The sequence below is a fragment of the Capricornis sumatraensis genome, chromosome 1 (genome assembly GCF_032405125.1).
Source record: "Capricornis sumatraensis isolate serow.1 chromosome 1, serow.2, whole genome shotgun sequence".
NCBI lineage: Eukaryota > Metazoa > Chordata > Mammalia > Artiodactyla > Bovidae > Capricornis > Capricornis sumatraensis.
Genome location: NC_091069.1, coordinates 17,373,008 through 17,445,096, shown reverse-complemented (window position 1 = coordinate 17,445,096; position 72,089 = coordinate 17,373,008). Strand labels below are relative to the sequence as shown.

Sequence of the window (72,089 nt, the reverse complement as noted above, 5' to 3'; positions counted from 1 at the left end):
AGAACTTACAAGAAGGAAACTAAACTGTGATTAGGATGGATTTTCCAAGCTTTAGAAAAGCTTAGCTTTGTTTGAAAGGAATCATTATTTGTGGTGGAAGAGAAGGCAGCCTGCCAGGGGAAAAGAGATTCCTTCTTGATAAACAAAAGGCTTTCAAAGTGAAACCTGAGTCAGGTAGACCACGAGTCTGTGTCCTCCGAGATCCTCGGGGCACCAGGGAGGCAGCTGTGGCCGGAATCAGGAGGCCTGCATAGGGAGGGATGGGACTCCACTGCTCACCAGATGGGTGGCCTGGGGGGACTTCTGCAAAAGTCTCTAACATCTTACTCTTTTCATTTATAAAATAAAGGATTTAAATAAAGAGTTGCTAAACAGACAAGAATCAAAATAACCTGGGCAGCTCTTTAGAAACATTGATTCTGAAATATGTCCTTCTTGTTGTTGCTCAGTTGCGAAGTCATCTCCGACTCTTGGCAACCCCATGAACGACCACACGCCTGGCTTCCCTGTCTTTCATCATCTCCTGGAGTCTGTTCAAACTGTTGTCCATTGAGTCGGTGATGCCATCCAACCATCTCACCTTCTGTTGTCCCTTTCTCCTCCTGCTTTCAATCTTTCCCAGCATCAGGGTCTTTTCCAATGAGTCAGTTCTTTGCATCAGGTGGCCAAAGTATTGGAGCTTTAGCATCAATCCTTCTAGTGAATATTGAGGGCTGATTTCCTTCAGGATTGACTGATTTGATCTCTTTGATGTCCAAGGGACTCTCAAGAGTCTTCTTCAACACCACAATTCGAAAGCATTAATTCTTCACCACTCAGCCAACTCTCACATGGTCCAACTCTCACATCCACCTCTGCCCATGACTACTGGAAAAACCGTAAGTTTGGCTTATCAACCTTTGTTGGTAAAGTAATGTCTCTGCTTTTTAATATGCTGTCTAGGTTTGTCGTAGCTTTCCTTCCAAGGAGCAAACATCTTTTAATTTCATGGTTGCAGTCCTTGGAGTTTCTGATTTTACAAGTCATAAGAGGGACCCAGGAGCATGATTCTAGGAAGCAACTCAGGCTGCAAGAGGCAGCATGGACTCCACGGGCCAACATAAGGGCATCTCAGAGTTAGAGTCTGAGTCCTTCCAAGTCAATAACCGGATCCTGCCTCCTGCACACAGCTCTGGGGAAACACACTAACACACAAACACACACCATTAAGCTTCCTCTTTCCTTATATCTTGGGTTTCCATATTTATGGGAAAAGTGATGTACATGTAATTAAAGTGACTCTTCCTGAGGGTACTTGGCATTTCAGGAGACACCCACCCCAGGCTTATCTCTGCTGCATGTTTCATTAAAATCATAAGGCCCCTCACTGGTGGGCAGCCACAGTCCCTGCTGACACAGGACCTGGGAAGGAGCCAAAAGGTGAGTGAGAGCCACTGGGTTTCCTGTGCACCTGTGTTCTGACAATTTCCAAAAGCGTGTTGTGCTTTCTTACATCAGTGAGAAATGCGAGGTCTCAGTTTCAACTTCAGCGCTTGGCATTTTCCAGTTTTTGTTGTTTGTTTATGTCTTACTGACTTAAGAAGGCGAATCGTTTCTGATGGAATTTGGTATCCTGACTCAAGGCCCACCGCAGCCCAGAAGATGTGTTTGTCCCTTTCTACAAGGCTGAAACAATTTGGCAGTTGCTTAATTTTCAAGTGGGATTAACTCTGAACAGATTGTCATGCATTTTAGTACATAAGTAGAGGTTAGAGACGCATGCGATTCCATGAAACAAGGCGACAAAGTGTGTATAAAAAGAGGTTTAAACAGCAGACGTGAGCCATTTCTGCTCACCTAGGGAGGGAAGGTAGGAAGGCTGAGAGACGTGTCCTCATTTTGAACAGCCTCTCTCTCCCTCTGCCTTTCTGGTTATCTTAACAATTCAAGCTGCAATTGTCTTAGTTAAGTCAGTTTCATTTAATTAGCAAGATGATTCCATAAATGAGATCCACACCACAAGGCTGTCTGACGGTATGTTCAGAAACTTCACTTAGTCCACTTTTCTGGCTCCTTAATATATTTTAAAACATACAGTGATACTGGACCTCCAGCTCTAGAGTTTTCCCCACATCCTTTGGGTCAATAGTCCGCTTTATTCAGAATGGTCTCGGGGAGAAGAATCAAAGCCTGCAGCTCCCTCCTGGCAGCAGGAACCCAGTTTCTGTTTTGCTTTCTCATATTTAACCTGGGGCATCATAAGCACCTGCACACAAAGCAGAAGAAGGAAATGTGACCTCGTGCCTGGGGCAGTGACCTGCACACCATGGTCCAAGAGCTGTGGTTCCTGCACTCAAGCACCACATCGGTTAGTGGAAAAACTGATCTGTAAAGCAATGATTAAAACTTGTAGATAAGTGCTAGGCTATACAGGATTAGTTTTAATATTCTTTATTTCTATTATGTAAGCAAAGGACCCTCCTCAAATAAGAATGGGTAGGAAAGATCGTGGAGAAGGCAATGGCACCCCACTCCAGTACTCTTGCCTGGAAAATCCCACGGATGGAGGAGCCTGGAAGGCTACAGTCCATGGGGTCGCTGAGGGTCGGACACGACTGAGTGACTTCACTTTCACTTTTCACTTTCTTGCATTGGAGAAAGAAATGGCAACCCACTCCAGTGTTCTTGCCTGGAGAATCCCAGGGACGGGGGAGCCTGGTGGGCTGCCGTCTATGGGGTCGCACAGAGTCGGACACGACTGAAGCGACTTAGCAGCAGCAGCAGGAAAGATCGTGGGCTTCCCTGGAGGCTCAGTGGTAAAGAATACGTCTGCAATGCAGGAGATGCAGGAGATATGTGTTCGATCCCTGGGTTGGGAAGATCCCCTGGAGGAGGCCATGCAACCCACTCCAGTATTCTTGCCTGGAGAATCGCATGGTCAGAGGAGCCTGGCAGGCTACAGCCCATGGGGTTGGTTGCAAAGCGTCAGACATGACTGAAGCAACTTAGCATGCAGGCAAAATCGTACTGGTGAGCAGTCCATTCTACATCCTCCTCATTTCCTGTGAAGAACAGGGAGGCCAATGCAGGGCAGGAGGGAGGGTTAGCTTGAGGCCCTGCTGGGCTTCAAGCGGTGTGGCAGTGAAAGAAACATAGGTACATGGTCAGAAAGGTGATGGGAGTCAGAAATCTCTGCCTGGTCTTCACGGACACCCTCTCGCTTCTTGCCCTTGGTTCCCTGGAGGTGTCACCCATCTGAAATGCTACTGTGAGAATTAAGGGAAATGACACAGGTGACTCGGTCAATCAATGACCGTTAGTTTTATTCCTTTGTTCAAAATACAGAGCAAGACCCTTAACAAGCAGGTCCCTTCAGTCTCATTTGCCAAAGGACCACGGGAGGCAATGGTTCAGAGTGATAGACGGGGTTCAAATCCCAGCCTCTCCCATGGTAGCTGTGTGTACATTGTCTGATCTTCCGTTTCCTCCCATTTGTAAAATGGGGAAGCTAGTTGTATTTCTCTCCTAGTGTCAGGCAGGTGATGCAGGTCAATATATAGAGATAAGCGCCCACAGCGGTGTCAGGCAGGTATCAGCCAGCACTGCTCCTTTCTTGGAAACATCGATGTGTTGCTTCTTCCCCTTGCAGAAGTCATAGTTATTAAAAACTATCTGAGACACAAAGGAACCCATCCATGCCTTAGTCTTTACCCAAGTCTGTGACCATATGGGGATGGATTTCTGCCAAGACCACTTCTGTCTGTGGACACACAGAACTGCCTCTGGCTGGGACTGATTCAAGGCAGCAAAGAACCCAGTCCCTACCTGTGGTCTCTAGCGCTATATGCAGGCCCAAGATACATATTAAACCTGGAAGGGCCTTAGAGGACCCTTGTCCTGGCCCCTCATTCCCTGCAGAGGCCGAGACCTTCTGAGATGGCAGGAGGGCTTGTCACTGGCCAGCCTTGTCAGAACCTGGGCTGGAATCCGTGTCTTGTCCCTGCCAGCTGTTCTTTCTGGGACCCGGCAAGAGGCGGCACAGTAGATGCAAAGACCATGAACTTGGAGTCAGAAGGTCAGGTCCACGTCTTGGCTCCTCTGATGTGTCACCTGACTGTCTTCACCCAACGCCTGAACATATTAACTCCTTTCTCACGGAGCTGCTTGGAGGATTAAACAAGGTTCTGTGTGTGAAAGCACCTGGCTTGAAGCAGGTGCTTAATGAATGTTCCTTTCTTCCCCATTGCGGCAGAACTTGTATATTTATATACGCTTGGATGCAGGAGAGAGACCCAGCATTCGCAGAGGTTTCTGATGGTGCAGCTGGCCTCGCGCCTGGGCTCAGAGGTGCGCACAGGTGAGTGCCTTAAGGCAGCGACCCTGAGCAGACACTGAACTTCGGAGCAAAGAGAGTAATGGGATCTCTCTCTCTCTCTTTTTTTTTTTTTTCCAGGAACACAAACAAACTGGCTAGGATGCTGTGAGAAAGGGGAGGTAGGTTGTGAAACCCACAGGTGGCCCTGAGCAGCACAGTGATGAGAGTCAACGTTGAGGCTGTTTTCCCTTGGGCTGTGCCCGCCGCCAGGTTCATGGGGCTGCAGCCAAGTCAAACAGGGCTCCCCACAGTCAGGGATGCACTTGCCCCAGGCACTCCGGGATGTGGCACTGGGCTCCCGGGTCAAACGTTCGCCCCTTGTCACCGGGAGGCTGTGCACCTGTGTGGCCGCGAGGCGCCGGCTGAGAAACCATCCCTTCTGTTCCCAAAAAAAAGCTCCCCAATTTGCATTTTCTTTAAAACATAGAGCACTAACTGAACACCGAGGCCTCAGCCAAGTCTAAACATTTGCCTTGGCACCCGGCCATCCTAACACAAGGCCCCAATGCGGTCCCAGGCTGACGCGCCTTAGAAGAGCTTCACAAGGTGAAATGCTGTGGGATCGTAAATATGCCAGGTAGACAGCTGAAGCTAGAGATTAGAATCAAGGCATGAGTTATTAAATCCCAGGAGAAGTCAAGAAGAAGCAAACCAGTTTCCCAGCATCCTGTGAGCCCCACTACACTCAGAACACTTCCTGTCACTGACTGCATGCTTGGCGACCCGTTCCCTCTGTTGTGCCCTCCTGCTCCTGCTAAAGGTTCCCAACAGGGCTTAGGTATTACACCTCTGTTGGGGCACACTGAGGCTCGCAGGTGACAGCTGCTTAGCACAGGGTCACGGAGCTAATACGTGATGGAGCCAGAATTTAAGTAAGGTTGATATGATTTAAAAAAAAAAAAAAAAGCTTAAGTTGTTTTCATTAAGTTCATGCCAGGAAATCAAGGTAAGTGAAAAGAAATTAAATATCCTCATGAGATAAGAGGCTTAACAAAAATGAACGGAAGTGGGGATTTCTCTTTAGAAGTCTTCGAACAAACGGCGCTGGTCTTGACTCCGACAGGAGACAGAAGTTCAGGCTTCAGCTTATCACCTGTGGTTCCTCTTCCCACATCCTGTGCCCTCACTGATTGGATTCTTCTCTAATGTGTTCCCCAAGGCCTTTCATGTCTCCTTTGCCTTGCTGTTTCTTCTGCAAAGAATGCCTTTTGAAATCTGAAACATCCTTAATTCTCCTGTCTCCAAGACAGATCTCTGACTCTTGGGGGTGATTCTGAGAACAGCAAGTTCAGTTCTGTCTGGTTCTTCTCTTTGTAAGAATTCAGATCCCCGAATCCTGCTTCTAGAAATTCTGATTTGCACAGCCTAGAGTGGACCCCAAAATATCTAGCTGCAGAAACATTCAGATGATTCTGATTCAGAAGATCTGCGGGCCAAGCTTCGAGGAACACAGCCTAAACGCATGGCTTCTCTCCCATTAGAAATGTTGTAGTTCTTGCTCTTATTTCAGTTGTTTCTCTGTGTTTGTTCTTACCGCTTTCGGCTTCATGCAGGGGCTGTGCCTTGTCAATTGTTTTTTTTTTTATTCTTCTGGAGTCAGACACTTAGTAAAGACTTCATAAATATTTATTGGACTGAACTTATTAGCATCTATTTAACAAAAAGACACTCTTTTGTAAATACTACTTTTGTGCCTTTTTCCCTTTGTAACAGGTAAAGAGTAAATTTAGGGAAGTGTTGGGGGAAAATGAAGAGAGCAAATGAGAGGACTTCTGCAGAGGTCCAGGGGTTAGGACTCCGTGATTCCACAGCAGGAGGCCCAGGATCAATTCCCGATTGAGAACTGAGGTCCTACAAGCCATGCAGAGAGGCGGAAAAAACAAACACACAATAATTCAGCAGGTATGGACAGGCGAGAAAATAAGGATGCTGGAGGGAAGTTCAGTGAGGACATTCCTTCATCTCCTGGGGTCCCAGGGGATAAGCAAGGCGTTATCAATATTCAGAGAAAAAATGGAAAAGGTGCCAAGATGCAGGTTTTAGTTCTATCTTTTGATGCCAACTAACTTTTAAAGATACTCAGCCTTGGATGGTTTGGAAACCAATCTACATGGAGATGAGAGACTGAGTTACATGGGCTCCTTGAGGATGATGGACCCTAACTGGATGAGATACAGCCATTCAGGTCTCTCGGAAGTTCATGCGTCTGTACTTTAAGATACTTGAATATATCTGTGGAGAAGGAAATGTAAAGAAAACTCACTCCAGTATTCTTGCCTGGAGAATCTCAGGGACAGAGGAGCCTGGTGGGCTGCTGTCCATGGGGTCATACAGAGTAGGACACGTCTGAAGCGACTTAGCAGCAGCAGCAACAGCAGCAGCAGCAATGCATCTGCAAACACTTCCAGTATGAAAACCTAAGCTCGGCCCCAGCTCAAAGCTGCCTAAAGTCCTCGTGCATTTGAATTCACTAAATTCAGAGTTTGGAAGTGAATGAAAGACTTGGCCAAAACAGGGCTTAGAGGATTCTAACATACTATAGGTTTGGGAATCCATTCTCTTCCCAGGGGGCTTTAGAAACCTTCCGCTGAATTACCAGCACAGCCTCCCCTGCCCTCATTCTCTTCACCTGGAGACCTAATCTATAGATGATTATAGTCTAAGCATGTCCTGTTCGTTCCTTAAAGGAGTATTCCTTTTTGGAATCCTCTCCAGACCGGGAAGACTTTCCTTTACTCAGATAACTATTTGGCCATGTTCTCCCTCCTCCCATTCTTTCTCCTCTTTCTCTTATTCTTGGAATGACTTTTAACTGACAAACTTGGAGGCAAACTCAAATATCTTTATATCCCATAAGATTACTCCACAAGAAGGTTCCAGTGAGGCTGTTGCTAAGAGTTAATTTGTAGTCATAGAACTGAGATATAAATGTCCACTGGTGGGTGGACCATAACATATCTTCATTTATTTACTCAGCATGAAAGGAGCCCATAAATATCACACTTCATGTTTCTTCAGTATTCAACAAGACGGCCATTTTTGGTTAGACAACTTTTACTATCTCCCTGGATGCAAGGAATCCTGGGGGCAGAGTTGGGAAGCAGAGGTTTGAACACTTAGGCATTTAGAGCTCTCAGCATTTACCCTAAGGTTCTGTCATAGGCCTATGGTGATGCCACAGCTCGGTACCTCTTCAATGCTCTACTTGTTAAGTAAGAACAAACAAACAAAAAATCAGCACCTATTATGTGCCAGGCATTCTGAATGGTGCTGGGAAATATGATTTTTCCTCTTTAGGAGCTCACTATTTGATATCATCTAAATTAATGAATGAGCTTCCCAGGTAGTGCTAATGGTGAAGAATCTACCTGCCACTGCAGTAGACATAAGTTCAATCCCTAGGCTGGGAAGATCCCCTGGAGAAGGAAATGGCAACCCACTCCAGTATTCTTACCAGGAGAATCCCATGGAGAGAGGAACCCGGTAAACTAGATTCTGTGGAGTTGCAAAGAGTTGGACAAAACTGAAGCTACTTAGCACACATGCACAATGTAATGAACAATTTTAATAAAGCCAGACATTGTTCTGAATCAAACAGTAATGTCTGTTTTAGCATAAATGTCTATCAACAACATACATGTCGAACAATAGCATTTCACATGATTGACACCATATCTTTGCATTTCCTAAGTCTTGACAGTAAATGAATATAAATGGCACACCAAATATGGTAATAATCATTAGAAAATTAATACTCCATCTTTCCAGTTTCTCATGTGTTACTTCATCAGTAATTTAATAAGCACCAACTTTCAGTGGAGTCACTGCTCTATGCTAAGGGAGAGGGGAATTAGGATAATTTAAAAATAACCTTCCTCTTTTAAAGAGAGACTCGAAGTTTAGTTAGGCAGGCATGTGGCTCTAATGAAAAATTATAAAGCAAATATTAGCATTTCATATCTGGAAAGTCAAATTGGACTATCTAAGCCAGCTGTGTGTGTTAGTCACTCAGTCATGTCCACCTCTTTGCACCCCCATGGACTATAGTTCGCCAGGCTCCTCTGTCCATGGAATTCTCCAGGCAAGAATACTGGAGTGAGTTGCCATTCCCTTCTCCAGGGGATCTTCCAAACCCAGGGATAGAACCCAGGTCTCCAGTGTTGCAAGAAGATTCTTGACCATCTGAGCCATCAGGGAAGCCCATTCTAATCCAACTGGTGCATCTGAAAGGAAACAGTCCCCTCTGGTTCTTTCTTCACCCACAGAAGATTCAATTCCTCCTCTTTTTGAAACCGAAGTTGAGGGTTCAAGTTTGCTTTGATTTTGCACTACTTCAGACTGATCCCTAATTATTCCTCAAAGATCCCACACCCAGGGAGAGCCTGCAGAATCCAGAAAGATGTGCTTCTGTGGATCTGATCATCAGAGAATTTATGGAATTATTCAAAACCTCCCACATTTCTGACAGGAGAAAAGCTAAGTCGCTGGCTTGCGATTCCTGACCGTGCCTCTAGTGACTCCGTTGTCATTCTTCACCTCCTGCCCCTCCTCAGACCGGCTTGACTCATCTTTGGAACTCATCCATTCAACAACCACCCAGCTGATATTGTGGATATGTGGCATCTCTGCCTGAAGTGCACAAAAGCCTCCACTTCCATCTTCTTGTCCATTTCATCCTTCTGGTCTCACACCTGTGCTGTCTTCCTCAGTCCCTTGGGCATGGTGTGGCTTTTCCTCCTTCATACTCTCTCTGCTCCCTGTGTGACCCTGCACTGTACTCTACCCTGCTCACTTACTGTCTGCTTCACATTTATGTGCTTAGGAACAAGCTTGTGAGGACTCTCTCCTCTATCACTGCATCCACAGAGTAGGTGCTCAATGGGACTTGGTGAATCAATAAACTTCCCTTCATTCTTTATTTTACAAGCTTAGAAACCACAATACACATGGTCAGCGCTTGATCTGCATTATGTAGTGTTCTAGATGCTTGGAATACATGAAGGACCCCTGACCTTTTGAGATTACGTTCCAACAGAATTTCTGCCTCTCTTTCTGGCAAAACAGTATTTTTCGTGCATCCCCTCATTCATTCATACAACAAAAGTTAACATGTACCTATCATGGCATCTGGTCCCATCACTTCATGGGAAATAGATGGGGAAACAGTGGAAAGTGTCAGACTTTATTTTTTTGGGCTCCAAAATCACTGCAGATGGTGATTGCAGCCATGAAATTAAAAGATGCTTACTCCTTGGAAGGAAAGTTATGACCAACCTAGATAGCATATTCAAAAGCAGAGACATTACTTTGCCGACTAAGGTCCGTCTAGTCAAGGCTATGGTTTTTCCTGTGGTCATGTATGGATGTGATAGTTGGACTGTGAAGAAGGCTGAGTGCCAAAGAATTGATGCTTTTGAACTGTGGTATTGGAGAAGACTCTTGAGAGTCCCCTGGACTGCAAGGAAATCCAACCAATCCATTCTGAAGGAGATCAGCCCTGGGATTTAGTTGGAAGGAATGATGCTAAAGCTGAAACTTCAGTACTTTGGCCACCTCATGTGAAGAGTTGACTCATTGGAAAAGACTCTGATGCTGGGAGGGATTGAGGGCAGGATGATAAGGGGATGACAGAGGATGAGATGGCTGGATGGCATCACTGACTCGATGGACGTGAGTCTGAGTGAACTCCGGGAGTTGGTGATGGACAGGGATGCCTGGCATGCTGTGATTCATGGGGTTGCAAAGAGTCAGACATGACTGAGTGACTGAACTGAACTGTGTGCCAGCTATTTCAGTGAGTGATTCCCCTGTAAAATGTAATGAAATTTTCACGACATTTCTATGAGGAAACCATTATTTCTTTTCCTCTTATGGGAAAAAAAATGAGCATAACTACGTTAACTAATTTTTGAGGATTCTTTTGGCTGCAGTCAATAAAAAGACAGTTCATATCCGATGAAACAGTAAGACAATTTTTATGTCAAATAACTAATTTCAGAGAAAAGAGAAACTTCAGGGTAGGATGTTAATGTTTTTATCAATTGCAAATAAGGCTCAAGTTTTTTGCCACGCTGGTCTGCTGTCCATGTTATTGACTTTACCCCAAACCCACAACCCATTGCATTCTAAACAGGGCTGCTAGTAACACTCAGGGTTCTTTTGCTTTGCTCACATCCAGTGGTAGAGAGAGAGAGAGAGAGAGAGAGAGAGAGAGAGAGAGAGAAAGATAGATAGAGACTGTAGACTTTCTTAAAAAGCCTCTAGCAACCTCTTTTTCATAATTCATTAGCCCAAATTTTGCCATATACCCAATATGAATTAATTAATTGCCAAAGGCAATGCAATTACTCTTAGAACAATCATTCCCACAGCTTGATCTGACCTCAGTTCTCCAACTTACTTTGCATCAACAAAGTACAAGAATAGGTATTGGAGAATCAACCACAGTACTCTCTACCGATAACAGCAAGGAGTGGGAAGAACCAGAATGTTAATATATGTCTCAGAAGCTCCAAGAGTTAGAACTGAGGAAGTGGATCTTGTCATCTCCAAAGAAAAAAATAGCTCAGACATGAAAAGCCAAATTTTCAGAATCTGGAAGGAGGAAATAATGTGGAAGAGAGTGAAGAGGACCTGGAAGAAGCTTGAGAGCCCAGGACCATTGACCTGAGCCCATGGGAGAGAGATGTGGCAGCTCTTTTAAGTACTTGAGTGATGCAAAAATGGTGAGGCCATGAGAACTCTGCAGGTAATTGTTCAATAAATATATAGATTTTATCATCAACTTAATTTTGAAGGGGATTTATTTGGCTAGACTCACTCTCTGTTGGATATATGTCAATAGGTATCTGTACATAGAACTGATGCTTTTAAACTGTGATGTTGGAGACTCTTGAGAGTCCCTTGGACTGCAAGGAGATCCAACCAGTCCATCCTAAAGGAAATCAGTCCTGAATATTCACTGGAAGGACTGATGCTGAAGCGCCAATATTTTGGCCACCTGATGTGAAGCACTGACTCATTTGAAAAGACCCTGATGCTGGGAAAGATTGAAGCTGGGAGGAGAAGGGGATGACAGAAGATGAGATGGTTGGATGGCATCGCTGACTCAATGGGTATGAGTTTGAGTAAGATCTGGGAGTTGGTGATGGACAGGGAAACCTGGTGTGCTACAGTCCATGGGGTCACACAAAATCAGACATGAATGAGTGACTGAACTGAACTGAATCTGTATGTAGAAACTGTAAGAACCTTTTTATTTTTTGCTTTCAATATAGAATATGTTAAAAAATAGAAGTATTTTATTCACTTTCTGGATTTTAGTTTACAGCTGAGCATCTAATATTTTCAAGCTGTTTAACTTCACTAAAATACTACCTGTGAAAAGATTGATAAGTAGACTACATTAGGAGTATAGCAGATACAGTTTCTTTGAAAAGTATTTTGATAATATCAGCAATTAAAGCTGAAAAGTGTAATAACCTAAATTTAACTAAAGATCAGGAATAAGACAAGGATGTTCATTATTGCAGTTTCTGTTTTACATTGTATTAGAGAAGGCAATGGCACCCCACTCCAGTACTCTTGCCTGGAAAATCCCATGGATGGAGGAGCTTGGTGGGCTGCAGTCCATGGGGTCGCTAAGAGTCAGACACGAATGAGCGACTTCACTTTCACTTTTCACTTTCATGCATTGGAGAAGGAAATAGTAACCCACTTCAGTGTTCTTGCCTGGAGAATCCCAGGGATGGCAGAGCCTGGTGGGCTGCCGTCTCTGGGGTCGCACAGAGTCGGACACGACTGAAGTGACTTAGCAGCAGCAGCAGCAGTTCTAGACAAGAGAATTAAAGTCTTTTCTTAAAAAAAAGACATCCAGATCGGAAAAGAAGTCACATTTTTTTCCCCCTCAGTTGACATGATATTATAAATAGGAAATCTGAGGGATTGACTGACAACCTATTATTAAGCTAATAAACCCAGCATTAGAAACAACCCAAATGTTCACTTACTGATGAATAAATAAATAAAAATGATATATCCATATCATGGAATATTAATTCAATGATAAAAAGAAAGGAAGAATTGATACATTCAACAGTCATCTTTGACATCATTAAGTGAAAAAAGCCCATCACAAAACATCACCTATTGTATGATACCATCTCTATATAATCCTGAATAGGCAAATCTACAGACAGAAAGCAGAGTAGTGATAGCTGAGGGCAGGGTGAAAGAAGAGTGCATGGGGGAAAATGAGGAGTGAGTAGTACTGGTTTCTGAGTTTCTTTTAGTGATAACAGAAATGTTCTAAAATTAGATTATAGTGATGGTTCCATGACCCTGTGAATATACTAAAAATATCAAATTATATATTTTAAATGGATGAATCATATGGTATGTGAATTATATCTCAATAAAGCCATTAAAAAAAAGAGATAAAATATGATTGATTTGTACCTTAAATGCCATACAGGAATGAGAATGAACAAACTTGCATGTGAAATGGGTGTGTCTTAAAAAGATAATGGTTTGCAAAAGAAGCCAAACCCAGAAGAGCCCATATTGTTCGACTCTATTTACATAAATACACTGATCTGTGTCATGAAGATAAATGTTACCTTTGCGGGAAGGGAGGAAGTGGAAGAAGGCACAGGACAGGGCCACCTTTAGATTTCCTATTTAATATTTTATTTCTTGATTTTGTTTTTGTTCCTGTTCAGTTGCCCAGTCGTGTCCAACTCTGTGACCCCAGAAACTGCAGCACACCAGGCTTCCCTGTCCTTCACTAGAGTTTGCTCACACTCATGTCCGTTGAGTCGGTGATACCATCCAACCATCTCATCCTCTGCTGCACCTTCCCTTCCTACCATCAGTCTTTCCCAGCATCAGGGTCTTTTCCAATGGATCAGCTCATTGGAAAATGAGTGGCAGGTGGCCAAAGTACTGGAGCTTCAGCTTCAGCATCAGTCCTTCCAATGAATATTCAGGGTTGATTTCTTGATTTGGGTGCTAGTTAAATACATGAGTGTGTTCAGTTTATGAAATTCTACAGTTGAGTCCTGCTGGTTTTGTCCAACTTTTCTAAATGTATGTTATGCTTTGATAAAAAAAAAGATTTAAAAATATTCTATATGTCTTATCATTTTATTGTGTACCCTAGTTCTGAGCCATGGTGGAGAAGCAGCCAACTGCACAAGATTTTCAGTTTGGCAACATGTTCTTTGTTGATTCAGCATAATATTTAAGAACCACATGCAGAGCCTTTGAAAATGGCCCAGGTTTCTGGATCATGAAAGTGGCCTGAACATTGTAACTACTTCTTCCTCAAATACTCATCAAATTGGCAGAAAACATGAAACTGCTTCAAAATAAGGAAAGGAGCCAGCAGTGGGCCAGATAGTTTGAGGTATCTTGGGAAATAGAACACAGATTGGATTGGATTGATGGAAATGAGGAAAGAAGCAGAGACTGCATCCGTGTTATAGCAGTAAGGTGTGAATGCAATCCAAGGGGGCTCCAGAGGAGCCTCAGACTCATAGCTCTAGGGTACAGAGAGCTGAGTGATCCACAAGCAGGCTTTAGCAGGATGTGTGAAAGAAGGGAGACCTACATTCAGGACGAAGGGGCTGGTGAAAGGCCAGTAGAGCAGAGCTTTAGGGATTCTGGGCCTCCACGGAGGGTGGGATGGAAGGCAGCCCCAGTAGGATAAGGACCACTATGAACTCACCACCCTCATCTCCATAATCGACTTTGAGATGCTCTAAGAACTCAGAGCTCAAACTATGCACAGAAACTGTGCGGCTGTAGCGCCTGGGAGTTTGTTGGAAAGGCAGACACCCAAGCTCCACCCTGGACCTCCAGTCAGCACTGGAAAGGCTTCCATCAAGCCCTTTCTGTCGCTGTCACTGAGGAGGACCAGCTCTGGACCCAGCTGTGTGCATTCTCCTGTGTCTGTTCAGGGCCGTTACAATGCATGGATGCAGCAAGGTCCGAACAAAATTAGACAGCAGTTGCTTCTGTCACTTTTCCTCCTGATGGCCAGAGAGAGAATCTAGATAGAACACTTCTCTGCTTGACTGCTCTTCATCTAGCCCTTTCTCAGCAGTCTCCAACTCCTCCATGGAAATATCCTCACGCGCACAGCCCCTCTGAGGCACAGAATCCTGACCTGGTCAGAACTGAGCAGTGGACTCAGTTGGACAGTCTCTACCTCAAGCAGATGCCCTGGTGTCAGGGAGGAAGATGTGAGAATCATGAAACCAGCGGGAAGATGAGGGAGACATGTCTTCACATTAGGCTTCAGGTCGGGAAGCCTAATGTGAAGACAAGGTCTTAGTCAAAAACATGGGAGAATAGGTTTGCAGGGTTACTGATTATAACTAGGTGAAAACTCCTTTTGGAAACTTGACTGTGGATGAAAATTCAAACAAGAGCCAAACGTGTTGACTTTAATAGAGACAAAACCTGCAAAACATCAGCATCCTTCTGAGCCATGCACTGACAGAACTCCTAACCACACAGATAGATTCAGCCATCCGGTAAATCTCTCTACCCTCATGCTCAAGGACAGTACTCAGAGAAGTAGTCTTGTCTTAATCTAAAACAAGTGTTCCCACTATCACAAAGCTCTGCAGAGAGACAGGCCTTGAAGATGATGTGAAAATTAAGAATAAGGTCACAAGAAGGTCGCAAGAAGGTGTCCTATCCCATAAAGTCAGTCCAGGGGAGAGAAAGCCGTCTGGGTCAGAACAGACCTGGATTCAGACCGCTGTGTGACATCTCCCAGATCACTCTGGCCTTCTGAACCTCTGTTTTCTTTTGAGTGGAAGAAAATGATGATATTTGTCCCCTTAGTTTGTCTGTGTGTTAGTTGCTCAGTCGTGTCTGACTCTTTGCGACCCCATAGACTGCAGCTTACAAGTCTCCTCTGTCCATAGAGTTCTCCGGGCAAGAATACCGGAGTGGGTAGCCATTCCCTTCTCCAGGGGATCTTCCTGACCCAGGGATCGAATCTTGGTCTCCTGCTCTGCAGACAGATTCTTTACCATCTTAGTCACTAGGGAAGCCTTTAGTTTGTGGTGACAATTAAATAAAAATCATATGTAAAACACTTAGCTCAGGGCTTGGCACCTCAGAAGGGTTTAGAAAATGTGAGTGTATTCTAAAGTCTGCCTTGCCCAGTTACAGATCCTGGGAAAGCCCTGAATAGCCTATGTGCTGAGCTGGGCAGGCCTTGCAACCATAGTCTCTGCTATTGCTCCTGAACATCTGAGTTCAGGATGAAAGAAAGGCATTTAGCCTTACAAGTATGTAATTATCTCTGAATGTTAACCTTTGTGCCTGCTAAGAGGACATTCAACCAAGAGTGACATGGGTTTTGTGTTGGCAAAATCACCTGCGTGCTGTGAGACAAATCCCTCTGGATACATTTTTATTTTAAAGTTTACATCACATTTGCTTTTCCTAATTCTGAAAGGGAAATTTTCAAACATGCAAATACAAGAAAAATGAGTCCTGCAGTTGGAGGGCCTGAAGACAACCAGAATAACCATTGTGGTGCATTTTTTCTTGTGTACTTTCTCTCTAACATCTCCCTCGTTACAATAAAATTCACATACATGGGCACTTACACACAACACACACACACACACAAAGCACAGACTGCCCTGCCTTGATTAGAAATCAATTTATGTAATATTCTAAATCCTTTGCTGTCATTTCAACAATCTTCACAGCAGTTTCATCAGGAGAAGATTCCATCTTAAAAAAAAAAAAAAAGCAAAACTTTCTTTACTCATCAATAAGAATCAACTGTTCATCTATTAAAAGTTTTACCATGAGATTGCAGAAGTTCAGTCACATCAGGCTTTGCTTTTAAGTCTGGTTCTTTTGCTCTTTCTATAGCATCTGCAGTCACTTCCTCCACAGAAGTTTTGAACCCCTCAAGTCATCCATGAGGGTGGGAATCAACTTCTTCCAAACTCCTTTACTATGGATATTTTAACCTCTTCCCATTACTCATGAATGTCCTTAATTACATCTAAAATGGTGAATGTTTTCCATAAAGTTTTCAGATGACTTTACCAGATCCATCAGAAGAATCACAATTTATGACAGCTATCGGTTCATTTCTGTCGCTCAGTCCTGTCTGACTCTTTGAGACCCCTTGAACTGCAGCACGCCAAGCTTCCTGGAGAATCTTATGGACGGAGGAGCGTGGCGAGCTATAGTCCATGTGGTTGCAAAGAGCTGGACATGACTGAATGGCTCAGAATGCACACACAGCTTCTTGTTTTCACTCTGCGGTTTCCTCACCTCTCTCAGACTTCATAGAAATGAAGAGAGTCAGGGCCTTGCTCTGGATTACCTTTGGCTTAAGGGAATGTGTTAGCTGGTTTGATCTATCCGGACCACTCAAACTTTCTCCGTATCAGCAATAAGGCTATTTTGCTTTCTGATTACTCACTGTACACTGGAGTAGCACTTTTGGTTTCATTCAAGAACTTTTCCTTTGCTTTCACAACTTGGCTAACTGTCTGGTGAAAGAGGCCTGATTTTGGCCCATCTAGGATTTTATAAGTCTTCCTCACTGAGCTTAATCATTTCTAACTTTGGATTTAAAGTGAGAGGAATGTGACTCTTTATTTCACGTGAATGCTTACAGGCCACTGTAGGGTTATTAACTGGCCTGATTTCAATATTATTGTGTCTGAGGAAATTGTGAGGCTTGCACAGAGAGCCAAAGGCGAGGTAATGGCTGGTTAGGGGATCAGTTAGAACACACACATTTATTCTGTTCACCATATGGGTTCAATTTATGACACCCCAAAATAATTACAACAGGAACATTAAAGATCACTGATCACAGATCATTTTAATGTAATAAGGATTTTAAGAAGTTTGAAATTCTATGAGAATTATCACAATGTGACAGAGATACTAAGTCAACAAATACTGTTGGAAAATGATGCTCATAGACTTCATCAATGCAAGGTTCAGTTGGTACTTTCAACTGGCAAACACTGAAGTATCTGCAAAGCACAGTAAAGTGAAGCAGAGTGAAGGGAGGTTTGCCTTGAACTGCTTGGGCTTCCCTGGTGGCTGGCTCAGATGGTAAAGAATCTGCCTTCAATTCAGGAGACTCAGGTTCGATCCTTGGATTGGGAAGATCTCCTGGAGAAGAGAATGACTACCCACTCCAGTATTCCTGCCTAGAGAACCCCATGGACAGAGGAGGCTGGCAGGCTACAGTCCATGGGGCCGCAAAGAGTTGGACACAACTGAAGTGACTCAGCATGCACGCACGCAGTGGTTCTCAAGTCCAGAGTGCTTCTGAGACCCCGCAGCACTTGATAAAGCTCATCTTGCTGGGCCTATCACCAGAGTTTCTGACTCAGCAGGTCTGGGATGGGACCTGAGAACTTGCATTTTGAACAGATTCCCACATGATTCTGCTCCAGTTGGTCAGGGGACTCCACTTTGAGAACCACCCCTGTACTCTGACCCAGAGAAAATGAGAGGGGTTTCTGGTGATTCCTCACCCCAGGCCTGAAACTCTATACCTAAAAGGATGACAGGCTGCTGGCCCAGTGGTTAGTGGAGCTACTGCCAAGAGAAACCTCAGAGCCAGCCACACCCCTGCCAGCTATTTAGGCTCTGAGTCAAAGTTCAGGCAGACCGTGGAAAATGTGGTTTTCAGCCGTGTTGCTGAAACCAAAACCTTTGCCCAATTTGAAGTGTCAAAAGCCTGCATCAAACCCTGGCCCTGCCTCCCTCTTCTGTGGGGGACCTTGATCCTCCTGATGTGAAAATTTCAGCTACTACAGTGTTCGGTGCTTGGCAGGGAGGGACATTCCACAATAATGAGATGACTGTGATCTGGAGGACGCCACAATGCCATGTCTGTGAGTGTGGCAACTTCCTCTGTCAGCAAAGCTCCCTGCAACCTCTTCCACCAGGAGGCTGCTGTTTCTCTCCTCCAAGGCTCTGAGTCAGGAGACCCCGGGTGGCAGATTTTTCAATGATGCTGTGTCCTCATACCGTCACATCTCACTGTGATTTGCCACTAAAACTATCAAAAAATAAATAAATAAAGGAGATACATTGTGGTCCCCAAACTTGCGCTTTACCGTGTAAGAGGATCTTGCAGCGATATATAACCAGATGATTATGTATAGAACAAGGTTATGAATAGTATATTCTAATCACTAATAGCCATAGGAAGTGACAGAAAATAGCAAGATAAATAAATAGAAGAGCAATACAGATCAGAAAGAGCTTTGTAGAGCAATGATTTTGGGTCAGTCTAGGGGGAGATTATTCTTTGCAACTTATTTTCTCTGAAGACACTACTAAACATACTCTAGTGGATGTAATACTATAAGTTCAACTACATGACCTGGAATGCTAAGGAGAAGGCTTAGGACTTCCCTGGTGGTCCAGAGGCTAAGAATCTATGTTCCCAATGTAGGGGACCAGGTCCAACCGCTGGTTGGGGAACTAGATTTCACAAGCTGCAACTGAGGATCCTGCAGGCTGTAAATAGAAATAGATCAGTTAGACCTAATCTATATCTATAGGACATTTCACCCCAAAACAATGAATTTCACCTTTTTCTCAAGTGCACACGGAAACTTCTCCAAGATAGATCACATCCTGGGCCATAAATCTAGCTTTGGTAAATTCAAAAAAATTGAAATCATTCCAAGCATCTTTTCTGACCACAATGCAGTAAGATTAGATCTCAATTACAGGAGAAAAACTATTAAAAATTCCAACATATGGAGGCTGAACAACACGCTGTTGAATAACCAACAAATCACAGAAGAAATCAAAAAAGAAATCAAAATATGCATAGAAACAAATGAAAATGAAAACACAAGAACCCAAAACCTGTGGGACACTGTAAAAGCAGTGCTAAGGGGAAAGTTCACAGCAATACAGGCATACCTCAAGAAACAAGAAAAAAGTCAAATAAATAACTTAACTCTACACCTAAAGCAACTAGGAAGGAAGAAATGAAGAACCCCAGGGTTAGTAGAAGGAAAGAAATCTTAAAAATTAGGGCAGAAATAAATGCAAAAGAAACAAAAGAGACCATAGCAAAAAACAAAGCCAAAAGCTGGTTCTTTGAAAGGATAAATAAAACTGACAAACCATTAGCCAGACTCATCAAGAAACAAAGGGAGAAAAATCAATTCAATAAAATTAGAAATGAAAACGGAGAGATCACAACAGACAACACAGAAATACAAAGGATCATAAGAGACTACTATCAGCAATTAAATGCCAATAAAATGGACAACATGGAAGAAATGGACAAATTCTTAGAAAAGTACGACTTTCCAAAACTGAACCAGGAAGAAATAGAAAATCTTAACAGACCCATCACAAGCACGGAAATTGAAACTGTAATCAGATATCTTCCAGCAAACAAAAGCCCAGGTCCAGACGGTTTCACAGCTGAATTTTACCAAAAATTTAGAGAAGAGTTAACACCTATCCTACTGAAACTCTTCCAGAAAATTGCAGAGGAAGGCAAACTTCCAAACTCATTCTATGAGACCACCATCACCCTAATACCAAAACCTGACAAAGATGCCACCAAAAAAAGAAAACTACAGGCCAATATCACTGATGAACATAGATGCAAAAATCCTTAACAAAATTCTAGCAATCAGAATCCAACAACACATTAAAAAGATCATACACCATGACCAAGTGGGCTTTATCCCAGGGATGCAAGGATTCTTCAATATCTGCAAATCAATCAATGTAATTCACCACATTAACAAATTGAAAAATAAAAGCATTATGATTATCTCAATAGATGCAGAGAAAGCCTTTGACAAAATTCAACATCCATTTATGATAAAAACTCTCCAGAAAGCAGGAATAGAAGGAACATATCTCAACATAATAAAAGCTATATATGACAAACCCACAGCAAACATTATCCTCAACGGTGAAAAATTGAAAGCATTTCCCCTGAAGTCAGGAACAAGACAAGGGTGCCCACTTTCACCATTACTATTCAACATAGTTTTAGAAGTTTTGGCCATAGCAATCAGAGCAGAAAAAGAAATAAAAGGAATCCAAATTGGAAAAGAAGTAAACCTCTCACTGTTTGCAGATGACTTGATCCTCTACATGGAAAACCCTAGAGACTCCACCAGAAAATTACTAGAGCTAATCAATGAATATAGTAAAGTTGCAGGATATAAAATCAACACACAGAAATCCCTTGCATTCCTATACACTAACAATGAGAAAATAGAAAGAGAAATTAAGGAAACGATTCCATTCACCATTGCAATGAAAAGAATAAAATACTTAGGAATATATCTATCTAAAGAAACTAAAGACCTATATATAGAAAACTATAAAACACTGGTGAAAGAAATCAAAGAGGACACTAATAGGTGGAGATATATACCATGTTCATGGATCAGAATAATCAATATAGTGAAAATGAGTATACTACACAAAGCAATGTATAGATTCAATGCAAACCCTATCAAGCTCCCAACGGTATTTTTCATAGAGCTAGAACAAATAATTTCACAATTTGTATGGAAATACAAAAAACCTTGTATAGCCAAAGCAATCTTGAGAAAGAAGAATGAAACTGCAGGAATCAACCTGCTTGATTTCAGGCTCTACTACAAAGCCACAGTCATCAAGACAGTATGGTACTGGCACAAAGACAGAAATATAGATCAATGGAACAAAATAGAAAGCTCAGAGATAAATCCACACACCTATGGACACTTTATCTTTGACAAAGGAGGCAAGAATATACAATGGATTAAAGACAATCTCTTTAACAAGTGGTGCTGGGGAAACGGGTCAACCACTTGTAAAAGAATGAAACTAGAACACTTTCTAACACCATACACAAAAATAAACTCAAAATGGATTAAAGATCTAAATGTAAGACCAGAAACCATAAAACTCCTAGAGAAGAACATAGGCAAAACACTCTCCAACATACATCACAGCAGGATCCTCTATGACCCACCTCCTAGAATATTGGAAATAAAAGCAAAAATAAACAAATAGGACCTAATTAAACTTAAAAGCTTCTGCACAACAAAGGAAACTATAAGCAAGGTGAAAAGACAGCCTTCAGAATGGGAGAAAACAATAGCAAATGAAGCAACTGACAAACAACTAATCTCAAAAATATACAAGGAACTCCTGCAGCTCAATTTGAGAATAATAAAAGACCCAATCAAAAATGGGCCAAAGAACTAAATAGACATTTCTCCAAAGAAAACATACAGATGACTAACAAACACATGAAAAGATGCTCAACATCACCCGTTATCAGAGAAATGCAAATCAAAACCATAACGAGGTACCATTTCACGCCAGTCAGAATGGCTGCAACCCAAAAGTCTACAAGCAATAAATGCTGGAGAGGGTGTGGAGAAAAGGGAATCCTCTTACACTGTTGGGGGGAATGCAAACTAGTACAGCCACTATGGAGAACAGTGTGGAGATTCCTTAAAAAATTGAAAATAGAACTGCCTTATGACCCAGCAATCCCACTGCTGGGCATACACACCGAGGAAACCAGAATTGAAAGAGACACATGTACCTCAATGTTCATCACAGCACTGTTTATAATAGCCAGGACATGGAAGCAACCTAGATGTCCATCAGCAGATGAATGGATAAGAAAGCTGTGGTACATATACACAATGGAGTATTACTCAGCCATTAAAAAGAATACATTTGAATCAGTTCTAATGAGGTGGATGAAACTGGAGCCTATTATACAGAGTGAAGTAAGCCAGAAAGAAACACCAATACAGTATACTAACGTATATATATATGGAATTTAGAAAGATGGTAATGATAATCCTGTATGCAAGACAGCAAAAGAGACACAGATGTATAGAACAGTCTTTTGGACTCTGTGGGAGAGGGAGATGGTGGGATGATTTGGGAGAATGGCATTGAAACATGTATAATATCATATACGAAATGAATCACCAGTCCAGATTCGATGCACGATACTAGATGCTTGGGGCTGGTGCACTGAGATGACCCAGAGGGATGGTACGGGGAGAGAGGAGGGAGGGGGGTTCAGAATGGGGAACACGTGTATACCTGTGGTGGAATTCATGTTGATGTATGGCAAAACCAATACAATATTGTAAAGTAATTAACCTCCATTTAAAATAAATGTAAAAATAAATAAATTTTAAAAAATAAAATAAAAAAAGAAATAAAAGGAAGGAAGGCTCAATAAGGTCCACTAAATTTAATAAGGCAAAGCTATGTAAAGTGAAAGGAAGTGAAAGTGTTAGTCACTCAGTCGTTTTCAACTCTTTGTGACCCCATGGGATTGTAGCCCACCAGGCTCCTCTGTCCATGGGATTCTCCAGGCAAGAATACTGGAGTAGGTTGCCATTTCCTTGTCCAGGGGATCTTCCTAACCCATGGATGAAGCTAGGTCTCCCGCATTGCAGGCAGATATTTCACTGGTGTAGCCACCAGAGAAGCCCCTAAGCTATGCTTGCTGCTGCTACTGCTTAGCAGTTGCTTCAGTCGTGTCCGACTCTGTGTGACCCCATAGATGGCAGCCCACCAGGTTCCCCCATCACTGGGATTCTCCAGGCAAGAACACTGGAGTGGGTTGCCATTTCCTTCTCCAATGCATGAAAGTAAGAAGTGAAAGTGAAGTTGTGTCCGACTCTTAGCGACACCATGGACTGCAGCCCACCAGGCTCCTCTGTCCGTGGGATTCTCCAGGCAAGAATACTGGAGTAGGTTGCCATTTCCTTCTCCAAAAGCTATGCTTACCCTATGTTATTAAGATGTCTATAGAATGAGGAAGGGTTTATGGGCTGATGTTTAAAAGCCTAGACTCTGGGCTAGATTTGAATCCTGGTTCTACCACTTACTAGCAGTACATTGTCAGATAATTTACTGGGTTTCTTTAGGTCTCAATATCTTCATCAATAAAATGGGAATAATGATAATGCTTATATTATTTAGTTGTTAATGAGATAAAAGGCATTGATGTATGTAAAATGCCTAGGATGGCACATGACATAGCATATTGTTTACTGAATAAAAAAACAGCCTAGTAGGTAATGAAGCACTTTGTATTGTTTACTAAATAAATCATCAAAATGAAATTTTAGATATACTGTGCTTGTATCTATAAAATTCAGTTGTGGAAAGAATTCGTATGGTGTGGAAACTTCTCATTTTCAGATACTGGTGGGTAAATGAGATGTCCTAACTGTTTAACTCTTAGAAAAAGCACACTGGAAGTGGATAAAACATCAACCTGGGAGTTCAACAGGTTTAGGTGGAAATCCTGGCTGGGTCTATTCCTATTAGATGACCTTGTGCAAGACCACCAGCCTCTCTGAACTTCATCTGTGAAATAAATGTCTATGATATATTTAAAGCATCTTGTAAAACTTGAGGGCTTCCCAGGTGGCACTGTGGTTAAGAATCTGCCTGCCAAGAAGAGCCTTGAGTTCAATCCCTGGGTCAGGAGGATCCCCTGGAGAAGGAAATGGCAACCCACTTCAGTATTCTTCCCTGGAGAATTCCAAGGACAGAGGAGCCTGGTGGTCTACAGTCCTATGGGGTCACAAAGAGTCAGACATAACTGAGCGACTGAAGGACAAAACAGGAATGATACAGCAGAACTGATGTGTGCAGTGAAGGCACTGACTTGTGGTTTCCAATACAATTCTTGGTGCCATACAGAGCTAACAATTTTATTATTTTTCTTTATGAGTTATACCTTACTTAGTAAAATGTCAATATGAATTCAATTCAGTTCAGTCGCTCAGCTGTGTCCAACTCTTTGCAACCCCATGGACTGCACCACGCCAGGCCTCCCTGTCCATCACCAATTCCCAGAATTTACTCAAACTCATGTCCATTGTGTCAGTGATGCCATCCAATCATCTCATCCTCTGTCAACCCCTTCTTCTCCCTCCTTCAATCTTTCCCAGCATCAGGGTCTTTTCCAATGAGTCAGCTCTTCGCATCAGGTGGCCAAAGTGTATGAATTATGACACACTAAACTTTGGAATAAGCTGAAAGGAGTTGTTATGGAGGAGGAATGAGGATGCTGCGAAAGGGCTGCATGGTGAGCGTGTTTCTATCTGCCTCTAATAGGTTCCCTCCCCACCTTCCCAAGGTGGATGCCATGAGCTCGAGGATTAGGGGGCTTGGATCTTGGAGAGGTGGGCTGGAATCTCGGCCCCTGCTCATTTCTTTAGACAGTTGACTCTGCGGGAGCTTGTCGACCTTTCCTTGGATTGCAAATGGACAGGCTATGGTGAGTGCTCTGGAAAAACATTCACACCCGCTGCCAGGATGTTTTCATGTGAAATCTCAGTTCTCCCCTACCTTTTAAGTCTTTGTTTCTTTCTACTGTTTTCAATACAGCACTTGTGAGAAAAAGCACAAGTCCTTAGGGCAGTAACCACATTTTTCCTCATCCTCTTACACAGCTCTTCATTTTTGTTTTGTTTTGTTTTTTTACTTTAAAAATGTCACTGACATAATTGATTTTTCCCTTGCAAGCTAAATTCGAGTGATGTCTAAATGCAAAATGTTTACAGGCAGTCTCATTCATTGGCAGCAGCAGCAGCACCAATATATAAGGGAAATTAATACATAATCTGAGGTTTTAGCTTTTTTGTCATCCAGCTGACTTTTTTCACTTTTTCGCAATGGCCCTTCTGTCTATTTCTCCATCTTTGAGCAAACAAAAACAGCTGGCAGATTCAGGACCACACCTCACCCAGCCACCGCCAAGTTAACATCACATCTGTTTCTGTGCAGGTGTCTTCCCTTTGGCCTTGAATGTTGACATGTCATTGACGGTTTGCTTTTTGGGGAATTAATTTGAGATCTCCATGTTTCTTACAAAGGTATTTGGTTGGGTTATGTAACTTTTCCCCTGAGCCAATGACGGGCAAACCGATCAAAGCTCTGTCTTCTCCTTAACTATTCTCCCTGCAAAGTATTCATCCAGTCATTTGCTCGTCTGATCATCAAGTCATCCTTCTGTTTAACAGAGACACCGACTGACCCCCTACATACTGAAGAACACTGCTGAGCAGGCTGTTTGATGTAGAGTTCACAGAGAATGCCATCCAGGGACAACTGGCAAGGTGTTCTGAGCTTCAGACGCCGTCTCAGGGTCAGCTCTGACCACATGGGTTCCTCACCTTCTGCTGGTTGTTGAGCCCCACTGATGGAAATACGGGGTTTCCCAGGTGGTGCTAGTGGTAAAGAATCCACCTGCCAATGCAGGAGACACAAGAGACACAGGTTCAGTCTCTGGACGGGGAAGATCCCCTGGAGGAGAAAATGGCAACCCACTGCAGTATTCTTGCCTGGAGAAAGAATCCCATTGACAGAGGAGCCTGGTGGGCTAGAGTCCATGACATTACAAAGAGTCAGACACACTGAAGTGCGTTAGGATGCCCATGCATGACTGAAATATAACATGGGGACATTCTTCTCCCTTTGAACTCAGTACTCTTCCTAATCTTGGAGCTCCACTCCTCCTGGACTGTGTGGGGTGATAATAGCCAAGGAGGTGCCTATCCATGCCTCTGTGTGTGTGTGCGTGTGTGTGTGTGTGCGTGTGATTTGCTGTTCAGTTGCTAATTTGTGTTTGACTCTTTGTGACCCCATGGACTAGAGCCCACCAAGCTCCTCTGTCCATAGGATTCTCCAGGCAAGAATACTGGAGTGGGTGGCCATTTCCTTCTCCAGGGGATCTTCCTGACCCAAGGATCAAACCGGGGTCTCCTATATCAGCAGCCAGATTCTTTACGACTGAGCCATCAGGGGAAGTCCTGTGTGTGTGTGATGCATGTATGTATGTGATGTATATGCGTATGTGTGTATGTGATAGGTATTTGTGGTACGGTGCTTTTGGCACTTTTTAAAATCACTCTGAGCAGACTTCATTTTATTCAATAAACACTTTCAGTTAGGATAAAACCTGCCTAGGGAACAGAGGGAAAATCCAAGCCCAAAGTCCAGAGGCCCCCATCCGCCTTCACGCAGTTGTAGCCGGTTCCAGCGGGGACATCGCGGTGCTCAAGAGAGGAAAGCAGCCCAGCAGGGAGGCGCCGCTATGTGACAGCAAACAGGAGAGGCTCCTGCGCATCCCAGACAGCTGGCCTGTCGGAGCACCGGCCGGTGATGGATGACCCAGCAGTGAGACATCCCAGAGCGCAGGGGCGTTCCTGGGGGCGCACTGAGCGCAGGACCAGCCCAGTGAGATGCGCGCTCCTCGGAGCGCGGGGCTCACGCCCACGGCGTTGCGGACCAGCTGCAGGGGCCTGAGCGGCCTTATTTGGTAGCAGAGCCAGCCGTGATGCTCGGCTCCGAGGTGCTTCCTGAAGTCTGCCTGGGGTCTGCGGTTCCTCACCGCTCCCCAGTAAACAAGCCCTGGGCTGGGAGCGGTCTGAGGGTGGAGGCTGCCCGACAGCGGCCGACAGAGGCGAGGACTAATTTGGTCATGGGGAGCGTGGAGGGTGACATTTACTGGATCTACGGTGGAGCTAACACAGAGCACATGGCCCTGGGGTCCTGGGGAGGGGCTCCGGGTGTAGTTCGCACAGAGAGATGAAGGGTCAGGCCTGGTTCCGGGGCTGGGGGCTGGGTGGGGGGCCAGGTCCCCCTAGCCCGGGAGCTTCTCCACTCTGGGGGCATCCCGAGTTTCTGGCCGCCCTTGCTCCTTGCCCTTCTGAGGCCCTGGTCCTGTGTTTCCACTGGTCCTGGTGACCCCTCAGCATGCACACTGAGATGTCAGGGCAGTCGTGAGAGGTAACATTTTCCCCGGAAAAAGCAAGCCTGCCCTTGAGCAGGGAAAGGGCCAAATCCTCCTTTGATGGGAAAAAAAAGCAGAGTCCATCACCTTTGGTTACACCAGGAGATCAACACGTAATTCTACTAGATTAGAACTATTCGGAAAGAAGATTCTGGTTTCATTCTGGTATTCATTCTCTGTTTTTATTTGAATTGGAGTATGGTTGCTTTACGATGTTGTGTTAGTTTCTGCTGTACAAGTGAATCAGCTGTAGTATATATATATATATATATATATATATATATATATATATATATTCACTTCCTCTTGAGCCTCCCTCCCACCCTCCACGCCATCCCTCCAGGCCCTCACAGAGCACTGCACTGAGATCCCTGTGCTATACAGCAGCTTGCCACCAGCTATCTATTTTGCACATGAGTGTGGGTTAGTCGCTCAGTCATGTCCAACTCTGCAACTCCAGGGACCATAGCCAGCCAGACTCCTCTGTCCACGGAATTCTCCAGGCAAGAATCCTGGAGTGGGCAGCCATTCCCTTCTCCAGGGGGATCTTCCCCACCCGGGGATCAAACCCAGGTCTCCTTCATTGCAGGAAGATTCTTTATCATCTGAGCTGCCTGGGAAGCCCCTTTTTACACCCGGTCCCTAAATTCATCCTACCCTCTCCTTCCTCTGCCTCCTCATTCAGGTATTCATTCTTGAACTGGGAGGTCACCAGAGATTCTATTATAAAAGGTGAGGGAGTAGCTATTTTAGGTTTTGTGAGACATTGGGTTCCTGCTGCATCGGGCGAGTTTGCTCAGCAGTGCAACAGGGACCCCGGGAGACTGTGCAAACCAGCGGGAGGAAGGGGGCTGTGTTTGCTGAGACTTCTCTTACAGAACCAGTCAGGGCGGGGGGCGGGGGGAGGGTGGTGTGCCTGGATTTGCCCACCCCCATTTGAAGTCATCACCAAATATTGAGTGAATACCTGCACATTCTAGGGCCTGAGAAAACATTGATGACTTCAAGACATTTATGTTGCCCCAGTAGAGTTTATAGTCTATGGGGGGAAAGAGACCAAAACTCCTAAATAATTATGTGATAGTTGACAGCTAGGGCAACATGCTCTAAAGGAAAGGGAAGCTGGGTGAGTGTTCCCGTTTATTCAGGCTCTTTCTCTTCAAGCTCCAGTCTTTCATTCAACCCTGTGAGGACAGTGACCTCAAAGATCTAGTTTATTTTTATGTACCCTGCACCTTTCAAGTTATTTTCTGATGACTACTTCCTGATGTTCTGGCCAATGCAATTTGATAAGAGGAAGAAACTGAAGACATACAACTTTGTAAACAGGTAATAAAACTGACTACTTGTGGATGAAATGCTCACATTCCTAGGTAAAAAGTGCTGTAAACAGTAAGAAAATCAAGCTAATAAAGGGGTGTGCATACTTTATAGTAAAGAAGAGGTTTATTAAAATAATAGAATATGTAGCTTACATATGAAACATATATAAATATATATAAACACACACACATATAAAACATATGAACGAAAACAACAAACAAAATACTTAAGAATGAACTTGGGAATGTATGTTACCTACAACAAGAAAAATTTATAAATTACTCCTGAGGGACAGGAAAACACAAGTATGCTAAATGGAAACAAACTCCTATTTTTGAAGGAGAAGGGTCATCACTATACAGATATTAACATTTCCAAGGAAAATTGTGTATGTAGTATAAACCCTGTGTTGTTTTTGTTTGTTTGTTTGTTTGTTTTGAAGGGGTGTGATTCTATTGAAAAGGGACTAGTTTCCATGACTCTGCAATGTAGCTGGGTCCTTTGCTTCTGGTTTCTCACAAGCTTGCAAGGAAAATGCTGATAGGGGTTGCAGACTGCCTCTTCAGAAGGTTCGGCTGATGATCAGATTCCAAGCTCACTCATGTGGTTACTGAGATATTTGGTTGCTTCAGGGATGTTGAGTGGATGGCCTCCATTCCTTGATGGCCACCCTCACTTCCTTGCCTCTCCTAACAGAATCTCAGAGCACAGTGGCTTTCTTGAGGTCAAACCCGAGAGAAGAAGCAAAGAGAGCATTTGAACAGGTGGAAGTCATGTTCTTCTATAGCCTAGTAATAGAAGGAGGGCTTCCCATGTAGCTCAGTGATAAAGAACCCGCCTGCCAAAGCAGGAGATGCAGGAAACATGGGTTCGGACCCTGGGTTGGGATGATCCCCTGGAGGAGGAAATGGCAACCAACTCCAGTATTCTTGCCTGGAAAATCCCATGGACAGAGGAGGCTGGCAGGCTACTGTTCATAGGGTAGCAAAGAGTCTTATATGACTGAACACGAATGCCTAATAGAAGTGATGTTCTATAACTTTTATCTAGTTTATTTCTGGCAATAAATGACTAGTCTAAACTCAAGAATTAAGAAATGCACAAGGGTGTGAATACCAAGAGATAGGGCTCCCCAGAAGTGATATTGGATGGCTGCCTAACAAAGCTCAGTGTCATCTCTCTAACTGCTCCCTGCTGTTTTAATTCCCTGCATAACACTGATCACTATCACATGTGTCCCTTGTTTGTTTACTTGTTTGTTGTCTGTGTCCACCCTCTGGAATAATGTGTCCATGAGTGCAGAAACTGTGCCGGTTATCATAGTGGGTGATCAATAATGGTTGTTTAATAAGGGAATGGATCAATGTGTGACTTGAACATACCTGAGAAATTGGCTGAGGTTCCTGGGGAACTAAGCAGGCTGTTCTGCCTGAGAGAGGGGTTGCCAAAACCAGCAAACATTTTGGCGGAAGCAGTAGCAGTCAACCAGAACGTCTCTGATTTATTTTACAGCAGATGTTCTTTCTGCTCTCTGACCTCTGTCCTGGGGACAGCAATTTAGAAAATGAAGGGGTGGCAGCACATGATTATGCCACATACACTTATTTAATTGAAGTGATCTCATTTGTAATAGAGACTGCAAACCGGGCATGAGTCCTGAGCGGCAGCTGCTGTTCTCCGTGGGCTCTTCACCTGGGCTCAGAGCTACATGAATCCTTCTCTGTTCATCTCACTTCTGCTTCCTTGGCCTTTCCCCTCTTCATTTTTCCTCCTGTGCCTTCAAGACTACTTATCTTCCTCCTTCAGCAGTTAAATTTTAATTATCCCTTGCTTCATGACCTCATGGGGCTTCTCTGGTGGCTTAAATGGTAAAGAATCTGCCTGCAATGCAGGAGACTCGGATTCAATCCCTGGGTCAGGAAGATCCCCTGGAGAAGGAAATGGCAACCCAGTCCAGTATTCTTGCCTGGAGAATTCATGGACAGAGGAGCCTGGTGGGCTACAGTCCATGGGACCCCAAAGAGTTGGACACGACTGACCTCCTAACTGTCACCTTTGTCATGACCTTATAGTCTTCCATTTGTTGTTGGTGTTTAGTTGATGGGCCATGTCCTGTTCTTTTGTGACCCCATAGACTGTAGCCCGCCAGGGTCCTCTGTCCGTGGGATTTCCCAGGCAAGAATACTGGACTGGGTTGCCATTTCCTCCTCCAGGGGATTTTCCTGATCAAAGGATAGAACCCACGTCTTCTGCCTCTCCTGCATTGGCAGGAGGATTCTTCACCTTTGAGTCACTGGAGAAACCCCTTCCATCTGATCAACTTGCATAAATTCTGTTCATGGCTTAGATTTCAGCCATCTGCAAAAGATGATATAGAAGGGAAGTCTGAGCCCATCCTCAGAATCTCTCTCTCCCACTGCTCACTTACATCCTTTATCCCCAGAAGGTCGTGAAACTTGCACTGAGTATCTATGCCCTGCAGTGTGCTCTCTTCAACCTGGACATGCAATGAACAAACTGTTAAAGATAATGTTCTCCATTCTTTCCACAATTTCCATTTTCTGGGCCATGTGCTACCCTCCTGTTATTTCTTATCCCTTTCCCCAAAGCATCCTTGGACTATAGACTCATCCAGAAAAAATAAGAACCATTAACTTCTGTAGTGATTGTGAATTTTAATCACAAACGCAGATGTTCAGATAATAAAATTTTCTTTTAATGTAGTCGAAGATGTTCAAGCACATCGTTTTTAGAGTCAAGTAGCTTTGCAATGTCTCTAACAGAAACAGCAGACTCTATCCACCTCTCTCACTTGTATTCCCACCTCATAGAGGAGGCCACTTTCAACCTGGCTAGCTGATTTTTCCTGGGATAACCCACATGTTTCTGTAGGGCATCCATATGCATCTATGCCTTGCTTTTTCCTTTTTAGGCATTATCTACTGACTTCCTAAAGTGTAAGATGAGAAATCAGCTCTCTGACAATCCCCACTCTTAATGCAGACATGTGCCTTCACACCAACACCCTCACAACCCCCTTTCCTCAATAGTGATGATTTCTGTGCATCATGATGCTAGATTTCCTTTTTGTAATTTTTCTTTTTTGTTTTAATGTTGTATCCCTTTGTCCAATTAGAAATCTAAGTAGTCATAGCATTCTACATATTCCTAACTGAAGGGTAAACTCCTCTCTCTATATATATACATATGAATATTAATTGGAAGCACTGGTGATAAAGCTGAAGCTCCAATACTTTGACCACCTGATGGGAAGAGCTGACTCTTTGAAAAACCCTGATGCTGGGAAAGATTGAAGGCAGCAGGAGAAGGGGACAACAGAGGATGAGATGGTTGGGTGGCGTCACCGACTCAATGGACATGCGTTCAAACAAACTCTGGAAGATTGTGAAGGACAGGGAAGCCTGGCATGCTGCAGTCCATGGGGTCACAAAGAGTAGAAATGACTTAGCATCTGAACAACAACAATATGAAAGCATTCATTAGGAATCTTTTAATCATCCCCCTATACTGAGCTAGATCTGTGCATAGCTGTTCCTGTGGCCTTTCCTTTTATGATCATCCTGGGAATTTGCCTACTTCCTTTTTATTTCTTTTGGTTTAAATATTTTTTTACTTGGAACCCATCTCTTCCTTTTCCATGATTAAGTCCTCATTTATTGAAATTCATCCTCCAACAAAGAGTACATGAGAAACAAAATTTTGATAACATATTTATCTGATGGTGTTATTCTACGCTTTTGTTTAAATGGTGATTTAGGTACAATGGCAACCCACTCCAGTACTCTTGCCTGGAGAATCCCATGGAGGAAGGAGCCTGGTAGGCTACTAGTCCATGGGGTTGCAAAGAGTCGGACACGACTGGGCGACTTCACGTTCACTTCACTTTAGGTACAAATAGGATTTCAGGTCAAACATAATTTTTCCCATGATGATTTTGAAGATGTTACTCATTTTATTCTATCTTCTTCTGTTGCTGTAGAAAGACTCTGCTTTAGTCACCTCTTGCTGAGAAGGAAACTGCCCCAGATCTTAGGGTTCCTAATCAGGATTGATCATTTGTCATGATTCTTCAGGTTGGCTGGTGCTGCTTTTGCTGGATTCACATGAGGTTCCTTATAGGATAACATTCATCTAGAGCATAGCTTGGGACTGGCTCAGCTGGGGCTTTCTCTGCTTAGTGTTCCATCCTTAAGAAGGCTGGTCTGGACTGGGCTTCCTCACATGGCGGCAGCAGCTTTCCAGAAAGGCAAGACCCCGACACATTAGTAGCTTATTAAGCATATGTCTGAAATGTATTTTCTGATACCCAATGGCCAGAGCAATTTACATAGCCAAAGCCGGAAACTTTGAGAGTTGATTATACAAGGGAGTAGGGTACTGGGCGGGGGGCGGGGGTGTGTTGGTTCACCAGGTACCATTTGTGCAACAGTTTACAGTCCAGGTCCAAAGATTCACACCCCTATATATGCAAAACACTCTCAGGCCCTAAAAAGACCCCCACCCTGACTCATCAAGTCACATCACTGAGTTTGAAATTCATGATCTCATGGTCTATATCAGACCTAGATATGGTGCAGGTTCTGTGGATGCTTCTCTTTTTGATCTGGAGATTTGCAAATTAAAAAGACATGCAATTTGCCTTTCACACACACACAATGGTAAGAGAGGGACATGGTAACTGCAATGGGCACTGAATAGTAAGTGTAGAGGCAGGAGCACCAAGGTCACTGGTCCATAGCAATTCTGAAATCCAGCTGATTACCTATCAGGGCAGCAGATTAAGCCCAGTTATGATTAAGCCCAATTCTGTCCCTCACAACAAACTGTGGAAAATTCTTCAAGAGATGGGAATACCAGACCACCTGACCTGCCTCTTGAGAAATCTGTATGCAGGTCAAGAAGCAACATTAGAACTGGATATGGAACAACAGACTGGTTCCAAATTGGGAAAGGAGTATGTCAAGGTTGTATATTGTCACCCTGCTTATTTAACTTATATGCAGAGTGCATCATGTGAAATGCCAGGCTGGATGAAGCACAAGCTGGAATCAAGATTGCCTCGAGAAATATCAACAACCTCAGATGCAGATGACACCACCCGTATGCCCTTATGACAGAAAGCAAAAAAGAACTAAAGAGCCTCTTGATAAAAGTGAAAGAAGAGAGTGAAAAAGCTGGCTTAAATCTCAACATTCAAAAAACAAAGATCATGATATCCAGTCCCATCATTTCATGGAAAATTGATGGGGAAACAATGGAAACGGTGACAGACTTTATTTTCTTGAGCTTCAAAGTCACTGCAGATGGTGAGTGCCACCTTGAAATTAAAAAACACTTGCTCCTTGGAAGAAAAGCTATGAACAACCTTGACAGCATATTAAAAAGCAGAGACATTACTTTGCTGACAGAGATCTTATAGTCAAAGCTATGGTTTTTCCAGTAGTCATGTATGGATGTGAGAGGTGGACTATAAAGAAAGCTGAGTGCTGAAGAATTGATGCTTTTGGACTGTGGTGTTGAAGAAGACTCTTGAGAGTCCCTTGGACTGCAAGGAGATCCAACAAGTCCATCCTAAAGGAAATCAGTACAGAATACTCATTGGAAGGACTGATGCTGAAGCTGAAGCTCCAATACTTTGGCCACCTGTTGCCAAGAGTTGACTCATTGGAAAAGACCCTGATGCTGGGAAAGATTGAAGGTGGGAGGAGAAGGAAGTGACAGAAGATGAGGTGGTTGGATGGCATCACCGGGAGTTGGTGACGGACAGGGAGGCCTAGCATGCTGCAGTCCATGAGGTGGCAAAGAGTCGGACATGACTGAGCAACTGAACTGAACTGAACTCTCCCTCAAAAGTAGTTCTCCAATTCATGATTTTCCATGGTTTGGGGTTTTGCCCTCTCAGGATGCTTCCCTGTGAAACACTTTCTTTCCCATAAGAAATAGCCCATGTTCTCATCAGATCAGTTTTCTCAGACTCCTTCTTGACTGTAGAAAATTGAGAGCTCCAGAGATATCTTTTTAAATGATTTATGCCCCTTTAGTCCATTCTTGTGCAATACCTTTAAACTTTTTGTGGTCCTTCTACAAATCTGGTTGTTATTCACTCCATGTCCCAAAAGTCATGACTATAATTCTTTTCAAGAGAACTCTCTCAACTTTTGTCCAAGTATATAATTGCAGTGAAATAACACTTTTGAGATTTTTAGAAGTGCTTCTTCCTAGTTGAGAGAATATTAGTCTGAGGTCTAAACAAAGGGTCTTATGACCAAATCTTTGATTTATTCTTTACCCTGAAGCCACTTTTCATTTGAGAGTCTTGTGCCTGCTGGAGAGCCTGGAAATATTAAACAGTTTTATTTTTTGACCTCGTAAGTCTAGATTGGAAATTCTGTTCGCATATTGAATAGTTCTCTCTTTAGCTAAATTCTGTCTTTCCATATCTTATCGTATGTAACTAACAGAAGCCAATTGGCACTTGCAATATTCTGTCTAGAAATGTTGTCTGTATGTGCAGGTTAATTTGGTGCATTATTTTTTCTCAGGTAAATGCAAACAGTTGTTTTAACACTTGTTTCATTACTACAAAACATGGAGCACCATCTTTTAAGCCTCTGGTATCAGTTTTATCCTTGCACTTCCTGCCTTCATCAATAAGCTCCTCATTATCCTTCCAGCCTCCCCCTTTGCCCCATGAAAAACCCAACAACTCATGCTTTAGGTCTTTTTTACAGCAGTGCTTTATTTCCAAACCACTTTTCTGTTTTAGTTTTCTATATATGAAAACAAAGTCCTGTAAAATGGGATGGATATGCAAAGCACTCCACAAATTTGAAGAACAACTTTTATTATTATTTAAGAAGACATTCTGAGGATATAGAAACTGGTCTGTTCTGTGAAAATGGGAGAAAGAACATGAATACCAACCTATTAACATTGTTCACTGATTTTTTTTTTTCCTTGAAATGTGGTATCAGAGACTTTCAATGTCTGCATCCCCTCCAAAGGTATAGTGCAAGAGAACTGAGGAAACAGGTATTTTTGGTTTTTTTGTTGTTGTTGTTCAGTAGTGTCTCACTCTTTTGCAACCTCATGGACTGCAGCACCCCAGGCTTCCCTGTCCTTCACTGTCTCCCGGAGTTTGCTCAAACTGATGTCCATTGAGTGGATGATTCCATTCAACCGTCTCATCCTCTGTTTCCCTCTTCTCCTCCTGCCCTCAATTTCCCCCAGAATCAAAGTCTTTTCTAATGAGTTGGCTCTTCACATCAGGTGGCCAAAGTCTTGGAGCTTCAGCTTCAGCATCAGTCCTTCCAGTGAATATCAGGGTTAATTTTCTTTAGAATTGACTGGCTTGATCTTCTTGCTGTCCACGGAACACTCAAGACTCTTCTCCAGCATCACAGTTGTGAAGCCTCAAGCTGTGTATTTAATTAGAGAGTTGATTGAAAATACATTTAACTCAGCTGGTAAAGAATCCTCTTGCAATGCAGGAGACCTGGGATTGATCCCTGGGTTGGGAAGATTCTGCTGGAGAAGGGAAAGGCTATCCACTCCAGTATTCTGACCTAGAGAATTCCATGGGATGTATAGTCCATGGGGTCGCAAAGAGTTGGACACAACTAGCGACTTCCACTTTCACTTTAGGCAAATTTAGGAAAGATAGATTGGTCTACATTTGCTCCTATGAATGGGTTTCAGTAACTAATATCAAGCAGGGATTTAGAAGAGCTGGTTCCCAGTGGCATCTGTAACAACAGCTGGATGACCTGGGACAGCTACCTCCTTGCTCTGTGTTCTCATTTGTGATGTGGCAAAGTTCAGCCACCTGCTCTCCATCATCTCCCCTCATCTTAACAGTCAATCACAGAATAAGTTGAGCCTTGAAACAAATCTCTGTTTCGAGTCTGGACTTAACATCGGAACAAGTCAGTGTTACTATTTGGGAAAACTCCAGAGACAATTTTCATAAAATATCTTGAGTTATTTTAGTGCAGTCCCATAATAGTCCTAAGTTTTTCTTTATTAGTAAATTTGTTCACACAGTATACTGATGCGGTAAATCTCTTTCTAAAAATATGTTGATCACCCTCAGAGATTAATGTGATTCGGGTGATTAATCTAGTTTCTATTTTAATTGCGTGAAAGAGTTAAGTGTTCTGGCTGAATTGGGAATAAACTCTCCACTTAATAAACACAAGGGCAGTGTGCACAAGACAATCTGTATGTCTGGATCTGAATCTATTTTATCATTTTATCTTATCCTCAGAGGAGTTTTCTTATTCTCAGGCTAGGAAACTTTCACAAAACGTGGTCTCTGTGGATTAATTGAACATCTCTCCAAAGACAGGAAAGTCAAGAGAATCCTTTCTGCTGCAAAATGAATTCAACTCTCCAAATTGACAGTGCAGTTTCTTTCCGAGGCACTTAATTGTTTACCAGATTATTGTAGTTTATAAGAAGATTCAAATTCAGGAAGTGAAAGACTCCACCTCTGAGGCCTTACTAAGCTTAACATTAGTTTAAATATAACAGCTAATGTCTCTTTTGGGCTATACTGCTTGAAAAATGTATAATTTGATCAAATAAATTAGTTCCACTGAGCTTTATCTTTACAGTCTGCTGAAGGGTAAAAAATAATACATATGAATATACTTTGTGAACTGCAAATTGCTATTAATATTTGAGAGCTTATTTTCATTCAGAGTGCTATTGCAGTTTGTTTCTTTTTACTGAAGACTTTTTAAATGAATAATGAAAAAATGTGAATTAAGCAAGTTTTATTATTCCATATATATCAATTAAGATATTTTGAAAAACTGATAGGTAATAATATTATGTGTTTAATTTATTCCAAAGTGGGCACATCATTGTATCTTTTTAAGAAATATGCTACATAGTAAATGCTTTACAATTTAAGGGATAATTCCCCAAAATTTGACTTTAAATTCATGTATAAGTGTTAATGAAACCTACATATGAACAAGTGGGCCTGATTTGGTAAAAAGACACAGAAAATGGCAATAATTGTAGAGCCGCTGGCTATCAAGTGCCACTGGATTCAGAGGGCAGCAGTTATAGAGAACATGATCCAAGTGTACAGTGGTTATCAGGGGAACACTATCATATTTTGTGAAATGAAGAAAGAAGCCCAGGAGTTGTCACAAAATGTGGTCATAAGGCAGGATGCCCAGTCATTACATGGATAAATTCCACAGAAGCAAAGGGAAATCACCCTGAAAGGTTTTAGAAATGGTAATTCTGGAGTTTTCTTTGCAACTAATGTTGCTGCACATAGTTTAGACATCCCCGAGGCTGGTTGTTCAAAGTCCTCCACCAAAGGACATGGAGTCCTACATTCATCATTTTGGGTGAACAGGTGGAGCTGGAAGGACCAGGGTTTGCATTTACTTTTATCAGAACAAGGAAGAATACTAGTGACCCCAAGGGGAGCAAAAACCGGGAATTAAATTTAAGCAAATAGATGTTCCTTCTACAGCAGAGATAATAAAATCTTCTAGGGAAGATGTCATAAGTTCTTGGCCTCGCTGCCTCCCACTGTGATTGGTCACTTCAAGCAGTCAGCCAAGAAGCTGATTGAGGAGAAGGGAGCCTGGAAGCCCTGGAATCCCTGGCAGCTGCCCTGGCCCACACGTCCAATGCCACGTCGGGAGACCAGCACTCCTTGAGCAACTGGGATGCGGGCGTTGTGACCATGATCTTGCAGTGCTCAATGGAAATGTCAAACAGTAATTATGCTTAGAAAGAACTTAAAGAGCAACTGGGTGAGGATATTGATTCCAAAGTGAAGGGAATGGTCTTTCTCAAAGGAAAGCAGAGTGTTTGCTTTGATATTGCTACTGGATCAGTAAGTATAGGAAAAGTGGCATGATTTAAGGCATTGGCAGATTTCTGTGGCCACGGAGCAACCAGAGCTAGAAGGACCATGGGAGCGATATTGCACCTTCCAAGGACAGCCAGAAGGCAACTGAGGCTTCAGGGGACAGCGTGAGGGCAACTGAGGTAACAGGGCATAGCGGGAAAGAAGTGGGATCTTCAGAGGACAGCAATCAGGAGGCAGCAACAAAAGTAACAGATTCCAAAACAAAGGCCAGAAGCAGAGTTTTAATAAAGCATTCAGACAGTACTTTGAAGTAGAGGATTTATTTGGGGAAAACAGAACCATGTTCAGCAACATGGAACTGAACATTGTTATTCATACAAAGTTAAAAGCACATTACATTTCCTTCCTGACCACTTACTTTCCCAGTCCCCATCTCTTTGAGAGAGGCAAGCTTCATCTAAATTATTTCATCTGATTGATGATTGTCATTTATAACTTTATTGTTACTTCTGTCTCAGGTATTCCTTTGGAAAAGGTATATGAACTCATTACATATTCTAATTATTGTCTATAGATTGTAAGATAAAGTCAAGCATGTATCTGCTGATACTTTTTAGCTGGCCTGTTTTTAAACTTAGGAATGTCTCCTAATAATAGGCTTCCCTGGTGTCTCAGATGGTAAAGAATCTACCTGCAATACAGGAGACCCATGTTCAATCCCTGAGTCAGGAAGGTCCCCTGGAGAAGGAAATGGCAATCCACCCCAGTATTCTTGCCTGGAGAATTCCATGAACAGAGGAGCCTGGCAGGCTACAGTCCATAGGATCTCAAAGAGTCAGACACAACTGAGCAACTATCAGTCACTCATATAAGAGTTAATCTCCAAGTACCCATATTTCCATTGTTTACTCATTTAAATGTATCTCAAAAAAAAAACTGTAAATTACATATCAATAATGTTCATGCATTATGTATTATCAGTATCTCGGACTAGTTTGGTAGATAGATTTCTAGAAGTTTCTGAACTTATTGGACCAAAGTTACGGATTTGACACAAATTGACAAATTATTTTAAGGGAAGTTTGGGCTAATTTGTGCTGTAACAGGTAAATTGTTAGAATTCTCTTTACAATGCATGGTCCCACCATTAACATATTTCCAAATATATTTCTAATTTGTCATGCAAAAAGGTGTTTTATTATTTCAATTCATGTAGCTTTTGTTATATTAGAGCCACACTGTCCAAAACAGTAGCCACTGGCCGTATAATTTAAATTTAAATTAATTAAATTTAAATAAAATTAAAAATTCAGTTTCTCAGCTGCATGAGCCACATTTCAAGTGTTCAATAACCACATCATATTAGACAGTACAGAACATCACAAACGTTCCTGCTGCTAAAAAGGCTAGACTTTATGTTCTACAGTAATTAATTATAACTATCCATTTTCAGTTGCAAATGACAGACACAGACGCATAACTAAAATTGTTTAAAAAATAAAAATAAACTTCAAGAATGTGTTAGTATATTATTTTAAACAATCCACCCCCTGCCCACCCTACACACATCAGTCAGCTCTTAAATTTTATCTTTTTCTTATTTTTGCCTTGTTCTCCACTTGGGGCAAAGAGCATGGTTTGTGGTTTATCATGTTTGCATAGCTAATTCTCCCATTAAAGTTTGGACTTGACTTATTTTTTTATTTTATTTTATTTTATTTTATTTTATTTTTTATCTTTAGCAGGCTACTTTTTTTTTTTTAATTTTAAAATCTTTAATTCTTACATGTGTTCCCAAACATGAACCCCCCTCCCACCTCCCTTCCCATAACATCTCTGTGGGTCATCCCCATGCACCAGCCCCAAGCATGCTGTATCCTGCGTCAGACATAGACTGGCGATTCAATTCTTACATGATAGTATACATGATAGAATGCCATTCTCCCAAATCATCCCACCCTCTCCCTCTCTCTCTGAGTCCAAAAGTCCGTTATACACAGCTGTGTCTTTTTTCCTGTCTTGTATACAGGGTCGTCATTGCCATCTTTCTAAATTCCATATATATGTGTTAGTATACTGTATTGGTGTTTTTCTTTCTGGCTTACTTCACTCTGTATAATCGGCTCCAGTTTCATCCATCTCATCAGAACTGATTCAAATGAATTCTTTTTAATGGCTGAGTAATACTCCATTGTGTATATGTACCACAGCTTTCTTATCCATTCATCTGCTGATGGACATCTAGGTTGTTTCCATGTCCTGGCTATTATAAACAGTGCTGCGATGAACATTGAGGTACATGTGTCTCTTTCAATTCTGGTTTCCTCGGTGTGTATGCCCAGCAGTGGGATTGCTGGGTCATAAGGTAGTTCTATTTGCAATTTTTTAAGGAATCTCCACACTGTTCTCCATAGTGGCTGTACTAGTTTGCATTCCCACCAACAGTGTAGGAGGGTTCCCTTTTCTCCACACCCTCTCCAGCATTTATTGCTTGCAGATTTTTGGATTGCAGCCATTCTGACTGGTGTGAAGTGGTACCTCATTGTGGTTTTGATTTGCATTTCTCTGATAATGAGTGATGTTGAGCATCTTTTCATGTGTTTGTTGGCCATCCGTATGTCTTCTTTGGAGAAATATCTATTTAGTTCTTTGGCCCATTTTTTGAATGGGTCGTTTATTTTTCTGGAATTGAGCTGCATAAGTTGCTTGTATATTTTGGAGATTAGTTGTTTGTCAGTTGCTTCATTTGCTATTATTTTCTCCCATTCAGAAGGCTGTCTTTTCACCTTGCTTATATTTTCCTTTGTTGTGCAGAAGCTTTTAATTTTAATTAGATCCCATTTGTTTATTTTTGCTTTTATTTCCAGTATTCTGGGAGGTGGATCATAGAGGATCCTGCTGTGATTTATGTCTGAGAGTGTTTTGCCTATGTTCTCCTCTAGGAGTTTTATAGTTTCTAGTCTTACATTTAGATCTTTAATCCATTTTGAGTTTATTTTTGTGTGCGGTGTTAGAAAGTGATCTAGTTTCATTCTTTTACAAGTGGTTGACCCGTTTTCCCAGCACCACTTGTTAAAGAGATTGTCTTTACTCCATTGTATATTGTTGCCTCCTTTGTCAAAGATAAGGTGTCCATATGTGTGTGGATTTATCTCTGGGCTTTCGATTTTGTTCCATTGATCTATATGTCTGTCTTTGTGCCAGTACCATACTGTTTTGATGACTGTGGCTTTGTAGTAGAGCCTGAAGTCAGGCAAGTTGATTCCTCCAGTTCCATTCTTCTTTCTCAAGATTGCTTTGGCAATTCGAGGTTTTTTGTATTTCCATACAAATCTTGAAATTATTTGTTCTAGTTCTGTGAAAAATATGGCTGGTAGCTTGATAGGGATTGCATTGAATTTGTAAATTGCTTTGGGTATTTTAATCACCTAATTAATTATTGGACATTTTTAAAGGATTATTTTTTAAAGTTTATATTATTCCATTTTCCCATCTGCAAAATAATTACATTCAGTGTATTCACATATCTTATACAGATCACTGGAATATTTTTGTTTTTTCATTGGTTTTTTTACAATTTATAAATAAATACTGCCAAATTTATAGCTAGGTACTTCACATTTCTATTCTTTGTCTCAGTGTAGTTATTTTAAAAAGTTATTTTCTAAAAACTTATGGCTAATTTCTAAGAAAATATTTGAATTTTTTGTATCTGTTTTTTACCTAGTTATTTTCTGTAACTAATTTATTGAGTGTAGTAGATTTTTCAGTTTATTATTTTGGGATATCTAACATATAATCTAAGTATTATCTTTGAATTATATTTCATTATAATTTGATATATATATCTTAATATTGGTCTGAGTATAATCTTTGAATTATCTGTGGACTGTTTTTCTGTTTTGTTTCAGTTAGTTCTGATTATATTCATCCTTGTCTTTTTCATTCACTGGAACATTCTGACCTATTTTTTATTTAAAACTTAATAATATTTCATTCAGTTTTTTACTTTCTAAAATCACCTTGAAATGATTTAATACAGATTTTAAGTGCATTTTAGAAATCTCTATTTGATCACATATGAGACAACTTAAAAAATAAAGTGTTTTGGAGATATACAGTATTTTTTTAATGTTTTGGGTTACCAAAATGAGTTTCTTTAGAAGAGGAGAAAAAATAAAGAAAATCTGTAATTCATAGGAAACAAAGATAGTTTCAGTTATTTGGTCAAAGGGCAAAGCAATGAATAAACACGTAAAGCCTTCAGTGTCATTAAAAAAGTTTTTTTTTTTATTGCCAACTTTTCACTTTTTTTCTCCTTGTTGGATGACTAAACAGGAAGAGGGTAGCGTTGGTAAGCTGGCATTTACTGAGGTGCATCCCGCTTGGCCTCAGGAGCAAGGTGAGCTCCGCTGGGGCCCAGTGCTCTGTCTCTCAGCCACCTCCCAAGTAAGTGTCCCCCAGACTCCTGAGTTGCAGTCTTGAGGGGACTGCTGCCCGCGGGTGGCTTCTCCCACATCACCCTTTCCTTCTCTCCCTGGCCCTCTTTCGGCTGCTTTAGTGAGAAGGCTCCATGCAAATTCAAGGCCAACTTTGTGCCACACTCAGGTCGTCAGCATCCTCAATTTCTACTTCTTCCTCTTGTATGCAGGGATTGAAGAACTAGCTTGATTTCGAATCTTCCAACTGGTCAGCCCAGACCATGGCAGAGAGGTAGAAGCAGTCTGAAATTCCTTTGTGGGGTGAATTTTATGGGAAAGTCAACACTAACTGCATGAACTCTTTCTGCCACTGTTTAGTTGTTTGTTTGTTTTTTAATTAAAAAACAAAATTCTTCTTCAGAGGGGGCAATATCCCAAGATACAAGGATGCTCTATGTGTACCTCTTTTCAATTTTCCTTTTTCTACTTTGTAAACTGGAAGTCTCTAAATTGGAATAGAGGTGAAGGAGGATTGAAAAAAAAATCAAATATTTATTGTGTTCCAGTCTGTGCACACATTGAGCAAGCATGTGACCTCTGGTTACTCACATGGTACCTCTGTGAGTAAAAGGAGGTGGGTCTGAGTTTATTATTATTCTTTATTTTTGTTTTCTTGGTTGTATCTTGGTTCGTTTCACAGTCAGCCAAAGTTCTGGGATCCTTGAAGGGGCAGGTAATATAAGAGTATCCAGAATTTTTTTATTGTCATTTTTGAAGCCATTGGATTTAACACACAGCATGAAAAATTACGTAAGTCCAAGAACATATTTCTCAGTATCCACACACAGTTGAAAGTCCAGTAGGAGAATACTGCCTCTTCTTGGATGTATTATCCATTTCTATCTTCAGTGTACTTTGCAGATAGATTCTACTTTAATATATCCTGTCTAGTATATTTTGGGGCTTCCCTGGTGGCTCAGATGTAATGAATCTGCCTGCAAGGCAGGAGACCCAGTTTTAATTCCTGGGTTGGGAAGATTGCCTGGAAAAGGGAATGGCTACACACTTCAGTATTCTTGCCTGGAGAATCCCATGGAGAGAGGAGCCTGGTGGGCTGTAATTCATGGGGTTGCAAAGAGTAGGACAAAACTGAGGGACTAACATTTTCACTTTTTTCTTTTTCAATATATTTTAATGAAATGAGAGAAACATCTGCCATGATAAATAGAAGTCTTCTTTAATATGTTGAGTATCACAGAGAATTGGTAGAAACTGTTATTGATTTGAGGCACCTGTTTTGTTGGTATGTGATTCATTTCAGTTTTTCGAATAAACTCTAAAGCAGGATGAGAGACCAAATAGTAATGGAACAGAAATCATCATATTTTTGTAGCACCTAAAGTCAATGTCGGAGAAGGCAATGGCACCCCACTCCAGTACTCTTGCCTGGAAAATCTCATGGACAGAGGAGCCTGGTAGGCTGCAGTCCATGGGGTCGCTAAGAGTTGGGCACGACTGAGAGACTTCACTTTCACTTTTCACTTTCATGCACTGGAGAAGGAAATGGCAACCCACTCCAGTGTTCTTGCCTGGAGAATCCCAGGGATGTGGGAGCCTGGTGGGCTGCCGTCTATGGGGTCGCACAGAGTCGGACATGACCGAAGTGACTTAGCAAAGTCAATGTGTTTCAAAAACTTAAAATTACTCTAGCAGCTTAATTTGATTGGCTCAGATGGTAAAACAGGAACAACACAGAGCCTTAGAACATGCTCCCAGATTTCATTTATTCAACAAATATTTATTGTGTCCCAGGTCATGTCCTCATCACTGAAGATAAAATGGTGAAAAGGACACATAGTTTCTGCCCTTTCAGGGTATATGTCTTAGAGGAGACTAAAAGAACAAAACTATGCAGAAACAAATTTAGTAAATAAAGGTCAATTGAATAAAAGCCTTATCAGGTTGCATCAAGTACAACGAATTTTTTACAATAGCTAAAGAAAATAATGAACAGGAGCCTATTTTAGATGAGACGGATAGGGAAATCTTCCTCAAGATTTAAACTGAAAGCCAAACTATTAATGGTAGAAGTAGCTAAATGACCAGTAGACAAAATCCTTGAAGTCAGACATAACAGCCCAGAGGAAGGAAATTAAAAACGAACCAACCAAACAAACAAAACAAAAAAACCAGCTCAATGTGTCTGAGGTTCAGAAAGATAGCTAGTGTGGCTGGAGAGTTGTGATTGGATAGGTGTGAGGCAGTAGGTGGGGTTAGTGAGATAGGCAGGCGCCAGGCCCTGCCCACACTGTAGGCCGCAGTAAGATGGGCAGTGGTTAACTAGAGGAAGGAAACCTTGGAAGGATTTAAGCAGGACAGTAACATGATGGCTGCTATCAATAAAAACATTATTTTTACCGCTGCCTGGAGAATGAATCAGACAAGAGTGAGTTAGGAACTCTGTGGAGAGGCTGTTGCAATAATCCGAGTGAAACCTAATGGAAACCTGGATTAACATGTATGAAGTGGTACGGGGAACAGAGAACAGATTCAGAACGTATTTTGGATGCATAATTGATGAACATATATTTATATCAATTCAGAAAATGTAAGAGTTGGTGTAGTCATCTTAGAAATAGGTGTAAGGAAATAAGAAAAAAAATGATTCTGTGAATGGAGAAGCTTCTTTCATTGTAGAATGAAAGTAATTGGCAAAGGAGGCATAAAAGAATGACTTGGAAGGCATAGAATTCACTGAGGACTGACAAGTGCAGATTTCGAGGATAACTGGGGCAAGAAGCCCCCAAATTATTGAGTTGGCTGAAAAGTTCATTTGAGTTTTTGGTTAACATGGAAAACCCAAACAATCATTTTTTTGCCAGAAGCCCAGTATGTTAAAAATGGTTGAGATCAATTGATCACTCTACTACAAAGCATTCCTCCAAGTCCATAAGGAAATAATCTCCTTCCTATATGATGTTTTCAATTCAGTTCAGTCGCTCAGTCCTGTCCGACTCTTTGGGACCCCATGAATCGCAGCACGCCAGGCCTGCCTGTCCATCACCAACTCCTGGATTTAGTGCCAGCTAGTTGTTATTTTATAATTATATTTTTATTCTCATTTATTTTCTTCTTATTCCTCATAGAAATTTTTTATTCACAGTTTGAAAAAAAAATAATGGATGAGAGTAGAGAAAATGAAGAGTGCTTTGTAGAGAACCCTCAAGAAACCTGAAAAGGAAGTAGAAAAATAGTCTGTTAACCAAGAGGTGCTATGAGGTCAAAGATGGGAAATTCTAGGACAATGTCTAATTGATTAGAATGATGCGTTGGAAAAAGAGATGAATGAGGTGGGAGAGAGAAAGAGACTTCTTAAAAATGAAGTTCTTGGCAAATTGAGTGAGGATGGAATTCAAGGGTGGGTAGGACTGACATATGATAAGAGGATAAACATGACATCCTGTTTAGTTTTTATGCATAAAGAGAAAATGGTGCGCAAATAGGTCAGTGGTAGGAATATAGGGGTTCATAAGCCTTTTTTTTCCCCAATTTTAATGATTATGAGGGTACATGTGATGGTAGAGATTTCAATAACAAAAATATATGGAGATACACTACTGGAAGAAATTTTATTGCCAGGATTTAGTATCAAGTGTTTTGAGATTATGAATTTAAAGTGAATCTACTTCTGTTGTTTGAAACCTGCTGGTATGGATTAAAAACCATACTAAACAATTGTGATGAGCAACGCAAACCCAGTCATTTGTGATCCTTACCATATGTTGACACAGGGCTCAGTTGGGTCACCCCACCCACGGCCAAGCCTCTTGAGTTAGTTATTACTTTGCTGGCACGCCTTTCATGCCCTGGGACAGCTGGGTTTGGCTTCTTGGCATGCTGTTTTTGAGAGGATGCCAGTCCTTACTCCAAAAGTTCCCAAATAAATTTTCATCTGAAAAACTGTAATCAGTATCCATTGTCATACTTCTCCAAGAAACTTCCAAACATCCTGAGATTGGAATATTTTCTCCCCCTTCCTATAATGACTTTGTGTGCTTCTGCTAAAGGACATATGTTATTTCATTATCTGGGCCTTGCCAACATTTACCGCTCCCCACCCCCCACCCCACACCACGGCTCCATAATTTCATTCCACACTGACTTTGTCTCTGAGTCCCAAGTTCATGTTTCCTGTCCTCATTATGTAACACATGTTGAGTCCTTTACATAAAATGCTAACACCAAACTGTTTTTCTGTTTAAATATCATCTCCATCAAAAGGTCTTCCCTAATTCTTTCTACTAGTATTTTTCCCTCTGTGTTAAAAAAGAATCTACCCCTTCTCCCTCGAGAGCTCCATCCTTCATCACCCCATAAAAATATCGCATGGCTTAGTCATGTGACTTGCTTTGACCAATGAAGCATAAATGGAACGGACATGTGTCACTTCCAAGGGGAAGCTTTTAGAGCTGACACTTTATTCAGCACACTCTCTTTCTTTCCTCCCTGAGACCTTGAAAGCATGTACTGAGGGTGCCATACATGTCAGTCTGGGACACTGATAACCATGATGAACGGAACATGTGGCTCTGGCTTCAGAACTGAGCAGTGAGCAGTTAACAAACTCTTAACAAGGTTTGTAAGGATAGGTATCCTTGTTCTGTTACTGTGAAACACTAAGGAAAAAATACATGCACGGTAACTTGGAAAGCAAATATGTTCTTACTAATATCATACCTGGGCTTCCCAGGTGAGGCAGTGGTAAAGAATCTGCTTACCAGGTGATGAGGGTTCAATACTTGAGTCAGGAAGGTCCCCAGAGTAGAAAATGGCAATCCACTCCAGTATTCTTGCCTGAGAAATCCCATAGACAGAGGAGCCTGGTGGGCTATAATCCATGGGGCAACAGAGAGCCAGACACAACTTAGCAATGAGACAGCAACAATAGCAATAAGATCATACATAGCTTTAGCTAAGTAAATGAGAATTCAGATTTGGTGGCATGAGTTTTGTTGGTGATGGCTATATTGGATGAATCTCCATGAGAAAGAGATGAGATCAGGAAAGAATTGTCAAGTTTAACAGCAGGAATAAAATAAAGAGGCAAGTTCATAAATCAGCAACTTGAGGGGTTGACAGAGGGGACAGATTCTGAGCCTTATAAGTAGATTAGAACGCAGCCTTGTGACAGGGAGTAGATTCAAGGGCTCATTATACTCTTTGCTAAACTGTGTAAAATTTTACTGAATTAGTTCCACTTGGGCAAAATGGTTCACATAAAGAGAATGGACATATATCTTCCATGGAAATCTGCTAGATTCAAAGTAAAAGCTGTTGGGTCTACAGGGGAAGAAAACTCATGTCTAAAAAGTGATTTGGGGTATGCATATTGAAATGAAGTAGATAAGAAATTGACACTATTTTTCAGAGTTGTACTGTCAAAATGACCACTAATCTGAACCAAAACAGCATGGTCTTTAAGGCTTAAGTGGAAGCTTAAGCCTCCAACAGTTTGAGAGGAGGAAGGATACTAAGATATCCACTGAATCCTAAGAGATTTTTGTCTATTGATCTCTTTCAATGTGGCCAAGTAGGGTAATTGAAACGAAGGTAGCACCAACGAACCATCTGATCAATGGTTCAAGGAGTAGAACAAGGTCTTCACAAAGCAAAGCCTGCCAGTGGGGTTTCAGAATGCTTATTGAATCTGTGTACCCCCTCTTCCATCACTGTTGTATTGGTTGTAGGGAGGGAAGGTTTGTTTTGGTTTTTATTTTCTTTTTTTTCTGTGTATAACTTTCTAGAGAAAAAGGAACTATTTCATTTGGGGAAGATATCAGTGCATTTGCAAGCAAAAAGGGAAGTGGAATTAGTATTTGTGGCCAAATGTCAGATTGTGGGGGACCGTACTGTCATTTTTAGTAATCTGCTGACCCTCTGGAGTGGAGGACACTTCCCTCCCCATGGACTAAAGGCATGGGGAAGGGAAGGTGAGCATTCTGTTGGTCAGTGGTAGTGGTCAGTAATAGTGGTCAGTAGTGACTTTAGGAACCAGTGAGTGCTTAGCCATGCTCTTTCTTCCCAGCTCTTATGATTCTGGGTTGAGGAAGAGTCTCCATCAACTTGGATGCCTGAGTGGCTCCTAGGAGTGGTCCCCTAGTGACAAGCAATAGATTGTGGGGCAAACTAGAAATCAGCATTGCTATCTTAAGCCTCTTCATTTAGTTTCTTTGTGTGTTTCCCCTGCAGAATCTTGTCTATTCTGATTCCTCTTTCATACGGTTCTGAAAGCATCCTCTTTCTTTTCTATCAGTCAGGTATATCATTAGTTTTGTAATGTGTTACACATTTGGTGTGAGAAATAGTATGACTTCAGCTAGATATGTTTAATGAAGAATGCTTTTTGTTAGAAACTTTGATCAGATGCCTAGAAATAGCAGGTAGGGCCCTTGGCACATGAATTGAAAGGACAAGGAAAGGACAGATAAATCAGGCTTTTACAAACCATGAACTGGAATTTGGCATTAGTTTGGAGAAGGCAATGGCGACCCACTTCAGTACTCTTGCTTGGAAAAAATACCATGGGTGGAGGAGCCTGATAGGCTGAAGTCCATGGTGTCACTAAGAGTCGGACATGACTGAGTGACGTCACTTTCACTCTTCACTTTCATGCATTGGAGAAGGACATGGCAACCCATTCCAGTGTTCTTGCCTGGAGAATCCCAGGGACGGAGGAGCCTGGTGGGCTGCTGTCTATGGGCTCACACAGAGTCGGACACGACTGAAGCGACTTCAGCAGCAGCAGCAGCAGCAGCAGCAGTAGGAGAGAAAAGAAAGAAGAGAGAAATGCAAAGCTCCTGAGTGATTTCTAGGAATAAACTGGAGATGGCAGAAAAGGAAGAAGAATATCCTAACTACAGAGGAATCTAACACTCAGCCCTAGTTTTCAGTTATTGTTGAAGAACAGTCTGCTCCAGCTGTGAGGGCAGCCCCAAGGGAGTCCTGTGAGAAGTGTTGTTTTTGTGCAAACAGTCAGGCCTGTGTGATATGTGTGTGTCTTCTGTTCAGGACATGTAAAAAAATAAGCACCCAAATGAGAAATGGAAGTCAGAAGTGATTACAACTATACATTTCCAGGGATTTACAGAGATCGTGGGAGGAATAAAGGGATTTCCATAGTATATGAGATGGGAAATTGGGCAGAATCTCTGGATCTTAAGAGCACTGGTGATCCCAGGTGACATCTGGTTCACATTTATTATATATATAACACTCAGTTGGTAAAGAATCTGCCTAAAATGCAGGAGACCCTGGTTCAATTCCTGGGTTGGGAAGATCCCCTGGAGAAGGAAAAGGCTACCCACTCCAGTATTCTGACCTGGAGAATTCCATAGACTATACACAGTCCATGGGGTCGCAAAGAGTCTATATATATATCTCCTCTACCACTCTGCAAGCTCTCTGGGGCCAGACTTGTCCAATGCCTTTTACTTCCTACTACAACTCCAGGCATAAAAATCAGTGAGGGCATGGATGGATGAATGAACAAATGACTAAACGAATTGAGCTGAGTCGTTTATGTGGGTATCAGTTGTCCCCATTCTATGGGAGTTTCACAGCACCAAAAACATATTGCATGTGTCTTGACCTCTCTGCTAAGAAAGGGAGAGTGTTTGGGGAGTTTCGGTATTAAACAGAATCGTTCTTTCTAGGTTATGTTTGCTTTAGTGGTCATTGCTGTTGTAATTATCTCCATTAGTCTGATTGACTTCTCTGAGTCGTCAGAACCAAACGTCTGCCTGAAATGTGGAGTGCTATCTCTGAGGTTGCAAGGAAAAAAGGCAAGTGGAAAATTATGACTTCTGGGGCCAGATGGATATAGGTTCAAATCCTAGCTCACAAATGCAATGTCGGGCAAGTTCCCTACTCTCTGAGCCTCTGCTTTTCTTTAAAAGAGGGAGAGAAAAGCTCACGCTGCAGATTTTTAGGGCAGCTAAATTAAACGAGATGTTTACCGCCTTGTGAAAAGTATTTGACGCACAGAAGATGCTCAGACCATTCTGGCTCCATGGTAGGGACCTAGTGCTGCAGCTGTGAAAGAAAGTGAAAGTGAAGGCACTCAGTCGTGTCTGACTCTTTGCGGCCCCATGGTCTGTAGCCCACCAGGCTCCTCTGTCCATGGGATTCTCCAGGCAAGAATACTGGAGTGGATAGCCATTCCCTTCTCCAGGGTATCTCCCCAACCCAGGAATCGAACCCAAGTCTCCTGCATTGCAGGCAGATTCTTTGTAAACTGGACTACCAGAGAAGCCCAGTGCTGCAGCTTGAAGTGAAGAAATCTCATCCCCAAGACCACAGTGGTCATCAACATAGAGTCATATTCATGTTCTTGTCTGAAAATGCATTGTTTTCACTGCCACCAGGAGATCATTTTCCACCTTCTCTTATTGCCATTTTAGTTAGCACCTGGACGAAAGACTGAGGTGACCCAGCTCTGATGCTTCTGTATAAGCAAACCGTGTCTTTTCCAAACAGACAGACAGATGAAGAAATGTACATAATGAATTGTGTACACGTTAGAGTAATTTTGAAATTCGAGCCCTTTATAGATCAAAACAAACAAAAAGTACAAAGTGAATTGTACACAGGTTAGAGTAATTTTGAAATTTGAGCTCTTTATAGATCAAAGCAAACAAACAAAAAGTCCTCTTTCATGTTGAACTTTTTAAAAATTGGTCTGAGTTCCAGAATTGGGGAAGTGACACAGAGAGAGAAAACAAATGGGGTGACATTAACATTCTCAATGTTTTTCAGAATCCAAAACTGATTGAAAAATGTGTATTCATGATATTTAGGCTAAAAGTTAACTAGACAAAACAGAAAGTTAGCTAGGTAAACGTTGATACCATTCTAGACTTAATAGTAAGCTCGTGGAGGTCACAGCCATCCTGGATTAGGAGAGTGGTGAGACACGCAAACACAGGCTGAGTCACTGTGGCTGTTCCAAGCAGTCATTAACCCCTTAGAACTTAACACCCTGAGAATGTTTGCTGTGTTATGCTGTGGAAACACCGGGCACCTGGAATTCCAGGTTGGTGACCTGTTCCCGGAGGAGGTCTGGTTGTGGGTCTGATTTCACCAACCACAGGCTGCACAGGTTCTTCTGTCTCTGGGATCTGGGAACCAAGTTGAAGTTAAGGTGACACCACCCAGATTGTGGGAGAGGCCACCTGGAACTAGGGAAGTGCCTGCAGCCTGGGAGGTTTGGCTGCATCACAGACACAGGTGGGAGGCTGTCACTCAGGATACCTGTGCTGTAAGCAGGAAGCGGTGGTTCTCACGAAGAAACCAGGTGATTCTCCTTATGACTGTTCACAAAAATCGGTGATGAGTTTGGTGCCAACTCAACAAGTCCCTGGGAAACCTATCCCCTCTTCCCTTAGCCACTCTCTCAAGATTTGGAAAGGAAGGCTCCTGAGACAATGGGTTTTATTAATTTTTTTCTATATCCTGTGACCTAACTCTGAGACACTGAGATAGTGAGTTGACTTTTTTTTTTTTAATGAGTTTAAATTGAAGAAAACACCTCTGGTGCTCATATGATACATTTGCTGTTTGCTTTATCAGCAGTGTGATCACAGTCCTCTCCATTAAAAGCTTTAACTGGCTCTCCTTTAGCTACAAATGATGCCCACATCCTTTCAAATGGTACTCAAGATGCTTCGTGGTCTGTTATCCGGCTCCTTCTCAGTTGGATCTCTCTGTGTCTTCTCGCACCTTCCATACACACATCATGCTGAATCACCCTTTCACGGTCACGCTGTTTGTGCACAGATTCACAAGTTATCATTTGACTGCTTCATCTCCGTGCACCTTCTCCCATCTATGCACACATCGTGCTGAGTCACTCTGTCATGGTCAGACTGTTTGTCCATAGACACACAAATTATCATTTGAAGAGACAACTTCTCATCCCTGGAAACTTAACTCAATACACTCCTGCTTGTGCTCCTTCCCTGACTTGCACACACAGAACCAGTCCCTCCGTCTTCTGTGTTAAAACTGTCCCAGGTTCATAACATCTTCAACAGCACTTTTGCATTGTATCACAGCTAACACAGCAGCTTCCTTCCTACCTTGTAGTTTACTTGAGGAGAGACAATCCATCCAACTGATGGTTAATGGGAGACTAATCCCATGGCTGGCACATAGAAGGCACTTACAAAAGTTTGTTGAATTAAGATAGAAAATTCCCCTTCAGTATACTATGTTTCATCATGAACAAAGTTGGAGATTTATATGAAAAAATAAAGAAGGAAGAAAATCACAAAAGAACCAAGAAACAGATGTCTACAGCTGATTTAACTTGTTTATCATTAGATCCTTTATTCCTATTGTCAAACACCATGCATGTCTCCTGAAGAAGCATCATTTCAAAAAGCCATCCTTTCTCACCCACAAGCACACCATTCTCTAGCTTCTGACTTATAAAAGGTGCTCATACATATTTTGCAGTGAATCTTGGGTGAGAACCCGAGAGTCAGAGCTGCTCAGTGTTCATGGCCGCGACCACGTGTGCTCCCTTACCCTGTACAACCTGCCTGCGTTAACCCACTCCTTGGTGTAACAGAGTTAGAAAAGGACTCGGAGAACTGCAAGGGGCAGTCCAGGTGACTTAGAAAGTCCAAGATGATGGGTTCTTGCAAGTGTTTTACGAATACTATGTTTTGTTACACAGGGCACACTCACAAGCACATAGTAATAGCTACCATTTGCACAGCCTACCTCAAAGTACACAAACATCTCCAAGAGACAGATTTTCCCCTTGTTTCAGAGAGGAGGAAACTGAGCCATGGAGAGGTTAAGGAGTGTGCCCAAGGGAAGTGATGCAGCCTGGCTGCAGATCTGACTCATTCAAACTCTACATCTCAGCTTTTGACTCTGCCAAGCCAGGAAACAAACATAAACCATCATGCCCCATTTTCCCAGCTTAGTTGGAAAGCAGGCTAGTAGAAGGGGGTCCATGGGAAGCAAAATAAAGGCTTTATTTCATTCTCTTCTTGAGGTAAGATAAAACTATGTGAACTCTTTGGTAGACAAGGAGCTATATGCATTTATACACATAAATGTGAGCATATCTCCCACGGTTCATGGTGTCGTTCCTGTTGATGCATGTTGAATATATTGGGGGCATCTATCTTGATCTAGGGGCTCCCCAGGTGGCCCTAGTGGTAAGGAATCCTCCTGCCAACTCAGGAGATTCGATCCCTGGATTCAGAAGATCCCCTGGAGGAGGAAATGGCAACCCTCTCCAGTATCCTTGCCTGAAAAATTCCTTGGGCAGAGAAGCCTGGCGGGCTACAGTCCGTGGGGTGGCAGAGTCAGACGTGACTCAGCAACTGAGCACGCATCTTGATCTAGATGTCTGAACACAAGCTATTAGTCTACACCACTCACATGTCACTCTCTGTCCTGCACACTCTCTTACTGACACACACTCTCACACCTTCAGGCTGTGCTTCCCTCTCAGGGATGTTTGCTCAGAGGCTGGCTCTGGCCGCCTGCTGAGTCTCAGGGTGGGGCCCCTTGCACAGGTGTCAGCGTGGGTGGAAATTTATTTTCTAAACAAGTGAGAAAATGACAAAATGAACAGAAAAACCACAAAAGCGACTCTGTCAGATGTTGGTTTCCTCCCCCCAAAATTGTAGTCAGAAGAGGGAGGAAGTGAGTCTGTAAGGTGGTTTAAGGAATGGTTTGGGAGAGGGAAATGAATGGAGAAAAGAAAAAGTAATAAAATCACTTGGCCACACTTTCCTCTTTGCACAAATGAGTCTAGCGGCTGCGAGCTCAGGAATGCATCTTCTGAGTTAGCCCACATTAGGAGACCCAAGATGCACCTCAGGGGGAGGTAAGAAGTCTGGTTTTGCCGTTTATATTGTCAGATTACTGATGGCTTTGCTTAAACCAGGTCCAAAGGCTACAGCCTCAGACCTTGCCTGCATGCTTGTAGCCTCAGCTATTCTGAGTCGTGGGACTTGGAAAGCATGGGCAGCTCTTTCAGTTTTCATAGCCCCACTTCTGCGAGGCACATAGTTTAAGAGCCTGTTTGCTTTTTGCTTGTCAGCTACCATGCTGGGTTTGTGGGAGAGCTTCAGCCATCAGCCTGCTTTATAGGGAAGGCAGGGGCAGAAATGAGACTGAGGAACCCTGTCTGCTTAGGGTTTTCCTGAACACTCTGAAAGTCTTTTCTTCCTGCAAAATTTCAGTAACAATCTGTAATCAATTAGCTAACTAGCTCCCCCTTTTGAAACTTTTCTTTCTGATAAAAACTGCATAATGCTCCAAAGAGACGTCTAACATGCTTAGAATCAACTGTATCAGAAAAAAAAAGATGAAGGCGTTAAAATCTGTCCACATGTAATATCTGCAACCATGCCATTATTTTAATTAGGTTTTCAGCTCTTAGCTTTAGGTCTTCTTTATTGAAGGTACTTTGACACAGCCTAAATGGAAAGGAATCAGAGACACCTTCCTGCAGAGTTAACTTAAAGCCACCACTGGCTTAAAGAGTTTGGTAGGAAAAATGGTGAAACAAACCAAAATATAAGAGTTTGTATTACTGTCAGAAATGTAGACTCTTAACAACTGTCATACCACCTGCATTATTTATTTTGTATTGTTGTTTTATTTTTGTTTTGATCCAGATATTTTCTCCTTTCATCTTACACTGGAAACAAGAAGAGCTTTGGTTATCTTTACCACTTCAAGCAAATAATCTGTTATGTGGTATATTATATAAATTTCAAAAACAAGCAATGTAGCCATTATGTGGTATACACACTTCAGATGATAACAGTAATAGCAGAGAGAGAAACTGAACGATAATGCATGTTGAAATATTAGGACGAGGCTTATACATATTTTTTTGTAAATTTACTGTTTTCTTCACATTTTTTATTGAAGTTTGGTTCCTTTACAATAATATCTGCTGTACAGCAAAATGAGTCAGTTATATGTATGCATGTATCTTTTCTTTTCTAGATCTCCTTCCATTTGGATCACCACAGAGCACGGAGTAGAGTTTCCTACTGCTACACAGCAGGCTCTCATTAGTTATCTATTTTGTACATAGTGATGTACATACATCAACCCCAATCTCCCAGTTCACCCCACTCGCTCCCTTCCTTGGTATCCGTAAGTTTGTTCTCTACATCTGTATCTCTATTTCTGCCTTGCAAATAAGTTCATCTGCACCATTTTTCTAGAGCCAACGTATAAGAAATATTCTATGATATTCGTTTTTCTCTAAGGCGTAAATGTCTTTAATGCAGGTGTCCTCAAGCTTGGCCATGTATTTGAATCCTGTGAAGAACTAACTTGTTACTGATGCCTGGATCATGTTCCCCAGAGATTCTGATTTCCTGGTTCAGGGTGTGACCTGGTTGTTGGGAGTTTAAAAAGTTCTCTGATTCTCAAAGAGGCAGCCACTGGCCATTATTGAGAAGCTGTTTCAAGTGGATTAGTACCAAACCACATTTTCTCCCCCAACTCTACTGAGAAATAATTGACAGTGTGACTGTATACATGAACTTCTGACAATAAAGGCAAACACCTAGGTTCCTCTTGCTCATCCTGGTCCCACTTTTACTCCAATGTGTCTTTCCAGGACTCCAGAATTTTGTCTCCATTGGTGATGCGGTGTAAAACTCTGGATTTAGTTGGTACTGTATCGTGTTCTAGTCATTTCTCGAAGTGTGAGTGCTTCAGAATATCTATGCCATTTCAAGTCCTCTTCTTTGACACGATCTTCTCATTACAAACTGAGCTTATTACTAGTGGATGAAGAAAAGTTTCCTCTCCCCTCCAGTTGGTCTAATACTCAAATCGACATGAAAGCGATCAAGAGAAGAACCTTGAATTTATTTTCATACGTTCAAGACTCCCAAACACATGAGAGGTACAGAGACAGAAAAAGGAAATGGGCCACATACGTCATCCTGAGTTCAGGAACGGGATGAGCCTGGGGCTGCCAAGGTCAGGAAGGTCATTTGCAGGATGATGAGAACAGATGACAGGTAGTTGGACGTATGCCCTGCCATACAGGTGGGGCCACTTAGATGAAATTTATCTTAAGAATTATGGTAATAACTATTTTTTTTAATCTGAGAAAAATTCCCAATTTGAGTTCTTCCAGGTAGTTGAAGGAGGAGCAGTAGTTTCAAGCCCACGGGTCACAGTTGCGTTAGTTCAAAAGAGTCCACATGCCAGAGGCACATCCTGGGGAGGCCTATTCTGAACCTCTACAGAGTCAAGCTGAAAACAAAAAGATTAAATAAATAAAGTACTCTTTTGACTCTCAGAGAACAGGGAACATATACCAGTCAGTTCCTGACACTGTACATACACATTCAAAATCTGATGAGTTAAACTGAATCAAATGTAATTAAACTAATCATTTTCTGTCAAAGCTAGAAGGGACCTGAGTGAGAAGCAGTGAAGAGAATTGGTCTAAGGTCAAACCGATGATGCTAAGTCAGAGGTAGGATTAACTCCATATAAATTAGTGCCTGTATTAATTAATCTACTAATGTTAATGTTATGGACCTAACATAACAGAAATGGTATGGACCTAACAGAAGCAGAAGATATTAAGAAGAGGTGGCAAGAATACACAGAAGAACTGTGCAAAAAGATCTTCACGACCCAGGTAATCATGGTGTAATCACTCACCTAGAGCCAGACATCTTGGAATGTGCAGTCAAGTGGGCCTTAGAAAGCATCACTAAGAACAAAGCTAGTGGAGGTGATGGAATTCCAGTTGAGCTATTTCAAATCCTGAAAGATGATGCTGTGAAAGTGCTGCATTCAATATGCCAGAAAATTTGGAAAACTCAGCAGTGGCCACAGGACTGGAAAAGGTCAGTTTTCATTCCAATCCCAAAGAAAGGCAATGCCAAAGAATGCTCAAGCTACCACCCCATTGCACTCATCTCACACACTAGCAAAGTAATGCTCAAAATTCTCCAAGCCAGGCTTCAGCAATATGTGAGCTGTGAACTTCCAGATGTTCAAGCTGGTTTTAGAAAAGGCAGAGGAACCAGAGATCAAATTGCCAACATCCACTTGATAATGGAAAAAGCAAGAGAGTTCCAGCAGAACATCTGTTTCTGCCTTATTGACTATGCCAAAGCCTTCGACTGTGTGAATCACAATAAACTGTGGAAAATTCTGAAAGAGATGGGAATACCAGACCACCTGACCTGCCTCTTGAGAAACCTGTATGCAGGTCAGGAAGCAACAGTTAGAACTGGACATGGAACAGCAGACTGGTTCCAAATAGGAAAAAGAGTATGTCAAGGCTGTATGTTGTCACCCTGCTTATGCAGAGTACATCATGAGAAACGGTGGGCTGGAAGAAGTACAAGCTGGAATCAAGATTGCCGGGAGAAATATCAATAACCTCAGATATGCAGATGACACCGCCCATATGGCAGAAAGTGAAGAGGAACTAAAAATCCTCTCGATGAAAGTGGAAGAGAAGAGTGGAAAAGTTGGCTTAAAGCTCAACATTCAGAAAATGAAGATCATGGCATCTGGTCCCATCACTTCATGGGAAATAGATGGGCAAACAGTATCAGACTTAATTTTGGGGGGCTCCGAAATCACTGCAGATGGTGACTGCAGCCATGGAATTAAAAGACGCTTAGTCCTTGAAAGGAAAGTTATGACCAACCTAGATAGCATATTAAAAAGCAGAGACATTACTTTGCCAACAAAGGTCCATCTAGTCAAGGCTATGGTTTTTCCAGTGGTCATGTATGGATGTGAGATTTGGACTGTGAAGAAAGCTGAACACCCAAGAATTGATGCTTTTGAACTGTGGTGTTGGAGAAGACACTTGAGAGTCCCTTGGACTACAAGGAGATCCAACCAGTCCATTCTAAAGGAGATCAGCCCTGGGTGTTCTTTGGAAGGACTGATGCTAAAGCTGAACCTCCAATACTTTGGCCACCTCATGAGAAGAGTTGACTCATTGGAAAAGACTCTGATGCTGGGAGGGATTGGGGGCAGGAGGAGAAGGGGACGACTGAGGATGAGATGGCTGGATGGCATCACCGACTCGATGGACGTGAGTCTGAGTGAACTCCGGGAGTTGATGATGGACAGGGAGGCCTGGCGTGCTGCGATTCATGGGGTCGCAAAGAGTTGGACACGACTGAGAGACTGAACTAAATAACTAAGTAACTAATATAATGCTATTAATATACTTGCCTTAAGATTCATGAGCACTTTGCTTCTGGAAGACATCAGAAAAAGACACCGTTTCACTGTCTTTAACTTAGCATCTTTCCAAATGGTGCATAATTTTAAAAAATGAACAGTAATATAGATGTGTGTTAAAATTTAAAAACACCCATGATTTTCAAAAACAGCCGAGTTTCCTAGATGAGACCATGTGGCTTGCAGGCCATGGGGAGAAGGTGGCCTGTAATGAAAGAGTTGGACTGAGTTTGCTGGTGGCAGCCCCTCTCAGCTACTACGAGCCATCTGGACGGGCTTTGTGGAGGCCAGACTGGCTGTTATGTCCACTGAGTGAGTTGTCTTGCCCTAGAAAAACAAAACACAGAAGATCAACAAAAGAAACCTGTCATCTTCCTGCCTTCATCCATGGAAATGAGCCTTCTTCCAACTTGTGCTGGCGGCACAGACCCTGAGCCCATCTCTGCAAATCTGGAGGGTGACAGCTGCCAGTGGGTGTTTGGACAAGAATCTGATGGATCTGGAGAGGGATCCAGATGAGGAAGCCACAAGAAAGCACTGAGTGTGTTGCTTCCTTTGCAGTCCCCAGGAGTTTAAGAAAACAATACCTAGTTATTAGCTGAATAAAAAAGTGCTTTTCCTACTTCACTTTGCTAAATAGAAGATGGAAGTTTGGGGCTGTTTGTCTGAGGCTCCCACACTCTGCCAGTCCCTTTCTTTTGTTTCTAAGAATAAGTAAATTACTGAAAGGCTGAAAAATCTCTCCTTAAAAAAATGAGCTGGTTTGATTTGGCATTTACTTAGGGTTTTTGTCTCTGTTTTGGATTAGTAGAGCTCCTGCTCTTAGAAAGTGGTGGTTCTCACTTTTCTTTCACGTTCCTTCTTAAGTTGTATTCATTTTGCTGAGAGTGCTTTTGTGAGGCTGACCCAGAGCAGCAGAGCGTGTGTCTTTCTGGACCAGGGTCTGCTGTCAGTGGAGCACTGCAAGCCCAATATTTTCCCAAGTAAAATGGTGGCCATTTGTCAAGTCAACTGGGGCAATTTTGCCTCATAAATTTTACACTGATTCCTAAAAGATCTGTCATCCAAAGCACACAGAGGAGGACATTTTGCAAAGTGCTGTGCAGTTGACTGATCTACCAAATGACTTTATTTGCTGTAAAAACACATTAATTTGTCATTGTGGTGGCATCTTATACTGACTACCACCCCAAGGGTTGGGGGTGGGTAGGAATAAGCAGACAAAACAGTACTCAGAAATCCCAAACAATCTTGGGTTTTCCTCTGTTGACATCTGCAGCGAGGGTAAGGGGATGGGCATGAAGTTCCACTGAAAGGGGGAAATGTTTATGGATAGTTTAGATAAAATTTTCTCCTGGGAATCAGCATCCAAATGACTTACTTAAAGAACCCATACTATTTTGCTTCTTTAATTTAGAGATCAGGGGTGTGCTTAGAGTGTTTGCAGGAAGGGAACAAAAGCTCCTTCACTGAGCAGATGCTAAGTTCCAAAACCAGAGTGTGTGAAGCATCATTGGAGACTGGGGGAGGTGTGGGGATAAAAACAGGGAGAAGTCTTACCGAGGGAGCACTAAGCAGCAGGCATGGTGATGCCGGACTACACATCATGCATGCATGTTACATATATGCATGCGCATGCAGGCATTTACACACAGGTACATATGTTTGATTCTGCTCACATGCATTAGGGAAAGGTTGCCTTCTCCACCAGCACTGACTTTCCTCATACGCATGAATCGACACCCACCTTATCTTATGTGGCTACTTTCATTTGTGTCTTTAAAATCTTGACCAAAAGGCACCTCTTGTAGGAAGTCTTGGGCTGTGCTCTTCCCATCTTGTTGACAGCCCTTTTCACGGAGCTCCATAAACCCCTTGGGCATTCCTTCATAGAATTGTGTGATGATGGATCGTGATCACGGGCTTTCTGGGTGGCTTAGCGGCTAAGAATCTGTCTGCCAATGCAAGAGATGCAAGTTTGATCCCTGGGTGGGGAAGATCCCATGGGGAAGGAAATGGCAATTCACTCCAGTATTCTTGCCTGGGAAATCCCATGGATGGAGGAGCCTGGCGGGCTGTTCTCCATGGGGCTGCAAGGAGTCAGACTTGACTTAGCAACTAAACAACAAACATAAACTAGGTAACTAATGAAAACCTACTGTATAGTACAAGGAGCTGTACTCCATGTTCTGTGTTGTTCGGCTACTTGGTCGTGTCTAACTCTTTGCAACACCATTTGCTGCAGCACGCCAGGCTTCCCTGTCCTTCACTATCTCCTGGAGTTTGCTCAAACTCATGTCCATTGAGTCAAGAGTATTATGAGCTGTGTAAATTCTAGAGCTAGATTGTGACAGATAATTCAAGCATATTTATTCTTGACCTGTATTAACCAGAGGTAAATTTCTTAAACTTCACTTCCCTCATTTATAAACTGGGACTAAATTATTACCTACCACATAGAGCTCTTAGAAGGATAAAATGTCTAAAGCATTTAGAATAGTCCATGAGACATGGTAAAAGCTACCTTATTTACCATTATTGTTGTTGGTACTATTATCATTGCCAATACATTCTTCTATTACTGTTTTCCTAGATCTTTCAGCTGGTGGTATACATGTGCATAAGGAAATGAGACTTCATTTCAGCTGCACTTTTATTCCAGCAGCAGAACATGATGTGTTAAAACCTGAATCTGGTCATGATAGAAACAAACACTCACCTTTTTTAGTGAAAACTAAATTGATATTTTACTATCATTCATTTGGATTACTAATACGTACATAAAATATGTGGTAGAATAGCTAGTAATAAATGTTACTAAAAGAGATTTAATTTATAAATAGAAAAAGATATGGAAAATCCAATGATATCAGTGATTATAGATTTTTACTACTAAATTAATGAGATGCATACTTAATAAATATACAAAATAAAAAATTACTCTGATTAAAGGCAAAAATATAAAATAATCCCATTAATTGCTAAAAAGATGGTGAACTACTAACATTCTCTTTGACAGCTGGTGCCACAAGCCACACAGCTGAGGAATAACCCAAGACAGTCATTATAACTGAGTCTTGTCTGGATAAGTCTGTGACTTCATTTCCACAAGACAGACCTAGATTTTTGAGATAATGCTTGAAAGCTGAAATGGTGATGTGTTGGGTATTTCAACACAGTTTTCTGTCATTTTTTGAAATTTCATGTCAAAGAAGATATGCTTAAGGAGTTTGACAAAATGGGTTAGCTTTTGAAAGGGTTTTCACAAAAACTGTTTTTACATTCTATCTTAATATTTAGCAAGAAACTGTTCAAAGTATATCCTTTTCTATGGGAAATATGTTTTTACACTACATTTTCTTTTAACATTAGGTAAATAGCATTGAAATCATATTTAAATATTATGGAAAAGGGAGTATAAAACACTCAAGGAGAGAAAACCATTACCCTGGTATTATACCAAAGTAATGTTTTTTGGCATTTTCTCCAGTCTTTTACTTAAAGAAACAATTCTATTTCAGATTGTAGCATTTATAGCACACATACTATTTTTTAGCATTCTATTTTAAAATAATTATGATGTGTGAGTGCACTGAATCACTCATTCATTTCTGACTGTGCGGCCCTATGGACTGCAGCCCACCAGGCTCCTCTGTCCATGGGATTCTCCACTGAATCACCTGGGAAGCCCTGATTATGACATATGACGTATTTTGAAATAATTATAAAAATAGTACAGAGAGATCTTTGATACCCTTCATCCAGCTTTCTCCAGTGTAAGCATGTGACATAACTGTAGCAAAATATCAAATCCAGGGAAGTGAGAGAAACTGCAGACCTTATTCTGATTTCATTAGATTTCACAGACACTTGTGTATGTGCATGTGTGTTCATGGGTATTTGTGTATCACACAAGTTTGTATTTTCTTTCTACACGATAGGCTTTAATGTTCTACAAATCTGCATATTATTTACTGATATAATTACCAAGATTTTCAACATAAAACTATTTAGTCACCTTACAGAAGATAGTTCATGTTAAACAACAGCAAAACTCTTCAGTTTAATTTCACTGTTTTCTCCAAGTATTTTCATCAATATCATGAGTTTCCATCCAGCCAAAAGGGGACGACAGAGGGCGAGATGGTTGGGTGGTATCACCAACTCACCTCTGGGAGATAGTGAAAGACAGGGAAGCCTGGCATGCTGCAGTCCATGGGGTCGCAGAGAGTTGGACACAACTGAGAGACAACGACAGCAGCAAAGCCAGAGTTGTATTTATCACTATTTTTTAAAGTTGAGTCATTGACCTAGAGTTCCCTGTTTAATGCCTGCTACCCCCCAGATCAGTTCATTCCATAGGGCCGGGGGAGGGGGCATGTCTCTTTTTATTTGCCACTTTATCCTCACTTTTCCTGATATTTCTGGCTGGCATTTTATGTGTAGTCCTATTTTATCTACTATTTAGTAGATATTTATTGGATTAAATAATTAGTGAGTAAACATAAAATATAGGCCACCAAATTTTTGGCATGGCATTCCATATTTATTATTTAGCATATTTAGGGTCAAAAAGAAATGGCTCATGATCCATCAGGTGAACTTGAAGGTTAAGGAAGGCATAAATCACTAGGAAATAGGTAGTGAGTAGGGAACCTAGATTTAGGAAACCTAAATTTCAGCTTATTTCCCTTTATTTCTATCCATGTGGAAACCTTTAATTTATAGCACTTCCTGTCTGTATTAGCCAGGGTACTCCAGAGAAAAGAATTATACATAATCTTGTTGACTCTCTTTCTCTGGAGAACCCTGGCTGATATACATATTATGTATGTATATAGCCTCTATCCCCATCTATCTGTCTGTATATGAAGAGAGAGCTCATAGCGTATAGGAATTGGCTTACATTATGAATGCTCAGAAATCCCAAGATTTGCGGTTAGCAACCTGCAGGCCCAGGAGACCCAGAGGTCCAAGTCTGAGCTAACCCAGACTAGTTTATATAGCAAGTCCCAGTTCAAATCCAAAGGCTTGAGACCCAGTAGAGGCAAAGGAAGAATTTCCATCTGAGTCTGAACACCTGAGAGACAGGAGAGCTGATGGTGTAGTTCCAGTCTGAAGACCAATGTCCCAGCTCAACAGTAGGGCAGGTAGAGTTCCTTATTTCTCAGCCATTGTGTCTTCAGTTAAGCGGATGAGCCCCCTTCGCTACACACACACACACACACACACACACACACACACACACACAGAGGGCAGGGCGATCTGCCTTCTCAGTCTACTGATTCAAGTGTTAATCTCATCAAGAATCACCCTCATAGACACAACCAGAATAATGTTTGACCAAATGTCTGGATCCCCTAGTTGTTGACACCCAAAATTATCCATCACTCTGTCCTCCCCTCTGTTGTATAGTAATAACATCACCCCCACATCCCATTCCCCATCTCTGAATCCTCTTTCTCTCTGCTTGTTTCTGATTCAAATGGAAATAGCTCTCAGCTCCCCTTAGTTTATGATGTCTTTTAAGTTGAGACCTTCTGAGTTTGATGCAGTAAAGAACATGCAGGGCAGCCTGAGTAGAAATGAGACACCAAGGGGAGGTTTAGAGCATTAACTCCTAAGTCCACCTTGGTTCAGAGAGACCTTGAGGAGAAGGGGAGTCAGGGGGCTTATAGACTCGTTACTCAGAAAACTGTTATGATGAAGAATCTGTGTCTATGATGGACCCACAGTGCATACAGGGACTATAGAAACTGGAATGATGTTTCAGAAAAGGCAGGTTTGTCCTTGAATGGAAATTGAAACGGTAATAGTCAGTAAGAAATAATTATCCATTCAGCTATGAATATAAATCCATACTTTAATAAGTTAACAGCAGTTTGCATTGGGGAATTTTTAAAAAATATGCTTCCGTAAGTAGTGAGTGATGTGTTTAACTAGGTGCTATCTTGACTTCCCCGGGCCCTGTCCTTCTTCTGGTGTTGGAGGGCACATTGCTGCTACGGGTGGCTGGGCCATTGGAGCCCCAGAACCGAAGCTGAAGCTGTAAAGACAGACAAACATCCAGAGTCCGTGATCTAAACATCGACCTCAAGAAACTAGAAATAAAAAGAGCAAAATAGACACCAAACAAACAGAAGGGAGGAAATAATAAAGAACAAAAATCAGTGAAATTCAAAACACAAAAAAAGAGAAAATCAAGACTATAAAGATTGTTCTTTGAACAAGCCAACTAAGTTGACACTTTTTAAAATTAATTTATTTATTTTAATTGGAGGCTAATTACTTTACAATATTGTAGTGGTTTTGCCATACATCGACATAAATCAGCCACGGCACACATGTGTTCCCCATTCTGAACACCCCCCACCTCCCTCCCCATCCCATCCCCCAGGGTCATCCCAGTGCATCAGCCCTGAGCACCCTGTCTCATGCTTCGAACCTGGACCAGTGATCTGCTTCATACATGATAATATACATGTTTCAATACTACTCTTACTCTCTCAAATCATCTCGCCCTTGCCTTCTCCCACAGAGTCCAAAAGTCTGTTCTTTCCATCTGTGTCTCTTTTGCTGTCTCACATATTGGGTCATCATTACCATCTTTCTAAATTCCATATATATGCGTTAGCATACTGTATTGGTGCTTTTCTTTCTGACTTACTCCACTCTGTATAATAGGCTCCAGTTTCATCCACCTCATTAGAAGGGATTCAAATGCATTCTTTTTAATGGCCGAGTAATATTCCATTGTGTGTATGTACCACAGCTTTCTTACCCATTCGTCTGCCAATGGGCATCTAGGTTGCTTCCATGTCCTGGCTACTGTAAACAGTGCTGCAATGAATGTTAGGGTACACGTGTCTCTTTCAATTCTGGTTTCCTCAGTGTACAATTGAACAAGCCAATGAAGTTGACAGACTTCTAGGAAGACTGAATAAGAAAAAAGGAATGGCATAAATGTACAGGTATCAGGAATAATAGAGGAGATATTTACACAGACTCTGCATATGCTGAATAGGAAATAAGCCAAGTCCATGAACAATCATTGGTATCTCAAGAAGATTACTTAACATTGATTCTTACGTCTATAAAATGGAAATAATCTTATCATAAATAATCATGTGAAGATTAAATTGATAGGTAGAGCTTAATGAGGTACCTGACCTATGAGAGGGGTTCTACATATCTCTAACTGACTGTGCTTCTCACCACACCCCTGTTCTTATAAAGCTCCAAGGATATAATTTCCAGTGTAGCTGAAGCTGAAACTCCAGTACTTTGGCCACCTGATGCAAAGAACTGACTCATTGGAAAAGACCCTGATGCTGGGAAAGAAGGAAGGCAGGAGGAGAAGGGGACAACAGAGGATGAGATGGTTGGATGGCATCACTGACTCAATGGACATGAGTTTGGGTAAACTCTGGGAGTTGGTGATGGACAGGGAGGCCTGATGTGCTGCAGTCCATGAGGTCGCCAAGGGTCGGACATGACTGAGCGACTGAACTGAACTGAACTATAGTATCTAAAGGCACCTTAACTTCACCTGGGAGGAAACCATCAGTCCCTGATTGGGAAGTCCCAGAGAGGACATGTTATACAGCCCCACATAAAGGCACGCTTCTCTGCTTACCTAGACCCTCCTCCCCCATTTGGGGCTTGGAATCACATTCCGATGGCGTGTGGTTCCTATTTATTCTCCCTCCACGTTTCACAGATATCCTTTATTTTTTGTTGATGGATAAATACCTGCAGGTTTTCACACCTGTTTCCCTTTCAGGAGAATGTGAACCTTAAAAAAAATAAATAATCAGTTTCTTTACTGACAGGTGGATGTTTAGTAAAGTTTCATGGTAATTAAAACCATATTCTAAATATTTAAATAAGCAATGTAAAATATGAAAATAAGTTTATGCTCAATAATTTGGTGCACATTATTCAAAAATATCAAATGTTTCATTACAGCCTTTTGTCTGATTAGGGAATTAGTGAGCCTAGAAAATGACAAGCTTGCAGCTTGAGCTGTTCCTAAGTAAACTGCATTGGCATCAGAATAAAAAGGAAAAATGTTTCAATAAAAAAAAGACAAGAAATTGGCAAGTTTATAGTATGCTTTATAGGTCTGCTATTAAAATTATACAAACCATACTTTAAAATATAAATATTAGGATAATGTCAACTAATTATAATGGATGGAGAGTGTGATTTTAATATACATATAAAGATACATAAAATAATTCATTATTTTCAATTATTATGTTAAACCAAGCATTTTTTGTAATTTGTGTGGCCATTCTACTCCAGAGCAAATTAGGAGGTAAATTTGAGAGGAACAGAAAGTTAAAGTATATGAGGTGGAAGCTGTCACACATAACAGAAGTGTGTTCTCTTTTGTAAACTGGGCGTGCTCTCTTGTGACACAAATCACACAGTGTTTGTCACACAGACCCTACTGTGCAGAGATGTGAAAAGTTCACCCCTCCTGATCCAGGACACACGGCAGAGTGAAGGCTTTCAGAGATCTGTGGTTTCTTCTCTTTTTCTTCTGGGAGTGAACATCACATGTCTTTTCTTGGAAATATCCTCTAGCCAATCAAATCACAGAATAATGTCCCTTCTTTCTATTTCTATCTCCCATTAATAGGTTATGCCAAGTGAAAGTCAATCAGTTGTGTCTGACTCTTTGCAACCCCATGACCTAGCTCCTCTAGGCTCCTCTGTCCATGGAATTTTCCAGGCAAGAATACTGGAGTGGGTAGCCATTCTCTTCTCCAGGGATTGGCTTGGATTTCAAACCAGGGGATTGAACACAGGTTTCCTGCATTGCAGGCAGATTCTTTACTGTCTGAGCCACCAGGGAAGCCCAAGAACACTGGAGTGAGTAGCCTATCCCTTCTTCAGGGGATCTTCCCAACCCAGGAGTTGAACCGGGATCTCCTGCATTGCAGGTGGATTCTTTACTGGCTGAGCTACCAGGGAAGCCCAGGCTATGCCAAGTACCACTTAAAACTCTCTCTTTGTTTTCTATTTCTCTCTCTCTCCTCATCTCTCTCCTATTTCACTAAACACACAATCTCTTCTAAAATACTATTACCACTCAGTTCCATCTATATGTGATGGAAAAAGAGGGTTCATCTAGAACAGGGTGCAGAGCCCTTCACACCAACCAACTCCCAGAGTGAGGATGCGGCTTTTCGAAGCGAGGATTCTTGCTGACAGGCTCCGGCCACACTGATCTTGACACTGGGCAAATTAGCCAGACCAAGAGCAAGTAAAGAGAAGAAACAGGTGTGAAATCACCTTCCCGCCTCCTGGGATGAATATGCTGTGCACTGAAGGCCATGCACCTGCGCTATTGTTTCTGAGGAAAAAATAGCTTTTAAGAGCAAATACTCATGAGCCTTGATAGAGACAAGTGACTCCTGTGTAATTTGAGTATAAATGGATCCTCATTTTTTTATGATGGTTTATATTATGTTAACTCTTTGAGGAAATGGCTTTAAAGCTCAATTTAAACATTTAACTGCTGCTTGCTTTAAACAGAGAGGGGAGAGGAGAAGAAGGCTCTGGCTCAGGGTGGCTGCTGCAGACACTGCACCCTGCCGTCTGTCCTGAGTTCCCTTGACCATGAGGTCCTAGCTGGTTTCTGTGCTCACCGACTCCCTGACAGCTCTGCCCACCCCAAACCAGATGACATCTCACAGAGGACCAGTACCAACAATATTATGGTGAATGACCCTCCATCCTCAGTATGTAATTCAAAAGAGATATGCTAGCAGCCTTGGCAGGAGATCTCAGGAATTCTTGCTTTTTCACAAGGTTGATAATATAATGCCTTTGACCTACACTTTTTTACTTTTATTGTTTTTTGGGGTGGTCTTGTTTGATTTTGCTGCAAACACACAAGATTGATGCCCCTTGGTAATAAATCTGCCCCCAAAACTAGAACTACCCCCCTGTGCCAGCCTGAGCACCCACCCAGGCCAGCCCTTCCACCTCCCACTGGCCCCTAACTCTCTGCCTTCCTACCTCCTGGCCCCTTAGCTCTGCCCTGCCCCAGGTGCAGTGGGAGATGGGAGAGGGGAAGATACAGCTGTTGCAGCTGCAAATCCATAGTCATGAAGTCAAGCAGGTCCTACATGACACAGAATGATCTAAGATCTCTTTGGAAGTCATCTTCAGCCTGCCTCTCTGGACCTGAATTCCTGTCTGGAGCAAGCTTCTTCCCTCTCTGCTTTCTTCCTGAGTCAGGGTCCTGCCTTCATCTGACAAGTTCCTCTCTAGAAACTGTAGAGGAAATAGATGCAGAGGTAGGCAACAAATCCATGGACACCAAGGAGGAAAAGAGGGAGAATGAATTGGGAAGTGATGCTATGATACTGCACATAAAATAGGTAACTAATGAGAATCGACTGTGTAGCTCAGGAAACTCCACTCAATGCGCTGTGGTGACTCACATGGGAAGGACATCCAAAACAGGGACTTACTGGGTTGGCTAAAAGCTTTGTTTGGGTGTTCCTATAAGATGTTGCAGAAAAACCCCAAAGAACTTCTTGGCCAACCCAAAATGTACATGAATAGCTGATTCACTTTGGTGTACAGTAGAGACTAACAGCATTGTAAAGGAACTATACTCCAATACAAATTAAGAGAAACAGTAGAAACTGGAGCTTTGCTCCTGGAAACTTGCCTTTCTAAGAACAATGAGAGCCCTTTCTGTTGACTGGACTTCCAAGTGTGACCTTCCCCTCAGGTCTGCTTTTTCATAGCCATCTCAGAAGCTCATTACCAACTGCTCACCTGGACTTCCACTACTCTCGCTGAGTCCTTTGAACACTTACCTTGTCCTTCAGAACGAACTCTCTGTGGACTGTGAGAGGTGTTGCCAACACCTGCCCAGGTGGACGTGTCTAGCACCTGCTCACATACCTGCTCTGGGGAACCATGTCTAGCCTGGCAGTGGCTTATTAAGTGACACTCCAGACACTCTGCTAATGCTAACCCAGCTAGTGTCTCGTTTTCTTAAAACCCTATTACCATGATGAATAAATTAGGTCACAATGCTCCTCTTAATAACATTAAATCAATCAGCAAACACTGCTTGGATCTCACTATGTACTAGACACGGAATTAGACATTTGGGATGAATAAATAGATACCAGTTGCTTTTGTCTGTGAGGACCTTAGAAACTACAGCTAGAGACGAAGCACATACATAGGACGTGAATTCGCATCATGACATGATGGTTTTCCTACAGCATCCTTCTGGGGCAGCCTTGCTTATTAGCGAATTTGCTATTTTTTTCTTCTCTTATATAAAGGGAACTTTAAAGCTCCATGTGGTCCAAAGTCTTTTGCATGTAAAAACTTCATGGTCCTAAGTGCCAATACAGCGACTTTATTTAGAAAGTGAGAGTCTCAGGATTTAGAGCAGGGCTTTCCAGTGGTAAAGAATCCGCCCGCCAATGCAGGAGATGCAGGTTTGATTCCTGGGTCAGGAAGGTCCCCTGGAGGAGGAAACGACAAACCACTCCAGTATTCTTACCGGGTAAAATCTCACAGACAGAGGAATCTGGCAGGCTATAGTCCCTGGGCTCGCTAAGAAAAGCACATAACTGTGCTATTGAACACACACGATTGCGTTTAGAACAGCATTGAAACGTCCCATTTCTGTGCGATCCAATACAGTAGCGAAGAGCCATGTTTGGCTACTGAGCACTTAAAATGTGGCCAGTGCAACTGAGGAAATCTGATCTCTAATTTCTATATATTATAACTAATTTGCTCCAGGAGTTGGTGATGGACAGGGAGGCCTGGCGTGCTGCAGTCCATGGGGTCGTAAAGAGTCAGACACGACTGAGTGACTGAACTGATAACTAATTTGCATTTACATACAGTAGCCCAGGAGCAGACTCACTTTATTCTCCTGTGTTTACAGCCAACCTGGGGCAGAAGAATCTTGGCATAACTCACTCCCTTTCTCAAGTCAAAATGGCACCCTCGGCTAAAAATATACACCCCTCTCTTTATCCATGCTGCTGGGCAGAGGACAGAAAATTAAATAAAGACACACAGGGCAGTTTCCATATTTCTGTAATTTCCCCTGAATTGCTAGTAAAGTGGCAATTGCTCCCCTTCAATTAAACACAGGGCCATCTGGGGCATAGATATGCAAGAAGATTAAAATGGGACGGCGCAGAACCTAGTCTTTAAGCATGGATTGCGCTTTTGTGCTGTTTGGAGGACAGAAAGATTTTCTGAACTTCTATGCGAGCATCCCGGGCATCTTTTTCTCTTTCACATCTGCCGCTGGGTGGAATTGATGGTAATCGTGGTTATTATCGCGGTGTCTTCCCCCACTTAACACAAGGCCATCTGGGGTTTGTGTGGTAGGGGTGGATTAGCATTTTTTTTTTTTCAAGTGCTCCTCTTCTTTAGTAAAAATATTTTACGGAAATTATGTCAGAGAAAAGATTATGATAATAATGATGATAATACTAATAATAGGGTTATTATGTGAAATCTCCTTAAAAAAAAAAAAAAAAAAGCCTCCAGTAAGCATAATCCAGAAGTGGCAAGGCCAGGAATTGAACACCTGGCCTCTGGGAGCAGCCTCAGCACCCAGGGCCCTGAACTGGAAACGCGACTTCCAGGACAGAGCTAAAACTCTCAGACGAGCATTCAAATGGCTGCTCCGCATTTTAACTCTGCAAGCTACTGCTGTGGGCTTTTGGGAAAGCTTAAAACAATCACCCTCTCTGTTTTCTTCTCTGTAAAAAAAGAGAGAATAGTACTTACACTTTTGGGTTGTTGAAAGCACAACCTAGTAATGGATGTGCTTACACCTCTCAAAGTGTTTTATACTTAGTCTTGATAAATGTTCAGGGAAGAACTCAAGAATACTTAGGTAGACTGCTTTCTGAAGCCCAACTAAAAGGCTTCTCAGTTTCATCATTTCTTGACAGATGACCACAGTAGCTATTAACATGAGAACTGATACTGTGATAAGAA

At 42.1% G+C, this 72,089-nt stretch overlaps 1 pseudogene; it reads left to right on the top strand.

Moving 5' to 3' along the window:
* Positions 1 to 37,494: 37,494 nt before the first annotated feature.
* Positions 37,495 to 38,292, top strand: LOC138074351 (nucleolar RNA helicase 2 pseudogene; annotated as a pseudogene).
* Positions 38,293 to 72,089: the final 33,797 nt, after the last annotated feature.